This window comes from Tachyglossus aculeatus, chromosome 9 (genome assembly GCF_015852505.1).
Source record: "Tachyglossus aculeatus isolate mTacAcu1 chromosome 9, mTacAcu1.pri, whole genome shotgun sequence".
Lineage (NCBI taxonomy): Eukaryota > Metazoa > Chordata > Mammalia > Monotremata > Tachyglossidae > Tachyglossus > Tachyglossus aculeatus.
This window is the reverse complement of record NC_052074.1, coordinates 7,962,003-8,034,091: the sequence shown is the minus strand read 5'-3', so window position 1 is coordinate 8,034,091 and position 72,089 is coordinate 7,962,003. Positions and strand designations below refer to the sequence as shown.

At 43.9% G+C, this 72,089-nt stretch overlaps 1 non-coding gene across 1 annotated transcript; it reads left to right on the top strand.

Annotated features, from left to right (window-relative positions):
* The first annotated feature begins 35,577 nt into the window (after positions 1–35,577).
* LOC119932662 lies at positions 35,578–35,715 on the top strand. The gene has a single exon (XR_005452404.1). It is a non-coding gene; the product is annotated as a small nucleolar RNA SNORA7 (small nucleolar RNA).
* The last annotated feature ends 36,374 nt before the right edge of the window (positions 35,716–72,089 follow it).

The window sequence follows — 72,089 nt, the reverse complement described above, 5'->3', positions numbered from 1 at the left end:
TTTTCAGTGGTTCAGTTTCCTCATCTGTAATCTGGGTTTTAAGTACCTGTGCTCCCTCCTACTTAGGCCGAGAGCCCCATTTGGACAGAGGTTGTGTCAAACCTAATTAGCTTGTATCATGTGTGTATGTGTTTGTTGGTGGTTGGGGGCCTTTCTGGCCCACAGAGCTGAAGGAGTTCACTTGCACTTTATCAGCTCCTCAGAGAGTTTTTAGTCCAACCTCTACTGGTTGCAAGAGAAGCCTCAAGGACTTTTTTCGGTAACCTGTCAGAGAGTAGGATCATCTGGGTTCATTTATAATAATAATAATAATAATAATGATGGCATTTGTTAAGTGCTTACTATGTGCAAAGCACTGTTCTAAGCCCTGGGGAGGATACAGGGTGATCAGGTTGTCCCACATGGGGCTCACAGTCTTAATCCCCATTTTCCAGATGAGGTAACTGAGGCACAGAGAAGTTAAGTGACTTGCCCAAAGTCACACAGCTGACAAGCGGTGGAGCTGGAATTTGAACCCATGACTTCTGACTCCCAAGCCCGGGTTCTTTCCACTGAGCCATGCTGCTTCCCCTTTATGTCTATCAGGCCTATTCAAGAAGAAGATAAACCAGACAATCTGCTCCTGCGTCTTCCACTGTTGAACCTGCTGGAAGGCGGATCGAGAAGGTCATATCTTTTGTCACTCCTGGGAAGTTGGTATCGGATTAGATCCTGAGTACAGTTCATTCATTCATTCATTCATTCAATCGTATTTATTGAGCACTTACTGTGTGCTGAGCACTATACTAAGCGCTTGGGAAGTACAAGTTGGCAACATATAGAGATGGTCCCTACCCAACAGTGGGCTCACAGTCTAGAAGGGGTAGACAGAGAACAAAACAAAACATATTCACAAAATAAAATAAATAGAATAAACATGTACAAATAAAATAGAGTAATATATAGAGTAATGGTAATAATAATAATAATATAGTGAGGGACCATTTCTTGCCATCTGTAATTGCTTACTGCTTTTCTCATGATTGTGGTCTCTTCTATTCCCCCAAGAATCCTCCTGGTTGGGGCCTCTTTTCTCCCCACTTCCTCTTCAGGTTGTGAGGCCCCTGGGGGCCAGGAGCTGAGTCAGATTCAAGGTCTCCCCAGGATCTTTTCTCAGGGTGAATGCCGGACAGATGGTGAAACTAAATTTAACCGCCACCACCACCACAACTTCCAGGAGATTGGGTGTTTGTTCAGGAGGCAACAGAAAAGATGGCACAGGGCATCGTGGGGAGGAAATGCTCCAGTGGAGAATGGAACACCCCTCATGTACACATGGGGAAGGGGTGGTCAGTCATGACTCAGATACAACAGGTATTATCAATCAATCGTATTTATTGAGCGCTTACTGTGTGCAAAGCACTGTAGTAAGCGCTTGGGAAGTACGAGTTGGCAACATATAGAGACAGTCCCTACCCAACAGTGGGCTCACAGTTTATTATCACCCCCAATTCACAACCATTAAGGTTACCCTGTTCTGAGTCCTCATTTCCTCTTTTCCCACTCCCTTCTGCATTGCCCTGACTCACCCCCTTTATTCACTGCCCCCCCAGTCCCGTGGTAATTATGTACATATCCGTTGTTTATTTGTTCATATTAACCTCTGTCTCTCCCTCTAGACTGTAAGCTCATGTGGACAGGGAATGTGTCTGCTACAAGGTTGTGTTGTACTCTCCCAAGCGCTTAGTACAGCACTCCACAGCAAGAGCTCAGTAAGTACGGTTGATGGATAATAATAACAATAATAATAATGATAATAATAATAATAATAATAATGGTATTTGTTAAGCGCTTACTATGTGCAAAACACTGTTCTAAACGCTGGGGGGATACAAGGTGATCAGGTTGTCCCACTTGGGGCTCACAGTCTTAATCCCCATGGATGGATTGATCTGAGCACTGGAGTAGATACAAGTTACTCAGGTCAGACAAGTCCCCACCCCACATGGGGTTCAAAGTCTAAACCGGAGGGAGAGCAGGTATCTAATCTCCATTTTACTGATGAGGAAACTGAGGCACTGAGAAGTAAAATGTTTTAACCAAGGTCACACAACAGTCCAGTGGTAGGGTTGTCATAAGAGCACAGGTCCTCTGAATCCCCGGCCCATGCTCTTTCCCTTAGGGCACACTGCTCCTCATTAAAGGGTAACGGTCTGCGCCTTGTTCTAGTCATAGAAGTGTCCCCCAATTTAGTCTCTAATTGATAGAATGTTCACTTTTCAATCCATCTATTTGCAGTAGGTGCTTCTGTGGTTTTATGTTCTCTGTAGGTGACACCAGGCAACTAATAAGACAATCTGTGCATTGTCATAGGGCATCCCGTATGCAGACAATGTCTCGGGGACTGATTTTTTTTTTTCAAATCTTGAAATATGGTTGATATGGTCCATTGCAAAATGAACCTATATTGGAAATGGCAAAATTGTAATGTAAAATATAGCGGGGTCGGTGGGCTGTGATGTTTTTTGCATATATTTTTTCTCCCTTGACCCATGCCTTTCCCCTGCATAGAGGGAAAAAAAGCTTCATCTCACACAGAAATGTGATGTCCTTTACTGCCAGGGGCTGTTGCTGTTTTAAATGAGGAAAAAGCACAATGCATGAAGAAGGAAAATTAAAGCATATTCATTTTGGAAATTAGATACGGTGTCAGGAGACTCTAAAACAGCCCTGTCTGAATGGAGGACCAAACTATGAGACAGTTTGCTGAACTTTTGACCACTGTTTATCCTATTGAAGCTTTTGAAATAGGGAAGACAGCAAAAACATTTTATAGCGCTTAATAGCAGAATTCATTTCTGTTTAACTAGACATTTATTTTTCCTCTTGGTGTACGTAAGATATACGTAAAATGTATTCTCTAAGTAGGATGGGGGCGGAGTGTGAATTTTTTCAGTTTGGTGAAGAATAATGTGGCTCTAAATGGTGAAATGTATTACTTGAATTGTAAGTAAATATGTACATATCTATACAATATATGCCACTCATACATTCGTTCATTCATTCAATCAATCATATTTTTGAGCGCTTACTGTGTGCAGAGCACTGTACTAAGCGCTTGGGAAGTACACAGGTTGGCATCATATAGAGCTGGTCCCTACCCAACATCGGGGTCACAGTCTAGAAAGGGGAGAGAGACAACAAAACAAAACATGTAGACAGGTGTCAAAATCGTCAGAACAAATAGAATTAAAGCTCTATGCACATCATTAGCAAAATAAATAGAATAGTAAATATGTACAAGTAAAATAAATAGGGTAATAAATCTGTACAAATATATATATATACAAGTGCTATGGGGAGGGGAACGAGGTAGGGCGGGGGGATGGGGAGGAGGAGAGGAAAAAGGGGCTCAGTCTGGGAAGACCTCCTGGAGGAGGTGAGCTCGCAGTAGGGCTTTGAAGGGAGGAAGAGAACTAGCTTGGCAGGTGTGCGGAGGGAGGGTATTCCAGTCCAGGGGGAGGACGTGGGCCGGAGGTCAACGGCGGGACAGGTGAGAACAAGGTACAGTGAGGAGGTTAGTGGCAGAGGAGTGGAGGGTGCGGGCTGAGCTGGAGAAGGAGAGAAGGGAGGTGAGGTGATGGACAGCCTTGAAGCCGAGAGTGAGGAATTTTGCTTGATTCATAGGTTGACAGGCAGCCACTGGAGATTTTTAAGGAGGGGAGTAACATGCCCAGAGCGCTTCTGCACAGAGATGATCTGGGCAGCAGAGTGAAGTATAGACTGAAGTGGGGAGAGACAGGAGGATGGGAGATCAGAGAGGATCTATGTATTTATATATTATAAATGATTTATTGACATTAATTTCTGTTTCCCCCTCTAGACTATATGCTCGTTGCGGGCAGGGGAAGTGTCTGCTTACTCCAATGTGATGTGCTCTCCCAAGTGCTTAGTACAATGCTCTACACACTGAGGGGGTCCCTCATCCCCCTCTCCCCCCTCGTCCCCCTCTCCATCCCCCCCATCTTACCTCCTTCCCTTCCCCACAGCACCTGTATATATGTATATATGTTTGTACATATTTATTACTCTATTTGTTTATTTATTTATTTTACTTGTACATATCTATTCTATTTATTTTATTTTGTTAGTATGTTTGGTTTTGTTCTCTGTCTCCCCCTTTTAGACTGTGAGCCCAATGTTGGGTAGGGACTGTCTCTATATGTTGCCAATTTGTACTTCCCAAGCGCTTAGTACAGTGCTCTGCACATAGTAAGCGCTCAATAAATACGATTGATGATGAAAGAGCTCAATAAATACCTTTGATTGATAGATCAATTGAGAAGAAAATGCTCCAGTCCCAAAAGAGATACCCTTTTGTAGTAATAGTAGTAGTAGTAGTGGTAGTAACAGTGGTTATAGGATTCATTCCTTCTTCCCCTCTCAACTGTAAGCTTGTGGACAGGGAATGTGTCTCATATTGTTTTATTGTACTTTCCCAAGCACTTAGCACAGTGCTCTGCACACAGTAAGTGCTTGCTAAATATGATTGATTGATTAAGTGCTTACTGGGTGCAGAGCCCTTTACTAAGCATTTCTAGACTGTGAGCCCACTGTTGGGTAGGGACTGTCTCTATATGTTGCCAGCTTGTACTTCCCAAGTGCTTAGTACAGTGCTCTGCACACAGTAAGCGCTCAATAAATACGATTGATTAATTGATTGATTGGGAGAGAATTCATGGTAGGGGATTAAAATCAGTCCCTGTCCCTCATGGGGGTTCACCATCTAATGCACACATGCACACACTCACATACAATGTCTGTACACACTCACAGTGTCTCAGAATGGTCAGTCATGATTTGATTACTCAATCAGCCACCCTCGCCTACACTCATGGTCAGTATAATAATAATAATAATTTTGGTACTGGTTAGGCACTTACTATGTGCCAGGCACTGTACTAAGTGCTGAGGTGGATACAAGCAAATTGGGTTGGACACATTCCCTGTCCCATGTGGGGCTCACAGTCTTAATCCCCATTTTACAGATGAAGTAACTGAGGCACAGAGAAGCGAAGTAACTTGCCCAAGGTCACACAGCAGACAAGTGGTGGAGTCAGGATTAGAACCCAGGTCCTTCTGAATCCCAGGCCCAGCTCTATCCACTAGGCCACGATATGGCTGTTCTGAATCCTTGAAGGTTCCCGGGATGGACTTCCTCACTATCCCACAGGATGTGCTCACTGTCTGGACGACACGGTCTCTTCTGCTGCTCTCTGCAGTGCAGGCCTCTTCTTCTCCCACTCCCCCAGACTCACTGGAAAAGGAGGAGGTGTCGGTTTCCTTCTCGCCCCCCAATGTCGCTTTCGCACTATCCCTCCTCCCCCTTCCCTTTCCTTCCCCTCCTTTGAAGCCCACATTATTCGCCTCTACCACCCCCTCCAGATTCTTGTAGCCGTCATCTACCGCCCTCCGGGCCCCACTTCCAACTTCTTTAACGACTTTGACCCCTTCCTCACATTCCTTCTCTCCTTCTCCATGCCCACTCTGATCCTTGGAGACTTCAATATCCACATGGATATCCCTAACGACTCCTCTGCCGCCCGCCTTCTATCTCTCCTTGACGCTGCCAACCTCTTCCTCCACCCCACCTCACCCACTCACCAACTTGGTCATACCCTCGACCTCATCATCTCCTACCGCTGCACTGTGTCCACCCTCACCAACTCTGTGATCCCTCTCTCTGATCATAATCTTCTCACCTGCCTCCTCACTCACACTCCTTTCCCCTGTAAATCCGTATTACTCCCTCACAGAGATCTCCGCTCTCTGGACCCCACCCATCTTTCGGAACGCCTCACACCCCACCTCGCCGCCCTCTCCTCTCTACCCAGTCTTGATGATCAGATTACTGCTCTCAACTCTACCCTTTCTACTCAGCTAGACTCGCTCGCTCCCCTTTCCCTTCGCCGCTCTCGCACCACTAACCCACAGCCCTGGATCACTGCCACTGTCCGCCTCCTTCGCTCTTATGCTCGAGCTGCCGAACGCTGCTGGCGAAAGTCTAAACACCATGCCAACCTCGTTCACTTCAAGTTTATCCTTTCCTGCCTTAACTCAGCCCTCTCTTCTGCCAGACAAAACTATTTCTCCTCCCTTATTGACACCCATGCCCATCACCCCCGCCAGCTCTTCCGTACATTCAACTCCCTTCTCAGGCCCCCGGTTCCTCCCCCTCCTCCTTCCCTCACCCCCAACGATCTGGCCTCCTACTTCATTAACAAAATTAAATCCATCAGGTCCGACCTCCCCAAAGTCTCTTCCCCCCTTTCTCCAACCCCCCGGCTCTCAACATTCTCTGCTACTCTCCCATCCTTCCCAGTGGTATCCTCAGAGGAACTCTCCTCCCTCCTCTCAAGTGCTACTCCGGCCACCTGTGCTTCTGACCCCATTCCCTCTCATCTTATGAAATCTCTCGCTCCATCCCTTCTCCCCTCCTTAACTTCCATCTTCAACCGCTCACTCTCCACTGGTTCCTTCCCCTCTGCCTTCAAACATGCCCATGTCTCTCCCATCCTAAAAAAACCCTCTCTTGACCCCACCTCACCTTCTAGTTATCGTCCCATATCCCTCCTACCATTCCTTTCCAAACTCCTTGAACGAGTTGTCTACACGCGCTGCCTAGAATTCCTCAACAACAACTCTCTCCTCGACCCCCTCCAGTCTGGCTTCCGTCCCCTTCATTCCACGGAAACTGCGCTCTCAAAGGTCACCAATGACCTCCTGCTTGCCAAATCCAACGGCTCATACTCTGTCCTAATCCTCCTCGACCTCTCAGCTGCCTTTGACACTGTGGACCACCCCCTTCTCCTCAACACGTTATCTGACCTTGGCTTCACAGACTCCGTCCTCTCCTGGTTCTCCTCTTATCTCTCCGGTCGTTCTTTCTCAGTCTCTTTTGCAGGCTCCTCCTCCCCCTCCCATCCTCTTACTGTGGGAGTTCCCCAAGGTTCAGTGCTTGGTCCCCTTCTGTTCTCAATCTACACTCACTCCCTTGGTGACCTCATTCGCTCCCACGGCTTCAACTATCACCTCTACGCTGATGACACCCAGATCTACATCTCTGCCCCTGCTCTCTCCCCCTCCCTCCAGGCTCGCATCTCCTCCTGCCTTCAGGACATCTCCATCTGGATGTCCGCCCGCCACCTAAAGCTCAACATGTCGAAGACTGAGCTCCTTGTCTTCCCTCCCAAACCTTGTCCTCTCCCTGACTTTCCCATCTCTGTTGACGGCACTACCATCCTTCCCGTCTCACAAGCCCGCAACCTTGGTGTCATCCTCGACTCCGCTCTCTCATTCACCCCTCACATCCAAGCCGTCACCAAAACCTGCCGGTCTCAGCTCCGCAACATTGCCAAGATCCGCCCTTTCCTCTCCATCCAAACCGCTACCCTGCTAATTCAAGCTCTCATCCTATCCCGTCTGGACTACTGCACTAGCCTTCTCTCTGATCTCCCATCCTCGTGTCTCTCTCCACTTCAATCCATACTTCATGCTGCTGCCCGGATTATCTTTGTCCAGAAACGCTCTGGACATATCACTCCCCTCCTCAAAAACCTCCAATGGCTACCGATCAATCTGCGCATCAGGCAGAAACTCCTCACCCTGGGCTTCAAGGCTCTCCATCACCTCGCCCCCTCCTACCTCACCTCCCTTCTCTCCTTCTACTGCCCAGCCCGCACCCTCCGCTCCTCCACCACTAATCTCCTCACTGTACCTCGCTCTCGCCTGTCCCGCCATCGACCCCCGGCCCACGTCATCCCCCGGGCCTGGAATGCCCTCCCTCTGCCCATCCGCCAAGCTAGCTCTCTTCCTCCCTTCAAGGCCCTGCTGAGAGCTCACCTCCTCCAGGAGGCCTTCCCAGATTGAGCCCCTTCTTTCCTCTCCCCCTCGTCCCCCTCTCCATCCCCCCGCCTTACCGCCTTCCCCTCCCCACAGCACCTGTATATATGTATATATGGTTGTACATATTTATTACTCTGTTTATTTATTTATTTATTTATTTTACTTGTACATTTCTATCCTACTTATTTTATTTTGTTGGTATGTTTGGTTCTGTTCTCTGTCTCCCCCTTTTAGACTGTGAGCCCACTATCGGGTAGGGACTGTCTCTATGTGATGCCAATTTGTACTTCCCAAGCGCTTAGTACAGTGCTCTGCACATAGTAAGCGCTCAATAAATACGATTGATTGATTGATTGATTGGACCTCTCTAAATGTCCTTCAGGTTGTCCTAAAGGAAAAACATGGAACCTCACTCTTTAGGTAGTAGAAGATGAGGAACTGTCAAATATTGGCAGTTTTGGTTCTGCTCAATCGATCGATCAGTAGAGAAGCAGCAGCGTTCAGTGGAAAGAGCATGGGCTGTTGGGTTCAAATCTAGGCTCTGCCAATTGTCAGCTGTGTGACTTTGGGCAAGTCACTTCTCTGTGCCTCAGTTCCCTCATCTGTAAAATGGGGATTACGACTATAAGCCCCCTGTGGGACAACCTGACCACCTTGTAACCTCCCCAGCGCTTAGAACAGTGCTTTGCACATGGTAAGTGCTTAATAAATGCCCTCATTATTAAATTAGTATTTATTTAGAGCTTACTATGTGCAGGGCACTGTACTAATCGATTGGGAGTGTACAATGCAACAGAATTAGCGGACACTTTCCTTTTAGACTGTGAGCCCACCTTTTAGACTGTGAGCCCACTGTTGGGTAGGGACTGTCTCTATATGTTGCCAACTTGTACTTCCCAAGCGCTTAGGACAGTGCTCTGCACACAGTAAGCACGCAATAAATACGATTGATTGATTGATTGATTTCCTTGCCCATAAAAAGCTCGCAGTCTAGAGGAAGCAGCTGGGAAACGGGTGGTAGAAGGTTACTGAGAAGCAGCATGGCTCAGCGGAAAGAGCCAGGGCTTGGAAGTCAGAGGTCATGGGTTCTAATCCCGGCTCCACCAAATGTCCGCTGTGTGATGTTGAGCAAGTCACTTAACTTCTCTGAGCCTCAGTTACCTCATCTGTAAAATGGGGATTAAGACTGTGTGCCCTATGTGGGACAACCTGATCACCTTGTATCCCCCCCACCACTTAGAATAGTGCTTTGAACATAGTAAGCGCTTAACAAATGCTATTATTATTATTATCTAGAATGTAGTTCTACCCTGATTTCAGATCTCTGTTCCTGGTCCAGGGGAAAGACCACCATTCTGGGCATGAGTAAACTGAGTCCTAGTCCATTTCTGCCTGCTTCTGGTGACTTTGGGTGAAGACTCTAATGGTAGATTTTACAGGGTACGGCACCCTTGCCTGCCTAAGTGCTTAATTGCCCAGATGTGAAAATGATAGTCAATCATATTTTTTGAGCACTTACCGTATGCAGAGCACTGTACTAAGTGCATGGGAGAGTACACTATAATTTCAACAGAGACATTCCCTGACCACGACATGCTTACAGTCTGGAGTCTAGATAGGCAGAGACAAGAGAGTTTGAGAGGCTGTGATCAAACAACTTGAACTGTAACCAGTTCTTCTGGGTGAGGTTTTGGTTCCGAAAAGACCAAAGTTCAGCTTTGATGGGAGACCATATCTCTTCTGATTTCTAACTTCCTTTTGCTTTAAGTGCAATTTTCCCTGGACTCATTTAACCCCACTCTTTGATGTTCTTTCCTGTTCGGTTTAGTGGCTTCACACCCACCAAACCCTCCAGTTTCATATGGCTAAATAAACCTAAGAGAATCTCTGTCAGGTAACCTCAGGTTTGCTTCCATATTGGGACTTTCACCAGCATCAGCACAGATGAGCTAGTGAGCAGTTTAACTCTGTCTGTGGTGGAAGAGTGAAAGGAAGAGCCAGAGTCCTAGAGAGAGAAGAAGAGGAGAAGGAAATTGAGAAAAAATGGAGAAAAAAATGTAGTGTATGATGGTCAATCAATAATAGTTATGGAGGGCATATTGTGTGCAGGCACTAAAATAAAATGAAAGTAAGAGGAGGAAATAGATTATAAATGAAACAAAATGCCCTTATCTCTTCTCTTGACCTAAAAGCTTGCAAAAATGTGCAAAATGCAGGGTGCATGTCCACTTTGGTTTTTTTACTGTGGCTATTATTAATGTAGTACAATCAAATCTAGATAGACATAATATTTATTCATTATTTGTTTGTTTTGTTTCATCATTGGAGCCACTTGCCTCCTATGTGATCTTGGGCAAGTATCTTGACTTCTCTGTGCCTCATATACCATCGTAATCATCTTTACGGCAAACCCACATGCTCATTTGAACTGGAAGGTGGCATTGTCCTGTTCTTTTCTGTTTCTGGGTCAATAGGTTCTCTCCTTTGCTGGGGAGGGAGAGCTTTTTTCTCCAGCCACTTGCTTAGAAGTGTGTGTTTAGAAGAGTAGAAGTGTATGTTTAGATACTTGCTGTATGATGTTGGGCAAGTTATTTAACTGCTCTGTTCCTCAGTAACCTCACCTGTAACATGGAGATTAAGCCGAACTGTACTTTCCAAGTGCTTAGTACAGTGCTCTGCATGCAGTAAGCGCTCAACAAATACGATTGAATGAATGTGGGACATGGACTGTGTCCAACCTGATTTTCTTTTATCTACTCCCACACTTAGAACAATGCCTGACACATAGTAAGTACTCAACGAATACTATATTAAAAAAAAACCTTCAACTCAGGTGTGTGGAGCTATTTTCTTCCATCTTTTAACATGGAGTCAGCCACATATAAAGCTCTCTTCTCAATTAATCAATGAATCAATCATATTTGTTGAGAATTTACTGTGTACAGAACACTGTACTAAGCACCTGGGAGAGTACAATATGACAGAATTGGGAGGCACGTTCCCAGGCCACATTTACGATCAGTCCCCACGTGGGACACCTTTCATTCATTCAATCATATTTATTGAGCACTTACTTTGTGCAGAGCACTGTACTAAGCGCTTGGGAAGTACAAGTTGGCAACATATACAGTCCCTACCCAACAATGGGCTCACAGTCTAGAAAGGGGAGAGATTACCTTGTATCTACCTCAGCGCTTCGAACAGTGTTTGGCACACAGTAAGCACTTAACAAATATCATAATTATTATTACTACCAAAAACCACTACTACTGTTACTACGACTGCTACTACTACTGTTACTACCACTCAGGGTGGATCTTTGAGAGCAAGTCTAGGAGGGAAAATAATTAAGAACGACGTTAGGTTTTTTTTTTCTTTCCCAACCCATTCTCCTTTCAGCTTCTCTCTGGAGGGTTCCGTGCCCTGCCCTGATTTTTACTAGCATCATTCCAGGCCCCAAGACAGACAGTAATTGGGGGGCAATTAGTTCAGATACTGCACTGGGACTTTCTTTCCTCTACTTTCTCGGGTACCAGACAGGTCAGGTAACCCAATTACTTGTAAGAGTAATTGCTCTGTTTCTACTCCAGCCCATCTGTACTGTTTGGCCCATTGTTTACCTCTGAGATGAGCAAAGAATGAATTCAGGTTACTGCCTGACATTACAATGAGATTGCCAATAGAAATCAATGACTTGTCCCATGACAAGTTAGGGTTTATGAAGCAGCCTAACAATGTCCTTATATCTCCAGCCTACCTCATCGTACAACCATTCTGGAGCATTAAGCAGGCTTTAATGTTATAAAGAGGTGTTGTCATAGCAAAGATGATTCTAATGGCATTTAATAAAGCTGGAATCTGGGCAACAGCAACTTTGTATAGATGACAGTGCAATGTAAAGTGACTCCCTAATAAGTCTACAGTGGACTTTCTGCTGAGGCTGGTGACCGAATCCTCAAATATTGCCCTTGGGGAGGCAATATAGGCGGAAGAGTTTGCGATCCAAGAGGACCCCCCACTTTGGCACTGAGTCACACAGTGAGAGCTGAAATATGTTGTGTAGATGTGTTCACCGGGTCTCTGGTAATTTTGTTCGAAGGCGGTTGCATTTTAGAAAACAGAACACAAATCAACAAAGCTTCTTCAGTAGCATTTTGTGGAGAAAGTAGAAGATAGCCCAACTGACAACTGGGAGGCTTTATTTGAAGTCAAGATCGCATCATTTGAGAGTAATCCATCTATCATATTTAGTGTGTCCTGACTGAGTGTGACTAAGTGCTGTACTAAGCACTTAGGTGACATGCTACCTGTCCTCCAAGGGCTTATGATCTAGGGTGAAGCTAAGCAGAGAGTCATTTCCAATGATCTCAGGGATTACAGAGAGAAGGAAAAATGGGTGGCTTGAATAGGGCACTCTCTCTTACCATACTAACATGGCAGTGGGGATACAGGGCGTGCACAGTGCAATCAGACATGTATCGCTTATCATGCATGGCATAGTGGACAGAGCATGGGCCTGGGAGTTAGAGGTCATGGGTTCTAATCCCGCCTCCATGACTTGTCTGCTGTGTGACCTTGGACAAGTCACTTTACTTTTTTGTGCCTCAGTTACCTCATCTGTTAAATGGAGATTGAGACTGTGAGCCCCACATGGAACAGGGACTGTGTCCAATCTGATTTGCTTGTATCCACCCCAGCGCTTAGTACAGTGCCTGGCACAGAACATATGCTTAGCAAGTACCATAATGACTATTATCATTATTACAGACACATGGGCACCAAGAGCTAAAGCCATCTGTGATGGCTTGGAGTTGATGACCTGTTGTCTCCTCCCTATGACCAAACCCTCTGGATTCAAGTGAGATACGGTCCATATAGAAATGATGTTATTTTTTCTTAAACCCCAAACCCCAAAGAGGATGATTTATAATAAGTTACAGGAACAATTTATTCTTTTCTCTCGGTGGATTAGAGAGGTGTTCCTGGAGCAGCTTGTTAAACAGGAGAGCCTGTCCCCTGGCCCTGTTCTGCTATTTAATGATCCACTCTTCATGTGCCACCTCTCTAATCTGCAGAGAGAGAGAGAGAGCTACAAATTGTATCTATAATGTTATATTACTTAACAGTATAATGTATTATAAATCATAGAATTGCATCCCTGCCTTGTAATTGGTGAGATGTGTTGCGTGAGAGATCCTCTAATTCAATATAGAGTGGTTGCTCTTATGCATAACTACCTGCCTGGATCAAACCAATTCAGTCCAGACGTGATGAGGGGAGAGTTAAAGCTTTTTTAATTAAAAAAAAAGCAAAAATGTGCCGGGGCACGGCTTGGTCGGCCCCGGGATTCAAGCAGTTGGATAATGACCCTCCACTGGCCTGGAACCCACTTGCCCAGAATTTCTTTCCTCCCTTTCTCAGCTGCAGAAGCTGAGCGTCTCTTAGGATAGTTCTTTGAAACTGCCTATCTCCAATATTTTGGGGGACGATAAAATATCTTTCCGCTCCTCCCTCTCTTTCTCTCTCCCTCTCTCTCTCTCTGTCTTCCTAATTATGTCTTTCCTTAGTTGAATCTTCCTCTCCCTGGATTCTGTGGGTTTGATGTGACTATGTGAAAGTTTCCACAGTGTCGCTTTTCTTGGTATTTCCAGGTTGAAGGAAAGTTTCTGGCATATTGTTTTTGATCCCAGGCCGCTAGTCTCTGGATCCAGTACAAACCCATCCCATCATGGGCCAAGTCAGCCTGCAGAGACTGCTGGGCCCATCCTGATGCCGAGAGAGAAAATGAAGTGTGTGGAGAGGGGCAAGCACTAGAGAGAACCCAGGAAGACGAGGTTGCAAGAAGTCCAGCCTCCTTATTTCAGAGGAACACTGGGAGTCAAGTAAGATCCAGATACGACTATGCTTGGTGTCTATGCCTACAGGGTGGCAGGTTACTTTTCTGGGAAGGACAACTTGGTATGAGCATCTGTGTCTTAATATGTCCAATAGCCCATTTAGTTCTTCTGAAACCACACTTGCCATCCAAAAATAAAAGCATCATCATCATTCACTCATTCATTCAATCATATTTATTGAGCACTTACTGTGTGCAGAGCATTCATTCATTCATCCAGTCATATTTATTGCGTGCATACTGTGTGCAGAGCACTGTACCAAGTGCTTGGAAAGTACACTCTGCCAACTTTGTGACTTTGGGTAAGTCACTTAACTTCTCTGTGCCTCAGTTGCCTCATCTGTAAAAGGGGGATGAAGACTGTGAACCTCCCGTGGGATAACCCGATCACCTTGTAACCTCCCCAGCGCTTAGAACAGTGCTTTGCACATAGTAAGCACTTAATAAATGCTATCATTATTATACAATTCAGCAACAGAGACAGTTCTTACCCAACAACGGGCTCACAGTCTAGAAGGGGGGAGACAGACATCAAAACATCATTATCATCAATATTATTGATTGATTAATTACCCTGTCATCATCTTGCCATCATCATCATCATCATTGATATTGTTGATTGAGTGACTGATTATCCTTATCATCATCGTCATCTTTGCCATTACCATCATTATCCTTGCCGAAGCAGTATGGCTCAGTGGCAAGAGCCTGGGCTTGAGAGTCAGAGGTCATGGGTCCTAATCCTGGCTTTGCCACTTGTCAGCTGTGTGACTTGGGGCAAGGCACTTAGCTTCTCTGTGCCTCATTTACCTCATCTGTAAAATGGGGATTAAGACTGTGAGCCCCACGTGGGACAACCCGCTTACCTTGTATCTACCCCAGGGCTTAGAACAGTGCTTGGCACACAGTAAGCACTTAACAAATACCATCATCATTATTATTATTAATACTATTATTACCATCATCTTGCCATCATTATAATCATCATCACCATCATTATCCTTGCCCTCCTCACTATCACCATAATCACCACTACAATCATCATCATCATGCCGCCATCATTATCACACTCATGACCATTACCAACATCATCACCATCATCATCCTCACCACCATCATCATCATCAATACAGCATTTATGCAAGGCCTACAATGAGCAAAGCATTGCATTCTTGGAGAATGAACAAGAGTAGGAGATACAAGATGAATCCTTCAGGATTTTACAATCCCAAGGAGAAGGCAGTGCAGATAAGGGAAGATCAATAGCCGAATACAAGAGCATGGATAAAAAATTACAAGCTAAGTGGATAAATATGTGCTTTCTTACTTCATTTCCTAAAAATCTTCAACTGACGGTAAGGCAAGGGTGATTGACATCGTTCTCTGATACTGCAGGGGGAGTCAGGAAAATGCAGTCTAACTTCATAAAGCTTCAAATTATGGAGCTGGGTTTGAATTTTAAGCCAAGACCTTTATTCTTTTCTGTTTTTCTGCACTTTGAATCTCTGCACTCTAGTTCTTTTTCCATTTTAATATAGAAAAACAATTCATTTGGTAAATAATCTATAATACAATTTCCAGAAATCACCCTGCCATTTCTCAACTGCCAGATATATTTTATTTTGACTCTGCATGTAACCAAGGAAAGCAAGGTTGCAAAATGATGCCAGCTTATGCTTTTCAGTTTCAGGAAGTCAATAGCCCTTGATTTTTTTTTTTTTTTTTTTGCTGTTTTTAATTTCTGCCAGGTGAGGAAAGTGTCATGAAAACAAATTGTTGAGACAATCCTGTTACTATTCATACTAGATGCTTAAGAGAACACTGTCGATACATTTTGCAGAGTTTTAAAAATCAGTTTTAATCACTGGTGGAACACACCATTTTAGAAATGGAATTGCACGCCTTCCTTTCGTTTGCATGTTGAGTTTGTCTCAGAGGAGCTGCAGCGGTGTCCTGGGATGAGGCTGTATATTTCAGGGCAGGAGAAGAGAAGACGATTTATTTTCAGATCCGTGCATTGTGGCAGGCAGAATGAGAATGTCTCAGAAATAAAAGGAAGCCCGAGTGGAACTCCACCGGGCCTGATGGAGACTTTTGCCTTAAGCATCTCATAAAAATGAAGAAGAAAACACAAGTGGCAAGAGAAATATGGATAGCTTCGTTGCTGAGTGTAAGTTTGGTGGCTTACGTTTGGATTTCATTCATCTCTTCTCTGAAAGCCTGCCTGGAGTATTCAAAGAGGGTTTCACTTATACGATGAATATCTCTTAACCTTTTACCTGGAAACAAAAACAGTACACGAGAACATATCATAAAGAGGGAACTGGAAGAAGACAGTGACAAAGCGAAAGTTTAGATTACAATTTTCCGAGAAAAAAACATTTTCCCTAATTGGCACCCGTAATGGTTCTTTTGTGGAAGTGACCGCCTGACAGGTGAAAAATCTAGTTTTCCAACAAGCAGTATTTAGTCCTAAATCAATCCACCGCAATAGTCTCTTATTTGCTTTGCCCACACCCGCCTTCACCTTGTGATAAACTGTACCCCGGTGAGCTGTAGAGTTCTTTGGTTTCTTTACCCTTTTCTGCGTCATGGCTGTATTTTGAGGGTAATGTAAAGCAGATTCATTTGGCAGGATGTTTTTGTCCATGCATCAGTATGAAAATAGGATTTCATGATTTTGAGGATTAAAGGCTTGGTCAGAAAGTTTTTAATATGGTTTGTGTCATGCGTGAGGTTCCCCCACCCGCTGAGACCTCTGAGAAGCTTGCTATTTTAATCTGGTGTGGGGTGCACAATAGCAATAAATCTTGGCACAGATTAAGTAATTTCCCCATAGCGGTGTGCGTCTGTAGGCATTTCAAATAACCCAGAGCCTGAGCATAGATCTAAAGGTGTGAACCATTTGGGTAGTCCAAGCTGTAACCTCTCTGGAAGAAGAAATTATTTGTTGAGCAGCAACAAGCACTCTGATTCCATGGAAAATTTTAAATTGGTCAGTGCTAAGTAATGATTGTGGTATTTGTTAAGGGTTTACTAGGTGTCAATCAGCCAATCATACAGTATTTTTTGAGCACTGAACTAAGATGTGCCCTGTCTTCACGGAGCTAACGGCAATGGGGATCGTGAGGAGTTATTTAATCTGGGAAGTAAATAAGGAAGTCCTTACAGTTTCTTTCCTGGAGAACTCCCATTTCTGTTAAAGACTCTAAAAAGTTTAAAACTGTGAGTCCCAAGTGGGATAGAGACTATGTCCAACCTGATTATCTTGTATCGACCCCAGTGCTGAATACAGTGCTTGGCGCGTAGAAAGTGCTGAAAAAATACCGTAATTATTATGAATTATTATCATGCGAACAAATTTGGGACACCTGAATGGAGACCCAAATGGTGCCCTAAATATTCGGCATCTAATTAGATAGAAGCACAAATTTCTTTGTGACCTCTTTTATCCACAGAGTATTGACTTTTTTTCTCAGGGAATATAGCAAAAAAAATAATCAGAGCTTCTGTGCTCCTGAAAGAAAAAGAAAAGAAAAGAGCTGAGGGATGGATGAAGCACCGTACCAGTGAGAATACTTGGCTGTGTCCTGCCATCGGCATATCAAGAAAAATAAATAAGGCAAGTACAGTTTATAATATCAAACCACAAGTAGCTCCACACATTGTTTGTTGTCCTAACTAAGTCCCAGGTCTTTTCCTGGTTCAGTTGAGTTTAGAAAGGAGACCCTTGTGGCCAGGATCCAGAAACAAATTAGTAATAATAATAATGATAATGGTGATGTGCCCTTATGTGCCAAGCACTGTTCTAAGCATCCGTGTAGATACAAGGTGATCTTGGGGCTCACAGTCTTAATCCTCATTTTACAGATGAGGTAACTGAGGCACAGAGAAGCTAAGTGACTTGCCCAAAGTCACACAGCTAACAAGTGGAGGAGCCCACATTAGAACCCATGACCTCTGACTCTCAAGCTAATAATAATAATAATAATAATAATAATAATAATAATAATAATAATAATAAATATTTGTTAAGCACTTACTATGTGCCAGGCACTGTTCTAAGTGCTGGATGAGGTAACCGAGGCACAGAGAAGTTAAGTGACTTGCCCAGGGTCACGCAGCAGACAAGTGGCAGAGCCAGGATTAGAACCCACATCCTCTGACTCCGAAGCCTGTGCTCTTTCCACTAAGCCACGCTGCTTCTCATGGCTTACTAGTTCTCGTAATATGTGACAGTGTTTATCGAATTCTCACTGGGTGGAATGCAGTGTGCTAAGTGCCGTGCAGGAGCAACAGAATGAAGAGCCAACCTGCCTGCCCACAAAGAGCTTTCACTCTAGCCAGTGGTGATGTTTACCATGTTACTCTGGATTTTTCACTGGATCACAATACAATCCTTCCCACTGTGCATTTCTGTCATGAAATGGCTCCTTCCTCCTCCTCTTGAGATCCCACCTACCCATGAGTGCTCATTAAGGTGTCGAAGCTGAGCTATCAATAATCACTATTGATTCATTGACTATCAACCATCCAAGAGTAGCTGAGACCTCTTAGTTCACTGCCAATTTAGAAAGCAACACTCGGTACTGTATTAGAGCGGAAGGCTCGTGGCACGCTGAGGAAGCAGGGCTGAAATAGCTCGAGTGACGAAAAGCAGAGCTAAAGTTGGGTGTAAAATATGCAGAGGGGAGATCTTGTGTTTCTCTTTCCAAGTTTTTGGCTGATTCCAAATTGCAACAAGCACATACCCAGGCTGGGAGCCAGTTTCTGTCACCAAAATGAAAATCAGCAGACCATGGTCTCTACCGTGTCCCATCCCCTGGGGAATGTACAGGAGGTTAAAGTTCTTATGGGGAGGCTCCAATCATGGCTTGCCGGGGGACCCCACCAGGCTGCACTGGGTAGGGATCGTCTCTGTTGCCAAATTGTACTCTCCAAGTGCTTAATACAGTGCTCTGCACACAGTAAATGCTCAGTAAATACGATTGAATGAACGAATGGATGACTGCTTGGGGGCTTGGCCTCCGATAACCAGTGGTCCAAGGATTGGGATAAATGCCCGATCGTGTTTCCTAGGATCCTCTCCCCTTGTCTAATTTCCTCCTGTCCCACCGTCACCTCCTCTACAGAACTGCAGCCGTTTTGGCCGAATCTCCCCTGCGGCATCACCATCTCAGAATTCCGGCCTCCAAGTGGACGGTGCTTTCTAGGGGAGAGATGCATTGGTAGACCTCTTGCAGTCCATGGCTTCCCAGCAAATGATATTATACGGGTTTGGGGTATCCGACTGCTTTTAGCCGGGAAGAGAAAATCGTGGAAGAAAAACGATTTTGGCCTGAGACAGAAATTCAGACAAAGGATTAGTAACGTGGGGTGAGCAAACGGGGCACCAATGCTACTCTCTATTAGAGAAAAGAGAGAGAAACATGAGCTGGAAACTACTTTATGCACCAAATAAAACCAGGCCCACCTCGGCGTATTCAAATACCACCCACAACTTTCTGGGGAAAGGACATATGCGGAGCATATTTGAAAACATTATTAGGCATGCATAAAGTACAATATTAGTCAATTTTATATGCTCGGTTGCATGAAATCTGTGTGTTTAAAAAATATAATCATTTGCATTTCATGGCTTTTGATAACCTCAGGAGTGCACTTGAAATTCAGCACATGCTCACAGCACCTCCCAGCTCACCCCATTTTTAACTGAAGACCAATGGTTTCTATTAAGGGATCAGGCAGGGACGGTGACAAGCCAGTCAATAACTATGTGAGGTTACTTCATTAATGCTATAATGGCTGATAGAGTGAGAGGCAAAAAACAGGTTCCTGACAGCAGCAAATGAAAATGATAGAGATTCCTGAAGCAGTGCGCTGTTGCTTTGTCATTGTCTTTTGCTTGGCTTATTCAAAATGTGGCATTTATGTATTCAGCCTTGATGAATGTTGCCGGCTTTAAGTACTTTTTCCATCTCTAATGCAGTGCCGATTGCACATTGTTCTCCCTTTCTCTCTCTTTTTTTTTTCCCTATAACCTCTGCTGTCAAGGCTCTGCGGGCTGAAGGGTTGCAGGCACTGGCTAAATAGCTTTCTGGCTGGAAACGGCGAGGGTGACGGCACGATGGATCATGAGTGCTGGAGGGGTCAGACGGTAGAGTGGGTGGCGGAGGCTGGATCTCACAGCTTCGGCGGTAAAGGACATTCTCTTCCCCTTCCTGAGTCCCCTTCAGCCGGTGCCTCCCCGTGCCCTTCCGCTTTGATCGAGCAGAAACCGTCTATGAAACGATAATGATGAATAACAACGATCGTAACGAGAGTAGCTGTTGAGTGCTCATCGTGCACCGGGCCCCGGGCCCCATTCTAAGTCCCGGGAGTGGATACAGTACAATCCCATCAGACACCTTCTCCTTTCCACATGGGGCTCAGAGTTCAAGAGGGAGGGGAAGCAGGTATGTCATTTCTGTTTCACAGGTGAGGAAACTGGGGCACGGAGCAGTCGAGCAACATGCCTAAGTTCCCACCGCAGGCCAGTGACAGAGCTGGGATTAGAACTCAGGGCCTCTAAAAGTGAAAGCATCTCCGCTGGGTCTAGGTGATGCACAGGTGAGTGGGAAATGCAACCCAGGAAAACCAGGTGGCAAAGTCTCCTGACTGCTGCAGGAAGCAAGGTTTGGACCCATCCAATGGGCAGGGAGAGCGTGAAAGTAGACAGGGTTGGCCATTTCAATTTAGGGGCCAAACTTCTGAAATGCCATGATTAGTGTGCCTTTGTGCCCTGGACTGGCTTCAGGTAATGTTGGCATGGACTTTAGTCCTCTTGATGGTAAGCTCCTCTGGGGCAGGGATGTTGTCTGTACTCACTCCAGTATAGTTGCCCGAGTGCTTAGTGCAGTGCCCCGCATATAGTCAGTGACCAGTAAATGCCACTGATGGATTGATTGATCAAAGGTGGGAGAGCCCCCAATAATGAGAAATCCGTACTATTCCCTAAAGGTACGTTTTCATTACGTGTTTCAGCCAAAACACCGATGAAAAATTTGGAAGTTTCTCTGAACCACGTGCAGCTACCTGGATAGACTGTGTTTCGTTCAAGGTGTCAGACAACGTGCAAGTATCGTTCTGCAATTTCTCCCTTCCACAAGTTCCTGTGAGGCATCTCCTGCGTTAACGGAGAACTGATTGAGACTTGAACTACTTCCAAAGCAAGACCACAGCCATAGTCATCCCTTCCTATCTAATTCTTCCTGGTGGAGGACAGTCCTGAAAATTGATTTATCTAGAGAGAAGAAACGGTTCCACATAAATCCTGTACATCATGGTATTTTTGAGCAATGACAAATGAGGCATTGTGACATATAGGTAATATAAAGAATGACATCTCCAGACTTTGATGAAGTATGACAATTAAGAATGCTTTAAACACTCTCTCTTTGATAGATTCAGTTGAGAAACTTTTCCAGCCATTCTTTCTGGGCTTAGATGAAGTGGTCCTGAGGGCGGAGTCTCTGCTCACTTGGCTCACTCACTCGATGGTACGCTCCCAAACGCTTGGTACAGTGCTCTCCACGGAACATGCGCGGTCAATAATTTCGACTGAATGATCGGTTGATGAATCGATCCATGCAGGACACACAGTGTGCTTACTCAGAGATGACTACAGTTCAACGCTACCCCAGCTGAAGAAAACACTACCTCTATTAAGGTTACCAGACAGTGCATTTTAAGAAGACTTGCTAACTGTCTTCACAGTTTACTGATTTTGTTTTTCAGCCAAGGTAGACAAATGATCGCTGGAGGATAAAGAAGAAAAAGTCAACATGCAACAATTTGAGACAAACCTCATTGTGTCTTAAAAGATCTGGTCTGTCACGCCAACAGTCTCATTGGCTGTGATTTGGATATTAAAAAGATTTTAATTGCCCAGGTAAGTGCCTGCACCTGCTAAGACATTGTGCATCAGAGCATTTTAGTCTAATCTTTTACAATACAGGGCACTCTTTACCCATAAAATTATTCTCCACACAATTACAGCTCAGTTTTGCTGAGGTAGAAAGTGCAACTTAACACTTTTGGTTTAACTCATTATTATTAAAATCATGGAAATTAGGATCATTAGATAACAGTTGTGTAGTTAACTTACTGAATAGCCCAGTCCTTTCTCTGCCTTTACACTAGACAACAAAGGCCTGAATTTAAATGAATTGTTCTATTAGCCTAAGTCACTGTTTAGGCTTGATTGTCTTGCAAACAAAATAGGGTACAACTCCCCAGTAGGGTCTCAACATCCAGAAGTGTTTTGGCTATTTTTTTTTTTTATTTTACCACAGGCAGGACATTCTGCTACAAAACAGTTTGAAAGAAAAAAAAATGTAAGAGAGAGAAATGAAAACCTAATCGTCTCTCTCACACCGAATGTCAGAGCAGAGCGTTAGCAAGATTCATAACAATCACTATTAACATTTCAATTTAACATGTATTGAGTGCTAGTGTATTAATGGCATCTATGAAAAAATAAATACAAAAGCGAGAAAAGTTGTTTCCCTTACGTCAGGTACCAAGAGACCGATTAAGAAAATCCAGATAAGATAATGTCCCAAAGACAGGAGAAGGTTGAATCAGTGAGAATCAATCAGTCATATTTATTGAGCACTTACTGTGTACTGTACTAAGGGTTTGGGAGAGGAAACTATAACGGAGTTTGTAGACACATTTCCTGCCCACAGGAGCTTGCAGTCCAGAGGGTGTGCTTACAGCATACAAGGAGGACCTTACAGTCTAGACAAATGACTGGGATATGTCTCAATATGTAGAATATTTCGATTACTGCATTGTGGCCCTCTTTAAATCCCACCTGAATAGCAACTCGTTCTTACTGAGTAGAGGAAGCAGCATGGCATAGTGGATAGGGCAAGGGCATGGGTGTCAAACGGTTGCGGGTTCTAATCCGTGCTCTGCCACTTGTCTACTGTGTGACCTTGGGCAAGTCACTTCACTAAGTGGGACTAAGCCCCACTTTTCCTCAGCTCCCACTCCCTTCTGCATCACCATGATTTGTTCCCTTTTTTCTCCCCCCATAGCACTTAAGTAAATATGTATCTATAATTCTAATAATTTATAATAATAATTATTGTATTTATGTTGATTCCTGTTTACTTGTATAGATGTCTGTCTCCCCCTTCTAGACTGTGAGCCCACTGTGGGCAGGGACTACTATCTCTCTTTATTGTTATAATGTACTTTCCAAGCACTTAGTACATTGCTCTGCACACAGTAAGTGCTCAATAAATACGATTGAATAAATGAATGAATTGAAAGAACTTCATTTCTCTGAGCCTCAGTTATCTAATCTGTAAAATGAGGATTGAAACCATGAGCCCCATATGAGGTATTGTAAGGATGTCCATAAGGGAAGCAACTATGTTCCCTACATGTAAAGACAAAGCTTACCCAGTGGATTCCCCTTCCTGACTCCTCCAAATCCACCAATTCCTTCTGAGTTTCATCAATGTTACATGAATAATGTTGGAAATTCATACTTTGACAGTGAACTGGTCGGTACCAGAATCCAAAAATTGTTTGTGTTGCTGTGTAGATTGTAGATTTCAGTAGATTTCTAATGAGTCTTGAGAATGACTTTGAGGATCTCAAAAATTTAATTGTATTTATTTAATGGCATTTATTAAGTGCTTACTGTGAGTCAAGCACTGCTCTAAGCTCTTGGCTAGATACAACTTAATTCGGTTTGACATTGTCTCTGTCCCACATTGGGATCACAGTCTGTGTAGGAGGAAGAACAGGTATTAAATCCCCATTTTGCAGTGGTGGAAACTGAGGCACAGAGAAGTTAACTGACTTGTCCAAAGTCATACAGCAGACAACTGGCCGAACCAGGATTAGAACCCAGATCCTCTAACTCCCAGGCCTGTGTTCCCTCCATTAATGATAATAATCATATTTGTTAAAACAGTTAGTATATGCTAGGCACTCTACTAAGCACCTGGGGGTGGGGGAAACCAAATGAGTTTGGACGCAGTCCCTGTCCGAAATGGGGCTTATAGTCTCAATCTCCATTTTACAGATGAGGCAGCTGAGGCACAGAGAAGTGAAGTGACTTTCCCAATGCCACACAGCAGAAAAATGATGGAGCTGGGATTAGAATTCATAACTTTCTGGCTCTATCCATTATGCCATGCTGCTTCTTCAATAACCCAAGTATAAAACTGCTCATGGTTGACCCGAGGGTCTGAAAAGTTTAGAAGATGCTAGCAAACACCGGGTCGAAAATGTTTCATTTCAACTTTTTCCCGATCCCACATGACTCGTTTATTCATAGCCATTTTGGTCGTCTGGCCTCTTGCCATCCCAGTGGATTCTGGGCAGGCTTTGATGGGTTGGGAAAAACCATGAGTCTCAAGCTGGAACAGACATTAGGACATTTCTGACTTGATTAAAATATCTGGGAAACTTCAGGAATGGTTTTCCCCACAATGAGCCAACAGGTCCTCTGCGGATGACAAAGCAATATTGCTACCTCACACAGTTTCCTGTCACCTGTTGTTCCATTTCTCCACAGACTACTGCTGTATGAGGCTGTCTGTTTCTTTTCCAAATCACTTGGCTGTTCCCACTTTCTCCTGCCAGAGTAAATGAGGGGCGGGGACTGGAGCGTCTTTGCACCCCGCTGCGAGGCTGGAGGAACATTTCTACAGCGGAGATTATGCTCATTTCTGCCATAATGGGTGTCTCTGATGCAAGTGTGGTGCAATGATGTTGAAGGAACATTCTCCACATACTAGGAGCCTGTTTGAGCTCGGCCTGCTGGTTAGGGTCATCTAAACTTGAGGTTATGCACACAACCCTCCCACTGAGGTAGAACTGGGTGTACTTTAGGCTGGGATGTTATTTGTTGATAGCAATATTGATCATTTTGATAATATGATTCATTATGATGGTATTTGTCCTCTATACATTTAGCTCGTTGTGGCAAGGAACATGTCTACCAACTCTAGTTATGTTGTACTCTCCCAAGTACTTAGTACAGTACTCTTCACACAGTAAGTACTCAATAAATGTGTCTCTATATGTTGCCAACTTGTACTTCCCAAGCGCTTAGTACAGTGCTCTGCACACAGTAAGCGCTCAATAAATGCAATTGATTGAATGATTGATTGATTGATTGATTAATTTGTTCAGTCATTCATTTAATCGTATTTATTAAGCACTTTCTGCGTGCAGAGCACTGTACTAAGCCTTTGGGAGAGTACAGTATAAGAACAAACAGACACATTCCTGCCCACAATGAGCTCACAGTCTAGAGGGTGAGACAGACATTAATATGAAAAAAGAGAAATAGACAAATAAATTACAGATATATACCGATATACACGTATGTGCTATAGGGATGGGAGGGAGGATGGATGAAGGAATTGGTGCTTATGGAGTGCTTACTGTGTGCAGAGTAATGTACTAAGCACTTAGTCCAGGAGCGCTGGAGAAAAGTGACCTTGAGCCCAGTGGAGGCTTAGCAAGTTGGAGATGAGTGGACTCGGCAGCCAGAACATAAGACCAGAAATGTAATAATAATAATAATCACCGTGGTGCTTGTTAAGTGCTTACTCTGTGCAAAGTATGTACTCATTCAGAATCTTTATTCCTTGGAAATTTGAAAATAAATAGTAATAGGTAGAGATGTGAATTTAAATTTGCTCTTGTCCTAATGCAGCCCCAACTAGTCAACACTTTCACTTGATGTACTGAACCTTCCAGAGTTTTCTCCTACTCCCCGCTGATCTCTTTTTCATTTTCCTAGAAATCCTGCAGAAACTTTTTTTTTTTCTTCTCTCCTCTATTTCTGGACAAAATCTCAAAACACCTGTCTGTGTTGAGTTCATATTAGATTGGGCTTTCCCAGTAACTTTTGTCTTCCTTTTCCAGCCTTTCTGTCCCCAGAACAAGAATTATATTATGGAGAGACACTATGGCACAGTGCTAATTCAAGCCAGAGGCAAAAAACAAGAACATGAACTAGAATAGTCTTTCCTCTATTTCAAATTGTCCACCTAAGTTATCTGATTAGGTCCAAGATGAAAGCAAGTAAAAGAAATGGGCTGTTTCATGACCGAGCTCTTCCACCTTTAGGAACATTTTCCTTCACCTAGAACAATGGTCCACATTTTATGTGGGTAAAAAATAAACCATCTTTTTTTTAAAAAAAATCGTATTTGTTAAGCGCTTACTATGTGCCAGGCACTGTGCTAAGCACTGGGGTTGTCCAAGAAAATCAGGTTGGACACAGGCCATATCCCATATGAAGCTCACAGTTTAAATCCCCATTTTACAACTGGGGTAACTGAGGCACAGAGAAGTTAAGGGACTTGCCCAAGGTCACACAACAGATGTGGTGGAGCTGGGATTAGAACCCAGGTCCTCTGACTCCAAGGCCTGTGATCTTTCCCCTAGGCCATGCTGCTTTTTTTCCCCTTTATATTCCTGGGTCTTCATCTTCTTGACCTGTGAAAAATAATCTCCATGTGAAGGAAAGGGACAAATGGCTAAAAAAAAGAGAAGCAGCGTGACTCAGTGGAAAGAGCCCAGGCTTTGGAGTCAGAGGTCATGGGTTCGAATCCCTGCTCCACCACATGTCTGCTGTGTGACCTTGGGCAAGTCACTTAAATTCTCTGAGCCTCAGTTCTCTCAACTGTAAAATGGGAATTAAGACTGTGAGCCCCACATGGGACAACCTGATCACCTTGTATCCCCCCAGCTTTTAGAACAGTGCTTTGCACATAGTAAGCACTTAACAAATGCCATCATCATTATTATTATTATATAAGAATATCTTTTCTGATTTGATGCCTTTTTCCACCTGTTAAAATCCTAAGTGGTGTTTATAGGAGTGAGTTTCAATCTCCTGCAATTTAGCTTGGGGAATACGGAGGCTTTGCTTTTTTTCTCATGTTTTTCCCTTATTTGAGAACCCTCTAGTTAGAGACTGGTAAACTGTTATGTGCAAGGGAAGAGCACCTGAACGATAAAGGAGTGTGATAAAGTAGTGTGATATTGGAGGGTGTCGGTCACTGTGGCTGCTTCACTTGGAGTCATGGTGGATTGTGGAGCCACTGCTTACAAAGCCCAGAGAGAGATGACCCGGTGGTGTCAAAAGGCAAACTATCTTTCCTATTTAGAAAGGAGCAGGCCATACCCTAAAGGGGGACCAGAGTGTTTGTGCTGACTAGGGATTCGGCTCCATCCCCAAAGAGTCAAGGTGACGGACATAAAGCATACATTCTCCTCTAACCCAACAGCACTTGCTACTGACAGTTGCTGAGGCTGGTCTCCGCTGCCCTTTCATGTGTGGGAGGGGATGAGAAGGAGGCTGGAGTCATATACTGGGATTTTTGTACTTTCCCAGAGTCCTACCTTCAACTGGTCCTTCCTAATTGAATTTATTTTTATTATGATGATATTTATTAAGCACTTACTCTGTGTCAAGCACTGCTCCAGGTGCTGGGTTAGATACAGGTCAATCAGTTTGGACAAAGTCTGTCCCACAGTGGGGCTCACCACCTAAGTAGGAGGGAGAACAAGTATTTAATCCCCATTTCACAGCTGAGGAAACTGAGGCAGAGAGAAGTTAAATGACTTGCCCAAGGTTTCACAGCAGGCAAGTGGCAGAGCTGGGATAAGAACTCAGGTCCTCTGATTCCTAGGTCCGTGCTCTATCCACTAGGCCATGCGGGTTCTCAGGCCGAGAGCAAAACTAATGGGGGCAAAAGAGCCCGCTGTTGGGTAGGGACCATCTCTATATGTTGCCAACTTGTACTTCCCAAGCGCTTAGTACAGTGCTCTGCATCATCATCAATCGTATTTATTGAGCGCTTACTGTGTGCAGAGCACTGTACTAAGCGCTTGGGAAGTACAAGTTGGCAACATATAGAGACAGTCCCTACCCAACAGTGGGCTCACAGTCTAAAAGTGGGCTCACAGTCTACTCTGCACACAGTAAGTGCTCAATAAATACGATTGAATGAATGAATGAAAAGTTAAAGAAGCAAAAAGCACCCCAGGAACCCAGCCAAACTCCAGAAAATTGGAGCTGGGCTTCGAGGAAACTTAGTGTGATCCATTAACCTGAAGGAAATGTGGGTCTTTTGAGAACGGTGAGTCTGGCGGACTGACCAGGAGGATTCTTTCAGAATTCCTGCAGGATTCTTGTCAGCAGGAATCCCTTCTGAAAATGGTGACTCTCAATTCCCAGCCTGGACTTAAGGTCAGAGTCAGGGAGGTCATAAATGATATTCCTCAATAAATTTGGACACAGTAGCTGATGTTCTGAATGACTCTCAAGAAACAGCTCCATCCGCCAATTCCCTGTTTTCTCTTAGACTAGGTGTTTGCTCTCCTCCATCTCTTGTTTTGACAATTTTGACATGTGTCTACAAGTTTTGTTTTGTTGTCCATCTCCCCCTTCTAGACTGTGAGCCCATTGTTGGGTAGGGACCATCTCTATATGTTGCCGACTTGGACTTCCCAAACGCTTAGTACAGTGCTCTGCACACAGTAAGCGCTCAATAAATACAATTGAATGAATGAATAAGGACCGTCCCTATATGTTGCCGACTTGTACTTCCCAAGCGCTTAGTACAATGCTCTGCACACAGTAAGCACTCAATAAATACGATTGAATGAATGAATGGTTTAGTCTTAGAATTTGACAATGATTAAGCATTTCTTGTGACTGCCACTCCTGTTTCCTTTACTGATTTTTCTCCCACCCTCGCTCTTTATACATGGGGCAGTGGAGAAGACTTCCCAGGCTCTGTCCTGAGCCCTCACGTTTCTCACCTTAAACCTCTCTTTTGGGAAACTTGCCAATGACCTTTCTATGCAACCCCTATCACTGTTTTTCTTGTAATTTTTAATGGTATTTATTGAATGCTTATTATCTTCCAGGCACTCTCCTCCTCCTCCTTCGGGGGAAGCAGCGTGGCTAAGTGGAAAGAGCCCCTGCTTGGGAGTCAGAAGTCAAGGGTTCAAATCCCGGCACTGCCAATTGTCAGCTGTGTGACTTTGGGCAACTCACTTAACTTCTCTGCGTGGCTCAGGGGAAAGAGCCCAGGCTTGGGAGTCAGAAGTCGTGGGTTCAAATCCTGCCTCTGCCACTTGTCAGCTGTGTGACTTTGAGCAAGTCACTTAACTTCTCTGTCTCAGGTACCCCATCTGTAACATGGGGATGAAGACTGTGAGCCCCACATGGGACAACCTGATCACCTTGTATCCTCTCCAGCACTTAGAACAGTGCTTTGCACATAGTAAGTGCTTAATAAATGCCATCATTATTATTATTACTACTAATAATAATGGTACTTGTTTAATGCGTACTGTGTGCCAAGCACTATTCTAAGTGCTGGGGTAGACACAAGTAACTGAGGCACAGAGAAGTTAAGTGACTTGGCCAAGGTCACTCATCAGACATGTGATGGAGTCAGGACTAGAACCAAGGTCTTTCTGACTCCTGGGCCCATCTTCTTTCTTCTAATCCACACTAGTTCTGCCTCTCTCACAGCTTCAGTTCCACTAATGCACAGCTGTCCATATCATCCTTTAAAATGTCAACCAGTCCATCATCATTCCTTTCCTCAAGAATTTCCTTTAGATCCCCATTGCTTCTTGTGGAAAATTTCCTTCCCATCATCGCTAATGACCTTCCTGATCTCTCTTCCCATCATTATATTTCAGCTCACCCTTTTAAATCCTCCCAAGAAAATCCCCTAACTTGTCCCCCTCTCCTTCTTCTCTCACCACCAACCCAGCCTATGCTTTCTCCTTCTCAGTAATAATAATAATGATGGTATTTGTTAAGCGCTTACTATGTGCCAAGCACTGTTCTAAGTGCTGGATCAGTCAATCAATCAATCAGTAATATATATTGAGCACTTACTGTGTGCTGAGTACTGTACTAAGCACTTGGGGGAGTACAGTGGAGTAGGTAGAAATGATCCCTGCCTTCAAGGAGCATCCTCTCATCTGACCTCCACCAAACAACATCCTTCCTTGCTCCAAAACTTTCCTCAAATGTCACCTCCACCAGGAGACATTCCCAGAATGATTTTCGTACCTTCTGGGTCATGTCGTCCCATCAACTATCCCTGAAGTCATAGATTTGCCTATTTATTCAATCGCTCGTGTCTAGTATTTACTAGATTGTGAGCCCCCAAAGGGATAGGGGTTGTGTCAAATTCCCACCGGTGTTTTCTATCCCAGTATTCTGCACACCATAAGCACTTAATAAATGCTATTACTACTAGTATTTATGCTGATTCTTTCCTAACTCAGCACTGCATTGTCATAGGTTTATTGCAACTATAGTGGATTGTCAGCTTCTGGAGGGCAGGGATCATATCTCATGTCTTTTGTATGTTGCCTGGGCTCTGATAACAGTGCTCTGCCCACAACATGGTAGAAGCTCAATCTATACTGTAGATGCTGACATTGTTACTTACTTATCCCTTCCTTCATTAACTGAGGTCTGAGAACTCCGTTCCCAGAGGTTCCAAGAGAAGAAAGTCCTGGTTCATGTAGAACAACACCATGATGGCTGGTTCTCTTCCAACACAGGTGTTAGTGGATTTCCTGCTGGAGAATTTGGAAGACGGTGTTGTGGGGAGCCCAGAAATCTCCTTAGAGGAATCCATGTGAGCCCTTATTGAACTATTTGTTTTTATTCACTTCTATGTTTTTAATTACCTGTTTTCTCCTAGCACATCAAGTCTGGGACTGATTTTGGTCTCCTTCTGTTACCACAGACAGAGTAGGTAAGATATGTGCAACCCAGTTCTCACTAAAGGAAGGATCCTGGGAGAAAACAAGAACATCAAACCCAGGTTAGGGACTCCAGCATCCAGACTTGCCACAGGTCAGTGAACTGAGGGGAGGAAAAGACCTTTAGAAGACTGAGAGGAACAGCTTCAGACATGGAAACAGAAATGATGAAAATCAAGGATGTGTGAAAACTGCTCAGAATGTGTGGTGCTAGGGATGTCTGGAGGGGGCAGGGCTTTAGGACTTTGTGAACGTGGCAAGGATCTATCCATGACCTCTGACGCCCAAGCCTGTGCTCTTTCCACTAAGCCATGCTGCTTCTCAATACCCAAGCAGGGATGAAAGTCCACTGCCAATCACTGTGGAGGTGGCGGGGAAGGGGGCATCACTCCCATTGTCCCCAGGCTGTGGGCTCTTATAGCCCAAACTCTCTCAATCAGTTATATTTACTGTGTGCTTACTATGTGCAGAGGACAGCACTAAGCAGTTGAGAATGTACAATTCAATAAAGTCATAGATATGATCCCTGCCCACTGGAACTCATCAAATTGGACTGCTCATTTACCACACACACCCCCCACCCCCAGCCACCATTTCCTGAGAACACAGATATAGGGTTTCACAAAGTCCTGCACTTTATGGAAAACTCACCTTTTTGTATGGACTCATTTCAATGCTGTGTGCCTTCATGAGAGCCATCTCTTCTGCCGTTTGGTTGTGACGTATCCAGACTCCCAGTTTCAGATGAACGTTCCCCATTTCACCAAAATGGTAAAACGTGAAGTGAGAACAGACCCTGTGGCTGGAAATGTTGACTTTCTTCATGACCGCTGTCCTCACTGGCTGTATCTTGCCACTAGACATATTGGGGAAGCAAATTTTCTTGAGGAAGTTTCTGTTTTGGGCCTGAATCTTTGCATTCATTCATTCAATCGTATTTACTGAGCGCTTACTGTGTGTGGAGCAGGGATATGTACAGGGCCACATTGTACAGTGAAGCAACTCTGTGGCCACCAACTAATCACCCTTTCTCTAACTGTCCTGGAGTCGTGCCATCAACAGTGTCTGGCCCAGGCCATTCCAGGCTTCTCCAGCCCCATGGAACTTACAGCATCCCTGGGCTGGAGCCGTCCATCAAGCCATTTTCTACTTCAGAATGTCCACAAAAGCACACCTCCACAGGAGAGAAATGACTGCGACCCAGCTCCCTCGAGTCACAACTGGCCGAGTCGTGATGAAAACTCTCAGTGCAAATCCCCCTTCGTTTAGCTGGCTAACGAGCCAGATGCTTTTGGCATCATTAACAGGCAGGTGGGATATGTGAAATTTTTTCAGCCTGCCGTTAGGCCTGCCCTGTGCAGACATGGCCAATAATTGCAGAAGACCTAGAAAATAGGGATTTAGAAACAAACTATGGGTTCAAAATTTCCCTTTGATAGTAACGTGGAGAGGGAAGATCCTCTCTCCCTGCTAGACTCTGTTTGGAAGGTATGATTTATTGCTGCCAGAAACCCTGGAAACTGCTCCACCTTCTTTCCTGCCATGAGTGCCCAGTCCACTTCCTGTCATCCATGACTTCTCTGCGAGGTGTGGGAAATGGAACTTGGGCTGTTGGTGTTTCAAATTTCAGAGCAAAAGGCTCACTGCCAGTATGTGTCTTACACCAAGACCTTAAACTCTAATGGGCAAACAACCATTAAAATATTTACAACTGAAGTGATAAAAAATAAATAAAGCAGACATAGAGTTATGAATGTTAAGGAAGGTGTCTGAGGAATCAATCAGGGAAGAATCAACCAGGGAAGACTTGCTGAGGGAGGTAGCATTTGAATTGGGGGAGGGATCTGTCTGATTAGAAGAGAGAGAGAGAGAGAGAAAGAGAGAGGGAGGGAGGGTTCCCCGTGGTGGGCAGGGAAGAACCTGAGTGAGGAGATGCAGGGAGGAGAGTTGAGAGCGAGGTATGGCTCGAAGGTTAATTTGGAAGAAATGAAGACAGTGAGGTGGGGAATAGCCAGAGAAGAGAGCAGATAGTTAAGGATGGGCAAGAGGGTAGGGAACCTCAAAGCTGATTGAGGTCTTGGAATTCAACTGCCTCCTGACACTGAAGCAACATTCACTGCAACTCAGCTTCACAGGGGAGGACATTAGAGGAAAGCGGGCATTGGCCAGATAAGAGAGCAAGTCCTGAATGGTGAGCTGAAAGGGGGTTAGTGAAAAGTTGGGGGTCTTGGTGGAAATATTTTCAAGATGGAGTGAATCTCAGTCTCAAACAGTGGGACACTGCGGGGAGCTCTTGGGGAGCCTTCTAGACTATTAGCTCATTGTGGGCAGGGAATGTGTCTGTTCATTGTTATACTGTACTCTCCCAAGCGCTTAGTACAGTGCACACAGTAACTGCTCAGTAAATGCAGTTAACTAACTGCAGCACCAGAGAATCCAGCTGGCTGACAGAGAAGGCTGGGGTACTGCCCACTGGCTGTGACAGGCAAGGGATGTTTATTCAGCAGCAACTCAGCTAGAACAGTCTGTTTGACCTCACCCATTTACAATAATAATAATAATGATGGTATTTGTTAAGCGCTTACTATGTGCAAAGCATTGTTCTAAGCGCTGGGGAGGTTACAAGGTGAGCAGGTTGTCCCACGGGGGCTCACAGTTTTAATTCCCATCTTGCAGATGAGGTAACGGAGGCACAGAGAAGTTAAGTGACTTGCCCAAAGGCTCACAACTGACAGTTGGCTGAGCCAGGATTTGAACCCATGACCTCTGGCTCCAACGCCCGTGCTCTTTCCACTGAGCCACACTGCTTCTCTAAAGGTAGGCATTTAGAACAATGTGTCCTTGTGTCAAGCGCTTAGAACAGAGCTTTACACATAGTAAGCCCCGAACAAATGCCATAACAATATTCCAAGATAGAGTCTAGGATGGAGTTATTCAAGTTGCATCAAATGCATCAGCTAAAAATACAGATATTTGATCTTTGGCTCATCGACCACAATATACACCAGATACTTCCTCATTTTTTTTTATCAGCAGAAGAGAAAGCAGAGAGGAAACAGAGATTAAATATTGGTTTAATTTTCATCAAATTATTGACTCGCTGTATTGTATACTTCTTGAAGGAAGGGGTTATGTCCAGATCCATTAATCAATCATATTTATTGAGCACTCACTGTGTGCAGAGCACTGTACTAACCATTTGGGAGAGTACAATAAGGAGCGTTGGTAGACATGTCCCCTGCCCACAAGGAGTTTACAATCTAAGGTATGCTCGATTGTACTCCCCCAAGTGCTTAGTACAGTGCTCTGCCCACAATAGATGCTCACTAAATATATTAAATGATTGAGTAATGGGGTCTGAATGAATGAGTTTTCACTGTAGTTCACTATTCAACTAAAACAGAGACTCTACCTGCAGAATAATTGATAGGACCCATATCTTCATTACACTGGCCAAGAAACTTAATTTCAAAGAGCTGAGTGAATCTATATTATACCTAGCCCAGAGCTTAGTTCTGTGCCTGGCACATAATCAACACTGAAATCCCATTGTTCCTATTACCTAGGAAGAAATTGAAGACCTTTGCTTGGTCCTTAGGACCACAGTAAAATCAAAATACTGAGTTTGTTCCATAAAAGCATCCAGGCTTCAATAGAGTAGCGGACTCCGGCAGACTTGTAATGGGAAGTTTCCAGTCAATTCATGGTAGTTACCAGGCACTTACTATGTGCAGAGACCTGTTCTAAGCCCTTGGGAGAACACAGTACAATAGAGAAGGTGGACAGGTTTCCTGCCCACGAGGAGTTTACAGATTAGAGTTCCCGAGCTTTCTTCTACTTTGCTAAAATTACTTCAGGAGCCCAATTTAGTGTAAGGAGTTTTCTATTTCCGTTGGTTGACCAGCAGCACCTTATCTCCTCTAGAAGGTGGGGAACAAGCATCCACAAACTACAATCTGATCGGAGGGCTTCAGATCTGTCACTGAAACATGCAGGAGTTCAGGAAATGCTCTGAAGCGGACGTTCCCGATGGTTATGCAAGCAAGCCCGTCAAACCTTTTCATTACTCATCGGCAGATAAATTTGTCTAACCCAATCCAGCCAGCGAGAAGGACAATAAGAGAACTCTGTGGAAAGATGTGAAAGGAGAAAAAGCCCTCGATGAGAGGACAGGAACTCATTTTTGGTGATCCGGGTGTGAAGGAGAGTGCTGGGTGAGTGAAGGATAATCTGAAGTGAACATTAATCCACCCACCTCAATCTGTAGATCCACTACCAAAAGAGAATCATAAATCTAGCTGGTTTCAAATGCCTTCGACTGCTGGACAGCAGACAGTCATTGATCGTTGACTGGTTATGGTCTGCACAACCCCAACAAGGTGTGCCCCCACCTCACATTCCTTTGGTTATTAAAAGATAAACAGATGAGAAGAGAATTCCAGTGGGGCAATGTGGAAGAAAGGACACAAATAAGCACTCAGGAATCTCCAGTGGTCTCAGGGGCTTAGACAGTTATTTGACAGCAGAGGTGAAAAGGAATGTGTTCAGTGATCTCCTGCAGTAAGCAAGTCTTCTATCATGACAACAACCTGTTTTGAAGGAAATTATTGCCATTATAACCGTAATTTATTGATCTGGTACGTAACAACTTTATGCTAAACAATGGCTTACTGGTTGGCAGAATACCTTCATTAAGAATGGAATGCATGTCACTCATGATATACTGGGAGGGACACACATTCAATTAGGTTCATAATTTGCCATCCAAAAATATAGTACACAGCATTACAGGAAGAGCAATAGGCTTCAGGATAATGTTGTTATTTCACCACTTGAAATTCCATGGCTGATGCTGGAAGGTGCACAGGTTTGTATGTTTTGGCATTTGGGGCAAAACTCGGAGGGAAAATAAATTCTCTGCAAACATACTTTTCCCAGTTGATCAAATTTCCTTTCCTAGATTCTCAAGTCCCCTCTCAGGGTTGCACCTGGAGAGTTTCCAGTACTCTACCAGTTTATGCTATGGGAGGGAGAGTCAAGCAGAGGTATTCCCATTCCATTCCTAGCTTGGGCAGTGGCTAGCAAGTGAAAGGCAATCTGCTTCAAGTCAAAAGTCACCTGTGCTGGGCAGCAGCGGCACGGGAGAGAGTCGAGGGCGGAGACTCAGGTTGACTGCGCGGACGGAGGCAATGGGAAACCGCTTCTGTATTTTTGCCAAGAAAACTCTATGGATAAACCACTAGAACGATTGCAGATGGAGATGGGATGTTCTGGGAGAGATGTATCCATGGTGTCGCTATGGGTTGAAGATGACTCAACTGCATAAGATGAGAGTTCTCAAGGTAGATGCATTCAAAGGTTTAATCACTTCTGTTCTATTGTCGTAACACTTGTAATTGCATATGAAGGGAATCACATTTATTCCTGATTATTTAGAATTGTCATGTTAGTGCCACCACTCATTCAGTAAGAGAAGCAGAATGGTCCACACTGGTAACACTACTGTATACACAATGTTTTCCTGGAATACAATAACTTTCTCCCTAGAAAGTTAATGAAGTTCCTATTTTAAGAAATTCCCCAGTAAAACTATTCTGCTTTAAGTCATTATGACCTCTCTATCTCTTGCTTGACTCCAGATCAAGGGCTGCTATAGAGAGGACAAGAAAATACCTTGGGAGATGATCTATGTTTCATTTTTTGCTACATAATGTTACGTTACACTGTTCTTACCGAGTCCTTAAAAATCTACAACACACCACTGCCATTGAGCAGTTGTATGCTTTGTGTAAGAGAGAAGCATTCTCAACTAAGTAATGATAATAACAATCGTATTTTTAAGTGCTTACTATGTGCCAAGCACTCTACAGAGAACTTGTATAAATAGAAGATAATCAGGTCCCAAATGGGGCTCACAGTCTAATAGGAAGGAGAGAGGGTAATTAATCCTCATTTTGCAGATGAGGGAACTGAGGTACAGATAAATTAAGTGACTTGCCCAAGGTCACACAACAGGTAAATGGTGGAGCCGGAATTGGAACCCAGGTCCTCTGACTCCCTAAGTAACTTACTAAGTGCTGGCATACCTATTCTCTCTCTCTTAGACTGTGAGCCCACTTTTAGACTGTGAGCCCACTGTTGGGTAGGGACTGTCTCTATATGTTGCCAATTTGTGCTTCCCAAGCACTTAGTACAGTGCTCTGCACATAGTAAGCGCTCAACAAATATGATTGATGATGATGATGTAAAGTGAGTAGAATTTTGTGCTCACTATTTTTTCATAATCACCTGATTTTTCTTTCAGCAAAAAACAATGGTCTCTTCATCTGTTCATGGACCAAGTGGCACAATTAATCTACCGCCCTCAAAGCTAGCACCGGGTGGAAAATGAACAGCATCACCATTCAGTTCCATTTGACCAACATAAATTGTTACTCGTCCTGGGTGAGGAGGTGAACAGATCTTTCCAAGACTGAAACTTGCTTCCTAGCGTGGCAAGTCTTGATCTTTGACCACCTATTCTCTTTTAATCCAATCTCTCTCTCCATCTCTCTCTCTCTCTCTCTCTCTCTTCCTCCCTCCTCCTCTCTCTCTTTCCTGCAAGGAGAACAGCTGAAGGAGGAGGAAACCTATGCAGAGCCCCTCAAATCTGCAGAAACAAAAATCTCTTTGTCCACTAGGTCTCATCCAAGATGGCAGACCTCCAGGGAGGACCTTCTGTGGAGCTGCATTCTGCGTCTCCTCCAAACTCGACTCTCAGTCTCTCATGCCGTTCAGCTCAAAGAATGAGGTATTTTCTGCTGGTGGAAGTGCACCGTTTACAAACGGGAAAACCTGCAGTCAGGCATATCTCTTTTACAATGCAGTGAACCTTCCAAACCCTTGTCCTAGTCTCTTGGCACCAAACAAATTACATGCCACATCCCACTGTATATCACGAAGAGAATGTGTATAATGGAGGGCTGAATGGAGTTGGAGAATGCTCTTCTCGGGTGAGCTCTGGACCTGATCGTGGTTTTGACTGACAAGATGCCATTTGTTGAAATTTTACTATTTTGGGGCCTTCACCTAGCCATGAAAGAAAGCCTTAACCCGGAGATCTTTGGCATCTGACCCCAATATTTTTTATACAGTAACCATACATACATTTATCACTCTGGGCTTTATGAACGGTGAAGGTTTATTACACTGCACTTAAACCTCATTTAACCTTTTCTCTTGAAGCAATACTTTAAAATAGAGTTGAGGGAGTTGTGGGAGTTTGCAAAACCACAGCCCTTTCGTGATATTCTTCGTCTTGAAACCTTCTTCTGTTAGCTGGTTAGGTATTAACAATCATCATCATCATCATAATGAAGTCATTTGTTAAGAGTTTACTACATCCCAAGTACTGTTCTAAGCACTAGAATAGCAACAAAATGATCAGGCCCCACATTCATTCATTCAGTCTTATTTATTGAGTGCTTACTGTGTGCAAAGCACCGTACTAAGCACTTGGGAAGTACAAGTTGGCAACATATAAAGACGATCCTTACCCAACAGTGGGCCCACAGGGGGCTCACAGCCTACCTAGGGAGAAGATCCAGCGCTTAGAACAGTGCTTTGCACATAGTAAGTGCTTAATAAATGCCATTATTATTATTATCAGATTCTGAATCCCCAGGTTACTAACTAATGTCCATTTTACTTTTGACTTTCCTGCTGGTGGCTTCTGAATACAGCCTTGGAGTAACCGATCCAAGAAAACATATTTTTCACTGGAAAAACAGGCCTCAGAGTAGATGTAGGTAAGTCTTTGGAGAATACTATTACAGTGATGATGATCAATCAATCGATCAATCAATCAATCATATTTATTGAGCTCTTACTGTGTGCAGAACACTGTACTAAGCACTTGGGAAGTACAAGTTGGCAACATATAGAGACAGTCCCTACCCAACAGTGGGCTTACAGTCTAGAAGGGGGAGACAGAGAACAAAACCAAACATACTAACAAAATAAAATAAATAGAATTGATATGTACAAGTAAAATCAATCAATCAATAAATAGAGTAATAAATATGCACAAACATAGATGATAAAGACAATGATGCCATTTATTAAGCATTTATTATGAACCAAGCACTATGCTAAGTCCTTTCTGTGTGGTACTTGTTAAGCACTTACTATGCATCAACACTGTTCTAAACACTTGGGTAGGGACAAATTAATTAGGTTGGACACAGTCTCCGTCCCACATGGGACTCACAGTCTACTGGGAAAGCAGGTATTTAATTTCCATTTTACAGCTGAGAAAACTGCGGCACAGAGAAGTTAAGTGACTTGCTCAAGGGCACACAGCATACAATTGGTAGAGCTGGAATTAGAACCCAGAGCCTCTGATTCCCAGGCTTGTGCTCTTTCCACTAGGCCATAGAATAGTCAAATCGGACATGGTCCCTAGCACACAGAAGGCTTGACTGCTATGAGGAAGGGTGAAACGTGTACTTTATCCCATTTTACCGATAAGCAAACTGAAGCAAAGAGAGGTGATTTGCCCAAGACCTCACAGCAGGCAAGTGACAGAGGTGGGACTAGAACTCAGGTCTTCTGACTCTCAGTCCTGTGCTCTTTCCACTAAGCCATACTGTCCCTATTTTATACCTACATATTTCACTAAATGTTAGTATGTATATAGCCATTTTCCCCATTAGAAGATAAGCTCCTCAAAGGAAGGGAATATGTCTTGTTGAACTTCCCCAAGCACTTAGTGCAGTGCATTGCACTCAGGGGTAGCTTAGTGAAAACCATGACCAGTAGTATCATGGCTCAATGGAAAGAGCCTAGGCTTTGGAGTCAGAGGTCATGGGTTCAAATCCCAGCTCCGCCAACTGTCAGCTGTGTGACCTTGGGCAAGTCACTTAGCTTCTCTGTGCCTCAGTTACCTCATCTGTAAAATGGGGATTAAAATTGTGAACCCCACACGGGACAATCTGATCACCTTATATCCTCCCCAGAGCTTAGAACAGTGCTTTGTACATAGTAAGCGCTTAACAAATGCCATCATTATTATTATTAGTAGTAGCAGTAGTACTGATGCAGTCCTTTATCAGGCTACCAATCAACACTGTCAATTGATATGACATCATGAGGGGGCTTTGATGCGTATACAGAGCCAGGGAGGTGAATTTAAGCTGCTAAAGTTTTTGAAAGCCGTTAGGTTAAAAAAAAAATGTGCGCAACTGTCCTCGAGAATAGATGTCCCTTCCCTGTGTTTTGACCACTGAGGTTGATAGCATATTGCGGGCATTCAATAACTATTCATTGAGGGAGGTCCAATGAGCTGGAACCTGACTTAGAGGCAGGCGCACTGACTCTGATGAATGGCCCTGGGCCTGCCAGTTAACCCTCTCTGCAAAGCAGGGAAAGTACCGGCCTTCCCTGGGATGTTGCCGGCATTAGCTAATAATTGATGAAGCTGATTAGTTGATTAGCATCATTTAATGAATATAAGGTCTGGGACCAGTGCTAGTGATTTACAAGGAAACTGCCACTCTAGAAAGGTGACGGAGTCAAAGTCCATGACCCTGGAGGCTTTGCGTTCTCCAGAGTCTGGAGTCAGCGTGGACATGGGCCATGAAGCAAAAAGGCTGGCAGCATGGCCTAGTGGGAAGAGAACAGGCCCAGGAGCCAGAAGGACCTGGGTTCTAATCCCTGCTCTGCCTATTGTCTGTTGTGTGACCTTGAGCAAGTCACTTAACTCCTCTGTGTCTCAGTTTCCTCAACTGTAAAATGGGGATTCAATCCTCCTCCTTCCTACTTAGATCATGAGCACCATGTCAGACAGGAACTGTGTCCATCGTGATAAACTTGTATCTACCCCAGCACTTGGAAGAGCGATTGACATACAGTTTAAGTGCTTAACAAATCCCACAAGAAAAAACAAAAAAATGAGTTTGGAGCTATTGGTTAAAATGAGATGTTTGGATTCCCCATGGGTGAAGTCCAGACAATTCCTGTGACTATAACATTCTAACACTCCAATCCAAGGCGGCAAATTCACTCTAAGATGAGCCAGTTGGCTGACCCTCAGAAAGATAGAACTGTTTCAGCCTAAGCAGGCTATGCTGACTTTATACTTGTGGCTATACAGTGAAAAGTCCTCACCTGCCTCCTCTATAAAATACTAGCCCCAGGAAACACAGAGATTTGTCCACGGGGCCCACTGAGAAAGCACCTATCCCCAGGGAATATAAAGTGTTCCCAGCTGAGCTTAGGTGAAGGAAGCAAATTAAAACCAAGCAATTTGGAGCCAACTGTAAACTACTTTTAATAAGGCCGGAGGCTTGGGGCTGAACCACTGGACTGCTTGTTTTTCACTGGCACCTTGTTAAACCCAGTTTAAAGCGGGCAGGCTCTGGAAGAGTTACCATTCCTTTGTTCCCTGGAAAAGGGGTGTATTTGGATGGGCTTGGGAGAATGATAGGAGTCCGGGCATGAAAAATACCCTGACAATTCAGCTGGTCCACTGTTCGGTTTTTCTCCTTTGCCATCCAAATCAGATGGAATCTACTCCATCTGACAGATAAAGACCACCTTTCCTTCCCCCTCCTGCCAATTTTCCTCAGTATCTCATTCTGGAATTATGCTGCCTGGGTGAATCCTATTTTCCCTTATTCTTCTCTGGCTAAGTAGGAGATCAGGCATGACCTGACCTAGGTAGGGGGTCAGGCATGAGAAACAGTGTGGCTTAGAGGAAAGAGCACAGACTTGAGAGTCAGAGGTCATGGGTTCAATCCGACTCCACCGCATGCCTGCTGTGTGACTTTGGGCAAGTCACTTAACTTCTCTGTGCCTCAGTTACCTCATCGGTAAAATGGGGATTAAGACTGTGAGCCCCACGTGGGACAACCTGATCACTTGGTATCCTCCCCAGCGCTTAGAACAGTGCTTTGCACATAGGAAGAGCTTAACAAATGTCATTATTATTATTATTATGACCCTCTGCCATATTTCCAACAAGCCAATTACTCCAGCACCAACATCTGTCAGTAGACGTTTCCCAAAAGCCCTACCTTTGGCTGTCACCAAATCAGTAACACTAAACAGTGCCTTAAGTCTCTCACCCCTCATGGAAATTTTCCTTTGTAACTAAAAATCTCCAGTGTTGCAGTTTTCCAATTCTCAATCTCCGTGGTTCCCGTGTTGGTTCGCCTCAAAGTGACCGCTTCCCGTGCTTACCGTCTGATGTGGGCCCTATCTCTAAGGTCTTCCCTGGTAGGATGAACCTACACGGATGTCAGGGACCATGAGTTTCATTCTTCTTTTGATGTCCCTCTCTACACCCAAGGGGCACAGACTGAATACTGTACCTGACAGTTCTGAGTCGAGTCCCTGACTTGGAGACTTGGGAGTCTGGGAAGTCAGTATGAGCACGCTCCTCTTGATCTTTTCTCTGTGCCAGAGTTTGAGTTTGCTCCTGCTTGATTTTTCTCCCCTCTCATTCGTCTTGATCCAGCTGTGAGCTTCCCTCCAGCTGCGTGTTCTTGGATGCTCCCGGGACACTCTGTTGTGCTGTTCACAGACACAAGACTCCTTTGTCCTCTCTCTCCTAGGCCCTCAGGTGCTCTCTTTCTTACCAACAGCCCCAAACTGAGGCAGTCAAATTGTGTAACGGTCTGGCTTGTGGTAGGAGTACCTTGCCTTGGGGACCCTGCATGACTGTAGAATTATTTTTGTTTCCTCTTCCTGTGAAAACAACGTTCACCTTACAAGCCTATGGGTGTCGTTAAGGATTTTTTCAAGGGTCAGACCATAAAAACACTTTTTGAATGTCTCCCAGTTCCACTGACTAGGGAACCTCTTTAAAAGCGATCCAGCCCTTTGCTCTCAAAGAGTTCACAGATGGACAGGCTAGCCATGAAGATGGATAGGGGGACAGATTTATTACTCTATTTATTTTACTTGTACATATTTACTATTCTATTTATTTCATTAATGATGTGCATCTAGCTTTATTTCTATTTATTCTGATGACTTGACACCTGTCCACATGTTTTGTTTTGTTGTCTGTCTCCCCCTTCTAGACTGTGAGCCCGTTGTTGGGTAGGGACCATCTCTACATGTTGCCAACTTGTACTTCCCAAGCACTTAGTACAGTGTTCTGCACACAGTAAGCGCTCAATAAATCTGATTGAATTAGTGAATGAATGAATAAACAGATACCGAGATTAATACTTGATATTGATAGAGCAATATCAAAATAAGTGGAAGGGCAGAGGAAAATCTCAGGTTGTGCTGGTGCTTTGGAAAACAGGTGGAGTTCTCTTTTGTGAGAGCCAGTGTCCTGTGTGGAAAAAAATGCTTGATTTACAACATAAGCTTCCAAAACAAAGCGAGACTAGAACATATGCTTCCAAAATGAAGCAAAACCATGAGAGCAATGTGTTAAATGACAAGTACTGCTACTAAGCTCAGCCTTGCCAGTCAGGAGACCATTTTTCAGTCATGCATAGCCCTTCTGTACCTACTTATTGACATATTCTACTTTTTCTTTTCCTGAATTTTTTCACTAATCCATCCTTCCTACTCTTGTTATTGACAGTGGTATCTCTGCTTTGCCTCTTCACTGTATGTACATCGTGGACACTCTGCAGTGTCTCCCACGTAGTCTATCTTTTTCCCATTCAGATCCTACTTGGGTTAGTCTGGATTTGATCATGTTATTCCCGTCGGTGGAATAATTCTTTCCGTCAAAGGAATTTTCTTACTCTCCCAACAAGGCAGTTCAGTAAGTCTGATGGTATCTATCATTCATCACTCCAGAAATATATCTTTCCCCCCAAGAGGTTTCTTTTTGGAGTACCAACTGAACTCTGAAACTCTTTCAGTGTTCTACTGTACTCTCCCAGGTACTTAATACAGTGCTCTTCACACACTAACCTTTCAATAAATACCACTGATTGATTCATTCATTGATCCAAGGTCTTGCTCCTCCCATAAATCTTTTGCATTGCAAGCTGCTTGAAGCTGCTAGACAGGTTCAAGTTTTATTTATCTACACTTAGATCCCACTACCTAAATAGGGCCACGATAGGCAATGGGCAATTCAATATCCTGGGACGCTTAGCAGAGTCAAATGTGAGGGGAAATCCAAACGGATACAAAATATATTATTAATCTTTGGCTTCTAAGAGTCCAAAACCGATGAAGAGGAATCTGAAAATAGAAGTTGTTAGGCTGAGTCTGTTTTGGATGGTCTGGACTCTGGGTTAGAGTTTGGTGGAATACCAAGCCGGGGGAGTTCCTTGGCCTTTGATGGAAGAATCTTCCCATGTCAACTTTGAGGTAAGCAACAATGTGCCATAGCATCGTGTTTCTGAACCCCAGTATAATGACTTAATTGATTTACTCTTTATTCTTTTGAAAAGACAGCTGAATGTCAAAGTTCGTCCTTTTGTGAAGTGCTGGAAAACCCGTTGTCAAACAACCTACGCTCATTTAATAATTCATCCCATTTTGTAAAAGAAAAGCAGCTGACATGCAGTAAATCTAGTCCATGTTTAAATTACTGCATCGAACAATAATAAAGAGGATGAATAATCTAATACATTTATTTAAAATTAAACATATATGAAACTATTTCTTTTCCCCGAAATGATCACCAAAGGCTATAGTTTAAAGGCAGGATGGAAGCCAGGAGCAGAATAAAAACGGTTCACTGTAGCTTGCAAGTGGCAGGAGAATTATTTATTCTATTTTTTCTATACGTAAGGAATCGAGCTAAATGAACAATGTTTAAGCATGTCAGAATTTCATCAATTTTGCATGAGCATTCACAAATATCCTGGTGGGGGTAATTGCTTGCAAATACATTTAAACTAATGATATGTTATATCCTTACTTGATATAAAACTATTAAAAGATCTGTTATTGCATTTGACAATGCCATGCAGCTGGGTCAAATCTTAATGACAGATTTCTGCATTTGTAAATTAAGATACACTCTGCTGGAAGCAAATATTTTGTAAAAATAAAAGTCATATACTATGAGAGTTTGATCATTTATCTAAGATTTCCTTTTGGTCTCTGTTAGAAGTGAGCTGGCATCTCTGGGCGAGCGAGATAGGGGAATTCTTCCAATCTCTAAATGGGAAGGGCATGGGGAGGTCTCTAGGTCCAAAACGGGAAGCCCCGTGGGCAGTGACCTTGCTTAGAGGAGTGGGTCTGGGGATCTTTTACTCAGCTTTACTGTCCCAACCCTTAGTACAGGGCTCGGCTCGTTAGATACCACCGACGGATTGATTGTCCGGTGCCTCTGGAGGTTGTAAATGACCGACAGAGTGAGTCATTACAGCAGCTAGACCCAACTCCGATTAGAAAAAGCATCCCTCCACTAGAGGAAAAAAGTTTGTATTTTTCAGGATACTAACACAGCCCGAGAAGAGGGTTTGGAGGAAAATAATATGAGAAGGAAAAGAACTGAAGAATTCATCTTGTAAGAGGAGAGTGGAACAGTTTGCTTAGGGGACAGTCTGGTTTTCTTTGCTTGCTGGGGATATTGGCTTTTTTACTTTTAAGTCTGGGCTTGGTTTAGCCTGGGGTTGGAATTCAGAAAGGTTCAGCCTGGCTCGGCTCCTGTTTTATTTTCACGTTTCTCACCCTGTGTTGTGTGATCAAAGCAACTGAGCAATTTCTCTTATTTGCGGAGTGCAGAAACGAGGATTAATTCATCTCTAACCCTAACTTTCCGGGGCCTCAACGATCCAGTTTGAAGCAGACATCAGTGTGCCTCCATAATTATGGAACTTGGTGAGATGGTTTGATATCCCACTGGAAGCCATATGATGTTATGATTATGAAAGAAGTATTGATACACTTCCCTAATTGTTTCTCGGGACTTTGAATTCTATTATGATGTCATTACCGGGCTATGTATTATCTCCATAATCACAAAGGAAAAGACTCTCTCATGAGAGCCCCACTGAGATAATGCCACAAGCTGCTATACATCCAGCAGCATATGTATAGTATCGAAATAATAAGACAGCATGGAATAATGATGAATTCTTGTTCTCCTCCATAAAGAAAGCGTTTCCCAAACTGTCACTATTACTGCTTAATTGATCCACGCTCACTGAAAGGATTTCCACCGGTGCTTCGACCGGGAACTTGATCCGTGTGTCACGTTTCCTGATCGTTGTCGTGCTGGGTGACAAACCACACCTCCAAAAGGTCTCCGGGGACTGTGGATTGAGTGGATCCTTCATGGGCACAAACACCATACACTCAAACACAGGTACACTTACAATGTATATTTAAATATATACTTCCCATCTCTCAGGCTTGAAACTAAAGGTCCAATAAACAAACATCTGTAGGGAGAGGAGGATTATCTTTGTGCAGCAAACAGGAGGGGGAAAAAATTACTCATGATTGCCACTCGGTGCTCTGTATGAGAAACACTTCTTTCAACTCTGTAACATAGTGCAGGCTAGAGCTTTTATATGGCTATGTGCAGCACAAAATACATTTACTGCCGGGTTTCAGTTGGGTGTTAATTCTGATGCATGTCCTCTTTCTCTCTTTAAAAGGCACGGAGGCTCTGATTTTCAACATCATTGAAGATTATTACAACTTCACTTCATAATGTACTGTAAATTTTATTATAAAGCACCAGTTCCTCGCCTCCCAAGAACAATCTGCAGGAGCGGACGCACAATACTTCTTCTTCTTTCAGTAATGTGAGCAGAGAGCTAATGAAGCTCCTTATGCAAATTTCCCGGTCATCAGGTAAAATCTGCACCCAGAGAATCTGTCACATGTTATAAAAACTCTTTATGTTATCAAATGCTAATGATGACTCAGAACCCGGCCCCCGGAGAAGCTTTGAAATCCTTCATAAAAACTGCATTCCACCCCAATGTCTAAAGCCTTGAAATTCCACCACCACTACGCCGTCTACTCCGGTTTGCAATTAGCCTAGTGTGGGCCACTCTGCCCTCTGAAGCCATAGTGTTAATTACAAAAATTACACTGTGTTTAAAAGTGCAATTAAGAGACTCCAGTGCACAAAGGGGATCTTGGAACCTCTTTTCACACTTTGAAGCCAGGTCATAATGTGGCCCATAAAACAGGGGTCAAGGCTCATTCGCCTTTAAAGATTTTTGCAAGATCATATGAAGAAGGAAGATCTTGGCAAAAATGAGCTCTGGTGAGGTAGGTAGAGCTTTTAATGAATAATATTCTACCCGGAGACAGAAAGAAGGCCATGAGAGAAAATGAGCTGAAAATGAATTATGTTTGTCTACCCCTTTAGAGTGTTATCTCCTTGTGGGTGGGGGAAGTGATACTTTGGTTTTCCCTATTTGTCAAGCAGCTAGTAGACTGTCCTTCATCAAGTGGATGCTCAGTTAATGTACTACCAATTCTATGGTCCAGCTTCAGCATTGAAAGTTTTATTCTCCATCGTGGGTCTCCACCAAGACCATTCCTTCCTTTTGTAGCTCTCCTGCCAAGTGCTTAGTCCTTATTTGCCTGGAACATAGTAAGCAGTTAACAAATACCAAAATTATTATAACTATTTTTATTATTTGTGCACAGAGAACTGTATTGAATGCTTGGGAGAGTGTAATAGCAGTAACAGGTACAAGCATAGTCCCAACATGTGTCTTTAGGTGTAACACCTCAAAGGTTGTGTTTGATGCATTCAGATTTCCTCAGGACTTTTAAAATGTATTCCCTGATGGGTGAGCAGTGACTTATCCTCTGTGAAGGCTAGACAGTAGTTGGTCCTGGGATTGACATGATCTTCCTCCTTCCCAGAAGGTGGAGGGGATAATGCGCTGTGGGGATTGACCCTGGGGACTTCCCCTAGAGACCCTATGCCAAGTGCTACTCAGGCAGCCAAGTTGAATTGTGTTCTAACTCATTTGGGGCATTTCCCGGTCTCAGAGATACCTTTCCTCTGGGGAGGATGGCAGTTTCTCCCTCCAGTGTTTTTTCTAATCAGGCTGCCTTGTCGAAAGTTTGGCTCTCTAATCACTTCGAAGATAGTGAAACCGGTCTGACAAATAAGTACAACAAATCTACAGTCCTAGGACTTCACTTTAGTAGCCGGCCTTTCCCTGAAGCCACAGCTCCTGCTCTCACGGGAAGTAGGGGAGTAAAATTAAGTGGGTTTCTTTCTATTCCTGGGGAAATCTTTGAAAGAGAGGGCGGGGAGTCACATATTGGGTGGTCTAGGCTGTCGTTCAGTCGGGGCGAGATTCAGGGAATTTCCTTTGGCTTCAGGATTCTAACTTTGGTCCTGCTGTTCCCTCCTGGATGGCTATCAGTTCTGGCTAACTCCGAAAAAGCCATCCAGTCGAATCCCTGGGTAACCAGTCCATGTCCCCACAAGCTTCTGTTCCCTGTGATAACTCAGTGCTCAGCAAAACTGCTTAAAAATGGGGTACGGCAGAGAGTGCCTTTTAGCTAGTTAGTTCTCCTATCACTCAGCACTATACTGAACTCCGGAGCAGGTACCGGATAATTAGATCAGATACAGTCCTAATGAGAAGCAGCGTGACTCACTGGAAAGAGCACGGGCTGTGGGGTCAGAGGTCATGGGTTCAAATCCCTGCTCTGCCAATTGTCAGCTGTATGACTTTGGGCAAGTCACTTCACTTCTCTGTGCCTCAGTTACCTCATCTGGAAAATGGGGATTAAGACTGTGAGCACCATGTGGGACAACCTGATCAACTTGTAACCTCCCCAGCGCTTAGAACAGTGCAAAGCACATAGTAAGCGCTTAATAAATGCCAACATTATTATTATTATTATACAGTCTTTGTTCCACATTGAGCTCACCATCTAGGGGGAGAAGGGAGTTCCCATTGAAAGAGAGGTCCAGAGAGGTTGAGTAATGGGCCAATCAATCCATTGATGGTATTTATTGAGAACTTATTGTATGCAGAACACGGCACTAAGCACGTGGGAGAGAACAATGCAGGTTAGTAAACACCCATCCCTGCTGGGCATACATTTTTAGATTGTGAGGACAACCCCCTTCCCTCACCCTGCCGCCCCCCCCCAACCCCCCACAAGTGTGTATTCTTTTCCAGTTCTTAATAATGTGCTCTGCACATGGTAAGCACTTAATAAATACTATTGCTATTGTTACTCAAGATACTCACACTCTGGTACCCAAATCACACAGCAGGTCAGTTGATGATGATGATGACTTTGGTATTTATTAATAATAATGATGGTATTTGTTAAGCGCTGTGTGCCAAGCACTGTTCTAAGCACTGAAGCGCTTACAGTGTGCCTGGTACTGTACTAAATGCTTGGAGGATGCAGATCAGGTGGGACATAGTTCCTGTCCCACATGGGGCTCACAGTCTTAATCTCCATTTTACGGATGAGGTAATTGAGGCACGGAGAAGTGGCTTGCCCACGATCACATAGCAGACAAGTGGCGGGGCTGAGATTAGAACCCAGGTCCTTCTGATTCCCAGGCCTGTGCAATATCCATTAAGTAATGATGCTTCTCAATTGCAGAGCTAGGGACTAGAATTAAGGTCCCTTTTTTCCTAATCCCAAACTCTTGTCTCCCTCCCACTTAGCCTGTGAGCCTGATGTGGGGCAGGGACTGTGTCTGACCTGGTTATCTTATATTTACCCCAGTTCTTAGTGCAGAGCTCGGTTCACAGTAAGTGCTTAACGAATATTACTAGGACACCATCTTCCATGCTGTCTTTGGCCCCGTATCCTCAGATAGGCATCTTCAGACTCCAGTGAGTGGTACACCAAAGCCTCCCAGTGGCTCAGTGGAAAGAGCCCGGGCTTTGGAGTCAGAGGTCATGGGTTCGAATCCCGACTCCTCCAATTGTCAGCTGTGTGACTGGGCAAGTCACTTAACTTCTCTGTGCCTCAGTTACCTCATTTGGAAAATGGGGATTAAGACTGTGAGCACCATGTGGGACAATCCGATCACATTGTAACCTCCCCAGCACTTAGAACAGTGCTTTGCACATAGTAAGTGCTTAATAAATGCCATTATTATTATTAAAACTGTGGTCTCTGGCTATCATGGAGGCCCTCCTGACCCCTTCTGGGTTGGAAATTTTGATTCCAGGGACACAGTGTCACTTCCTGGTTGAGATAGCAAGATGAAGCAACGAATCCACCAACCCCCTGCACCTCTGGTACTCTGAGAGATGATCTAATCCCAGAGTGGAGAATGTATAATGGATGAATGATTAATCTGCAGTGCAGAGGCAGGGCTAAAATGATCCTGTCTTGGGGAAACTGGCCCCTGGAGATGGGCATATCAGGCTGAAATAAGGAACAGCTAAAACTGGAATAGATTCTCTCTGCATTTTCTTTACCTGCAGTGTGGCTCAGTGGAAAGAGCACGTGCTTGGGAGTCAGAGGTCATGGGTTCAAATCCCAGCTCTGCCGCTTGTCAGCTTTATGACCTTGGGCAGGTCACTTAACTTCTCTTTGCCTCGGTTACCTCATCTGTAAAATGGGGATTAAGATTGTGAGCCCCACATGGGACAACCTGATCACCTTGTATCCTCCCCAGCACTTAGAAATACCAAAATTATTATTATTATTATTTATCTGTAAAATGGGAATTTGATATCCATTCTCACTCCTCCTTAGACCATGAACCCCTAATGGGACAAGGATTGTGTCAATCCTGATTATCCCCGTGCTTAGTACAGTGCTTGACACACGTTGGGTGCTTAACAAATACTACAATTTTTTAAAATTATTATTATTATCATTGGTATCATTATTATGAGTTATTACTGTTTAGTTGCCCTAGGTGCCTTTTGATGATAAGCTCCTCGCCAACAAGGGTTATGTCTTACTCTTTTGGAATGTTTCTCCAGGGCCTAGTATGCTCTTTTCTGCATTCGACAGATGTTCCCCAGATACTGCGGTTGAAGGTGCTGGCAGAAATCTATGGATCCTTCAGCATTAAGGAAATCTGATGTTGGCTTGAAGAATATTTAAGGATCCCACCATTTCCTTAGCCATGTTACCAAGGTTTGATGTGTTGCCTAATGACTTGGTCAAGGTACAGCTGGAAAACACCAAGTTGGGCTCCTGAAGACAAGGTAGGGTGACTTGGGGTTGCTTCTCTGGGCAGGGCTCTGTTTGAATACACGGAAGGCAGCTGTTTCCCCAGTTAGTATCATTTATTCATTCATTCAATTGTATTTATTGAGCATTTACTGTGTGTGGAGCACTGTACTAAGCACTTGGAAAGTACAATTCGGCAACATATAGAGTCAGTCCCTACCCAACACTGGGCTCACATTCTAGAAGGGGGAGACAAACAGCAAAACAAAACAAGTAGACTGGTGTCAATACCATCAAAATAAATAGAATTATAGCTATATACACATCATTAATAAAATAGAGTAATAAATATGTACAAAAACATGGAACTGCTGCGGGGAGGAGAAGGGGGTAGGGCAGAGGGAGGGATCAGAGAGCTATTGTCAATCATGCCGATATTTGATACCACGGTTGTTGGGGCAGACTCACGAGAGAGACCTGTAACCTGTGACCCTTCAAGATTTGTTGTTAGCCATTGCTCAGATCAGTTAGTCGGCTTGGGGGAGGCTTGCCCTGGCTGGTTTTAGGCAGGAACCATAATGTCTTCTCGAGAAGTTCTTCAATCTATGCATGAGGACTGTAACGCCCCATCTTGCTAGGGAGTGCAGTTTTTCAAACCGAGGAAGCTTTTTTCATGGGAATCCCCCTCATCCATATGTTCCTCCAATCTCACTCTGACAATCACTGGGTGAGAAATGAAGATTATGTTTCTTTACTCTCAAACTCTTCCAAATGCTTAGTACAGGACAGTGGGCAATAAATACCATCAATTGATTTATTGATCGACCTCCTCCAACACTACAACTGGTTTTCAGGTAGCTGATCTTGCTATCTCTAACCGCTAAACTCGATTTGTCTCCCCCGTGGTATGCGGGGATCAATCCCGCCTTAAACTAGAGCCTCTTCCTAGTGGCCTGAGAGCTGCTTGCTTTTTCATCCCACACTCTATCGTAGCAGCAATGTGTAACAGAGCCTTATGCAAGAACTTTATTGGCTACCCAATAAATCACCCACCTAACCCCTAGCAGGAGTAGTGAAATCCAGCATTGGCCGGGCTAAAGAGCGAGGGGATGTTCCGATCTCTCACCCGAGGGCAGGTCTGCCGGGCCTGGTCAGCTTGACGTAGGTGTCCAGAAAGACCCATTTCCTCTTTCTTCATCTTCTACCTGCCCAACCGTTATGGAACCAGACAGTTTCCATATGTGATCCTTCCTATTTAGAAAATTAATGGTGTTTTCTGGCTCCAAATCACAGCTTGTGGTGCTCTGCGGGCGATGGGAAAACTTGGCCAGCTTTAGCAGCAAGGAAGCCATTAGAAAATTAACCCTTGGTGGAAAGAGAGCAAAGGTACTCGACTGAGGTCCAGGAGAAGTGGCAGACGATGATTTTCAGGTGTCTCTGCATATGCTAGCCGTGTGCCAAGAGCACCGGTGATCCCCCTGGAGAATTGCTCCTTAGCATGTTTGTTGTTGGATTCTGAGGAGAGGTTATGGGCACCTGGTTTGGCAGCCAGTGTGCCAAACTCCAATATGCCACGATTTTTATTGGAGCATGGGAGAGCGAGAGCCCAGAGCCCAGACTATGAATCAAGCCAGACCTTTCTCAGGTCTTTCCCAATTCCGGAGTATGTCACTCTTCCCAGTCCCCAGATCTCCCTCCATCCCACACATATCGGCAGGTGGGGACATTTCACTGACCCTTTTGGTCGATCACCAAATTTAGATTCACTGTATCATAAAAACTGGTGCTAGAGGACTCTTTAAAGAAATAAAGCCAACATTAAAATAATGATAATAATCATGATAATAGTACTTGTTAAGCCCTTACTATGTGCCAAGCACTGCTTTAAGCTTTGGGGTAGATACAAGTTAATTAGGTTGGGCACAGTCCCTGTTCCACATGAGGCCCAACATGTCAGTCTCCATTTTACAAATGAGTTCACTTAGGCCCAGAGAAGTGAAGTGATTTGCCCAAGGTCACACAGCAGACAAGTGGCCTCAGGCCTCCATCCTCTTCACTTTTTCTCTTTTCTTTTGGTGTGGGAGAGGGGTCACTTTCAGTCATTCATTTGTCAGGTATTTCACAAGCCTCCAACACCCTGTCCTAGCGGGTTCCGATGAGGTGAAACTGCTATCCATCAATTGGTCAGTCAATCAATTGGATTTAGTGAGCACTGACTGTGTGCAGAGCCCTGTGCTAAGCTTTGGGGAAAGTGTCCCCATAGCAGCTTTGGTTATGGGGAAAAAGGCAGAGGGAAGAGCCTTCTAGACTCACCCTTGCTCTTGGATTCGCAGCCTTCCTTCACCCCTCCCTCAATTCCAATGCACTTAGGTACATATCCACCATTGATTTATTTATATTAATCTCTGTCTCCCCTTCTAGACTGCAGCGTGGCTCAGTGGAAAGAGCCCGGGCTTTGGAGTCAGAGGTCATGGCTTCAAATCCCGGCTTTGCCAATTGTCAGCTGTGTGACTTTGGGCAAGTCACTTAACTTCTCTGTGCCTCCGTTACCTCATCTGGAAAATGGGGATTAACACTGTGAGCTCCCCATGGGACAACATGATCACCTTGTAACTTTCCCAGTGCTTAGAACAGTGCTTTGCACATAGTAAGCACTTAATAAATGTCATTATTATTATTATTATTATTAGGCTCCTTGTTGGCAGGGAATATGTCTACCAACTCTGTTATAATGTAATAATAATAATAATAATAATAATAATAATAATAATGGCATTTATTAAGCACTTACTATGTGTGCAAAGCACTGTTCTAAGCACTGAGAAGGTTACAAGGTGATCAGGTTGTCCCACGTGGGGCTCACAGTCTTAATCCCCATTTTCCAGATGAGATAACTGAGGCTCAGAGAAGTTAAGTGACTTGCCCAAAGTCACACAGCTGACAATTTGTGGAGCAGGATTCGAACCCATGACCTCTGACTCCAAAACCCGGGCTCTTTCCACTGAGCTACACTCCTTCTCTAAAGTACTCTCCCAAGTGCTCAGTATGGTGTTCTGTGCAGAGTAAGCGCTCAATAAGTATGATTGATTGCAATTCATCTATGTGGACTACAATGTCTTTCTACCCGTAGTTCATTATGGCGCCTGCCACTGCACCATAAAGCTCCTTGAGAGCGGGGATCATGTCTACTAATTCTGTTGTACTCTCGCAAGCGCTTAGTACATTGCTGCACACATAGTAAGGGCTCAATAAACACTGTCGATCGATTGAATAATTGATTGCAAAAGTGATGGCACATTGTGAAATGAAGTGCCTGAAACTTTGCCCTGAGTTTCATCCCATCCAAAAGACTGTCGATGTGAATCAACACCTAGAGCCCTTGTGAAGGAACTGTTTTTTCATGGTAGGTGAGTTTTAATCATATGAGAAGTATCCTGGCAGGATTCCATTGGTCACTTTCAGCCTGGCTCAGTGGAAAGAGCATGGGTTTTGGAGTCCAAGGTCATGGGTTTGAATCCAGGCTCCACCACATGTCTGCTGTGTGACCTTGGGCAAGTCACTTAACTTCTCTGAGCCTCAGTTACCTCATCTGTAAAATGGGGATGATGACTGTGAGCCCCATGTGGGACAACCTGATCGCCCTGTTTCCCCCCCCAGCGCTTAGAACAGTGCTTTGCACATAGTAAGCACTTAACAAATGCCATTATTATTATTATTATTACTTTTCTCTCCTGCCTCCTACTGGCTACTAAATTTGTGATACTCCAGCGTGGCTCAGTGGAAAAGAGCCTGGGCTTTGGAGTCAGAGGGCATGGGTTCAAATCCTGACTCTGCCAATTCAATCATATTTCTTGAGTGCTTACTGTGTGCAGAGCACTGTACTAAGCGCTTGGGAAGTACAAGTTGGCAACATATAGAGACAGTTCCTACCCAACAGTGGGCTCACAGTCTAGCTGTGTGACTCTGGGCAAATCACTTAACTTCTCTGTGCCTCAGTTACCTCATCTGTAAAATGGGGATTAAGACTGTGAGCCCCCTGTGGGACAACCTGATCACCTTCTAACCTCCCCAGTGCTTAGAACAGTGCTTTGCACATAGTAAGCGCTTAATAAATGCCATTATTATTATACTCCAGGGTGGGTTATCACAGGAATAGGAAACGGATTCCGACTACTACCCAGTGTGCACCAGTTCTGTGTCATTAAATGATTTTTTCTTTCATATATTTTTAGTCCTATGGTACAGGCAACCAAGTTGTAAATTTTACCATTTCTGAATACCGTGCCCCATTGTATTCAGAGAAATCAGGCTGCATTCATCACTAACATTGTGTAACACTGGCTTTAATACAAACAGGGGTAAATAGCAGTGGCATTTTCATTTCTCCTTTCTAGCTTACCGTGACAAAAATGTACCAAAATAAGGACTGGTATAATTATAGATGATGCATTCTTAATTAGCCTTTGTTAATGCCATTAATATGACGAATAATATATAATAAACATGTCAATATACTCATCTGAATCAGTTTAGGCATCTTTTGACGTAGCCGCATAAAGCATTGAGTGAGACGAGGCACCTTAATCGTATGTCTGGTGAAACAAAGTCAAACGACCTTGGTTTTGACCAACCGAGGCACCTCTAATTGGCTTCCAGGTTGACCTCCCAGCCTGCCTAGCCTTGTCTCTAGTTCAATAGTGTTTATGGGGAAACTAATCCGATTCAGCGCAGGACTTGCTAAGTCCTTCACGTGTGAGGACTTCTCAAGGAAGCCCTTATTCCAGAACACACACACTATTACGAGTGACCGCTTTCTGAACTGGATGATAAAATGGGCTTTTTCTTTCTATTTTTTAATAATATACAGCACAACGGTGACTGGTGTTAATGTATAGAATTAATTGCCCCCGGGAGACATTGCTTCCAAAAAAGCAATAATAGTCAGGATTTAGCTTTGTGAATGTGAAAACCCTCTGGTACACTAATAAAACGAAAAAGGTTCACAAAATAATATCCCAAATAATTGGGTTCCCTGTACCAAAGGACCCCATGTAGTTTTTCTTAAGTGATCTAAAAAATGGTGATTATTCCTTTGGACTTAATAAAACATAATTGAAAAAAAAAATCTATAAGAATAACATAGAGTAATCGCTTTCACATTAACCAATCACGTTTATGTTCTTTTCTTTCTTTTTTTTTTTTAAGGTGATGTTCTTAGCACCTTCTTGTTAAGGGGATAAGGGATTTTGCAAGTAAATAATGATGTTTACATGGTGGATAATGTATTGGTAGTACACTCAGTTGTGTGTTTTACAGAATACTTGACCATTAAAACTTTTCAACTGTGCTGGCTTGTAAATCCACTGGCCCTTTCCTCACCAGAAACTGTGCAACTGCATGCTCCCACTGTGCTTCATTCATAATCAAATTAGTGCACTTTGAATGGTTTTTTTTTTTAAATTAAAAAAAAACCCACACTTCTCTTGCCTGGAAGTGTCGGGGCTGGAGATTGTATCCCCAGTAGCCCCTTTGCATGAGACATAAAGGCATTCACACAGGCTGAAAGATCTTTCTTTACCCACATGTTTTCCCACTAACCTTAACCTGTTTATTTATTTTCCACCACCACCACAACATGAAAAAAAAACAAAAACCCGGAAAGTCGTAGCAAGTGAGCTGTTTACAGGGAGGGTGGTGATTTGGGGTGGAGGAAGAGGATGAGAAAGGAAGATGCGGGAGTGCTGTGGACAGAGAACAAGAGAGAGATACCAGAGGGAGGGTGAGAGAGAGAGAGAGAGAGAGAAAGAGACAGCGCTCTAGGTAGTCGTCCCACAGCTATGAGATAAAAGCTACATTACATGAAATTAATGGAGGCTGTCTGAGACATACATGAATCACTGTTTCACCACGAAGAATCCCGCACAAAAGAATAAAGAAATCTGAGTCCTAACTACATCTTCAAAGGTCCCCTATTTACCCAGCTAGACTGGGTACTGACACAAGTGGGGGAAAAATATAAGAAAAAAAGCACTGCTGTGATCGAATGAATGAGACCATATGAGCTATATTGGAGCCGTATGCATCCTATTTAGCTGATATCAAACACAGTTTAATGAAAGTTAAATAGTTTCTGAGGAGTGCATGAGCTGGAACAGATTAGATTCCACTGAGGGGTCTGTCAGCATATTGTTGCTCACATGTATTCCCTGCACAGGGCTGCTACAATTCCAGCACTCCATTAGCAATACACAAAAGACTTATGCAGATAGCGGGTATGAGCACGTACCGCCATGTTGGGAAATTAAAAAAAAAAAAAACAGATGAAGGTTTTGTTCAACGTGTTCATCTCAAAATAGATCTCGGTAGTTCCGAAAGGATCAGTATTGATGGAGAAATGAAGTAGATGCTTTAAAATGAAAAAAAAAATAAGATATGTAAACTACCTAGGCAAAAAGATATTGCATCAAGTACATAATGAGGGTTTGATCTTTCAGGGGACAATGACATGGGTGAATGCCTCACCCTTTTGATCCGAGAGTTACTTCTGGTCTTAAAGGCACAGTAGCTCCTGTGTGGCTACCCCAGAAGGGAGTAGGGGTGTATGTCAGCAAATATCTTCACCCACAACTATAGTTTTTCAGCAATTCCATATTTAAAATGCAGAATTCTTTCCAGAAATACCACAGGACAGCCCGTCCATCATTTAACTATGTCATTGTGAACTCTGACATGAATTGCCGCTGATAATTGTATCACTTAGGAAATGCATTTGTTGCTTTTTTTACATCCCCCCCCCAAAAAAAAATAAATAAATAAATAGATCTGACGTGATCAGTAACAGTATCAGGCTGGTGGGATCTTCGCTCAGTCGGGGTCAGCGAGGATGGCATCTCAATTTAAACCGATAGCACCGATCTTTCACTCCTCAAGTTGGATGCTCCCAGTTGCTTGCTAGGAGGATCCAGAGTCTAGGCTTTCCCACCCGAGGGGTAATTTTCCAAGCGTCTCTCATGCCAGCCTGATGGGCATCAGTTATGTGCACCCGGGGGAGGGATAGAATGAGCTAGAAAATTCTTCCCCAGCCCCCTCCAGGGGTTATCCTTTGCCCGGAATGCCGGGGATGTCCATTCTGTGTCATTCTTCAACCCAGTTTGTACCAATGAGGAGATTACCCATGGAACATGGGTGTCCAAGCTTTTTCAATGGAGGGCCATGTGACCAGAAATCCATATGCATTTGGGGCTGCATTAACATTTTATTGAAAATGATGGGGAAGTATGGCCTGTTTAGCTATTGGGGAATACGGATTCTCCTTTTAGTGGTAATAAAAAGTGGAAAAAACAGTTGTCAACTTTATTGAAACACACACGAAAGGACAGTTGCCAGTCTAAGTGGTCACCTTTGATCAGTTTTGAACCATCCTTGAGACCTGTCAGGTGTATTCAATCATGGCCCATTTCAATTCTGGCTAGATTCCACTGGCCTAATAGCTCATGTGTCCTATCTATCAATTAATTAATTAATCAATCATATTTATTTAGGGCTTACTGTGGGCAGAGCTCTTTACTAAGCGCTTGGGAGAGGACACTATAACATAGTTGGTAGATGTGTTCCATTCTAGCTAATTAGGTAAAAACAATTGCAAAAAATATCTGGCAGGCCTCGCTTGGGAGTCAGATTGGTTACATTTGGATGCCTCTGGAAAGGGTGAAAGTTCTTTACCGACAGGCAATGTGTCTTTGGCTTTTTTTTTTGGACTTTTCCAAGCATGTAGTTCAGTGCACTCTGCACCTAGTGAGCACTCAATTTGAAATGGTGTCTCTTTCCATTCCCTCCACTGTGCCTTTATGGCTCCATCTTATCCAGCGTTTGGGCTGAAATAGGGGACTTAGGCAGTCAGAGACGTCTCCTCCTTGCCATCTTTAGTCTCGGAGCAAAGAGGGCCTCCCTGAATCCAGAGAGAGAAAAGGAAAATAGAAAACATGATCATTTGGGCAGGTTCTTTTCACTGCTGCTTAGAGACTTCCCTATTAATATCATCAGGGCTGAGGATGTGCTGAATTTCCTCAGGCAGCTCTTCAAAATCATTTTATCATTATTCATAGGTATAAAAATGGCTCGGACTGATGAACCTGAGGCTCCATTTAGGGTTGCCTGTCAGATGCACTAAGGTAATTGGCTCAGTTTCTTCGTCTCCATTCGAAGTTACAATAATTTTATTAAGCAGGAGAGGAGGTGTTTTTCTTGTGTCACCCGCAGCCTATTAGAGGCAAAGGGGTCTTTCCACACTATTCCTGCTGGTTCTTTTGACATTACATCATCAGAGACAGTGTTACATCATGTTAGATGTGGTCAGGCTGATGGATTCAAACCAGCCTGAAACCGGAAGGGCACAAAATGGAACACCCCCCCAGCCCCCGGGCCAAATTCTCTTGCAAGATGATAAATGACAAATGGAAAATAGTGGATTGACCAAAACTCCTTTCACCCATTCAGGCTCCTCAGATGAATGATGTGAGGTAGCACACTGAAGCTATGAACAGAATCATGATTTATAATGATGTCCAAGATCGGGGTTCTAATCCCAGCTCCATCACCTATCAGCTGTGTGACTTTGGGCAAGTCACTTAACTTCTCTGTGCCTCAGTTACCACATCTGTAAAATGAGGATTAACATTGTGAGCCCCACGTGGGTCAACCTGATTACCTTTTATCTACCTCAGCACTTAGAACAGTGCTTGGCACATGGTAAGTGCTTAACAAATACCCTCATTACTATTATTATTATCATTATTATTATTATTATTAATACCAGTAATGCTTGTGTCAGTCTTAATAATAAGAATCTCATCCCTTTGGAAAAAACAAAAATCTTTTGGAGTAAGCTCCCTGTTGGCAGGGAATATGTCACCGAACTCAGTTCTATTGTACTCTCCCAAAAGCTTAGTACAATGCTCTGCACCCAGTAAGTGCTCACTGGTGGACTCCTTAACATGTGTCACATTCAACCCATGCCTAGTAATGATTTCAGCAGAGCATCTGTACTGTTTAATTGATCCAAGGAATAATTCCCACAGAATGGAGTTGAGGAGGATAGTTCCCTTACTAAGTCATTCCCCGGAAGGGTCGTAATTTGAGCATCAGGAGTGATGGGCTGAAACCTCTCATCCATCATGGGACCCTTTGTGGGGAGAAATACAAAATGATGATTTCTGGGGAAATGTCTGCTTATATGTTAACCAGCCTAGGCTCTCATCTGATCGGAGTGTGAAGTTAGACCGAGTTAGACCTTCACAGTTCTAATTGGAACAAAAACATTTCTGGTGAAGAACGCCTGCTGTTCTAAAAATATTATGCTAGCCATTAGGTGAAGTGTCTGGCCAAGATTTGGGGGGAAAAGCTAATGTGTATTCAAAGGGCTTGTGATTGTTTTGCTTCAACCTGAAAGTGGCAATAGCACTAAAAACGTATCTCCTTTCGTTAGAGAACAGTAGTCACTTTGGAAGAGGGAAAAGCTGTGAGAAACTTCACAGTGTGACTCTCTTAGAATGGTAAGTCAAACTCACTGCAGATGGCATTTTTTTGCCACCTTTAATGCTGAACAACATGGAACTTGGCGACAAAGACGTTCTTTGGTCAAAGAGGTGGGCACATTTATTGGATACAAGGAAATTCAAGCTCTAACCAAATCTCGATTCATAAAATTAGCTCTCCAGTCCACAAAGAGTCTAAGAGGAGTCTCAGAAGTGAGCTTTCTTTTTAGGTACCTGTAGTCACAACAAAACTTCACCTCAGCACCCCCCAGCAAATGGAAAATTCTCAATGTTTAGCTGGGTTCAGTGATGGCAACAAGGAGAGCTGAAGGTGATTCTCATCTTCTGAAACCTTTCCCAGTCTTCTAGTTAGATAGTTGTTTGTTGGAAGCAAGAGAGCAGAGGGAGTCCATCCCAGAACACATCTGTCCAGAAGTCAAAACTTCAGGAAAATGTGAACGTCTCTCTGACTTAGTTCCTATGATCTTATGTACAGAAAGCAAGGACAGTTAGACTGTAAGCCAAGGAGGCATTTTTCTACATGTTTCACAGGAGGGAAAAAAATAGTTTTGGGTAATGAAAAAGTAGAAATGGCACCCTTTCAGTTCAATCAGAAAGAGGCCAAATTTGAAAACAACCGTGTTGGACACTGCTATTGCAGGACTCCTGTGAAACAGCAGCTCTTTCCTCCTGGGTTTCTCATTTTGAAATAATTGTTCTGTAAATGAATCTGCCTCCCTTCCAGACTGTCATCCGAGTACATTGGCGGGCTTTAATACTCCAGAGCAGGATGCCAAAAACAGACATCCAGACTCAAGGAACTCCCTGTCAGAACTCCCTCAACAGAGAGGACTAAGTTGTGAGAATATGGTTTGTTTTACTACTATTATGAAGAGAGCAGCGAGAAAGTGTTATCCAGAGGGCCATAGCAGGAATGATCTTGGACTCTCATGAGCTTCACTGTTTCTTTCCATGTTAGTGGACGTTTATGGTATCAGAAAGTTTGGCTTCCTCTGGAAAACCTAATCTTTTGCATTCTTCTAGCAAAATGTGCCTCCCCACTGACCATTGGCCAAATGGAAAAATCTCAATGCCTGCCTTGGTTCAGAGTCAGGAAGAAGGACATCTGAAAATGATGAAGATTTTTATTCACACTTATTGATGACCTCTGCCAGTCTTTGAGCTCCAACAGTTTATGGGTCTCCTCTCATAAATGGTGGCCAAACCTCCATCCAGTGACAAATGTTTCCATGAATAATAATGATTAGTGGGATTAGAACCCAGGGCCTTCCTACTCCCAGGCCCCCGCTCTCTTTGTGACCTAGAACCCTGTTCTTTATGAGCATCGAGGCTGTTTAGTTAAATACCACCAGCGCCTCTGCCACCATCATCCCTGGCACTACCACCATCACCATCCTATCATCACTTATATTCTCTGAGCACCCCCTGGGCGTAAAGCTCTGTGCTCTGACCTTCCCTATTTGTATCAGTTCCTCCTATCTATAATTTATTAAAGTGTCTCTCTCCCCTGCTAGATTGCAAGCACCTTGAGGGAAGGCAACATGTCTACTTAACTCTGTTGTCCTCGCCCAAGAGCTAAGTATGGTGTCCTGCCCTCAGTAGGTGCTCCATGGATGTGACTGACTGAATGATTGACACAGACTTGTCACCCCCAATTGCACATCCATGGACACCCTGGTGTGGTGGAGAAAGCACTGGCCCGGGGGTCAGAAGTGCATGGATTCTAATCCTGGCTCCACCTTTCGTTGGATGTGTGACCTTGGGCAAGTCACTTCACTTCTCTGTGCCTCAGTTACCTCATATGAAAAATGGGGATTGAGACTGTGAGCCCCTTGTGGGAAAGGAACTGTGTCCAACCTGATTTGCTTGATTCCACCCCAGCACTTAATACAGTGCCTGGCACATAGTAAGCACTTAACAAATACCACAATTATTATTATTATCCAATCCTAGGTGGGAGTTCTCCAGGGCTACAAATGTCGCAAATTCTGCCCCACTGCTATGTAGCTCTGGTCTTCTTCTGATGACAGATGGCTATCTTCGGCATGGCTTGCTTGCTTTTAACTTCACTTCCCAGCTGGATTGGTCAGCAGTGCCCTCGGGCTGATTTTGGTTTGTATTTTCAGAAAGCAGGTATTATGCCCCTGAAATGCTTGAGCTGACCTTATTTTAGACAATTTTATGTTTCACAAAAATCGACCACCACCTGCCTTTATGACTCTGACTCAATTGGCTATTTCTGAGGAGCTCTCCAACATTTCAATGGAGCCATTTGCTACCAAGTGGACCCATCCGAAAGGGTGGTAATAATTGTGGTATTTGTTAAGTACTTACTATGCACCAAAGCTGAGTATATAGATTAAGTGCAATCAGATCAGGCACAGTCCTTGTCCCACAGCGGGGTTCACAGTCTAAGAGGCAGGAAAAACCAGTATTTTTTAACCATGTTACAGATGAGGAACCTGAGAGTTTGAGGAATTTGCCCAAGGCTTCATAGCAGGCGAGTGATGGAGTCAGGAGTAGAACCCACATCTCCTGACTCTCAGTTCTGTACTTTTTCCACTAGACTGTGTGGTCTCACAAGGGTGCAGATTATTTATTGCCTACTGAATATTCAATATTGATTCTTATTTATTAGTCAGCTTACATTTAAAATGGCATGTATAGTCAGATTCCAAAAATAATGTACCTTTGTTATTATCCAGAGGTTGCTTATCTGTGATTGTGAGTGGCAAAGGGATTGTAAAGTAGAATATAGCAGTGATTTGTGTGAAAAAAACCCCACACAAACTTGAATTTCCCCTTAGTGCAAAACAGGGGAGGATTGAGCTTATTGGACTAAGCTCACCTCTCTCTGGGACTTTGCCAGCAAGTGGAAAGGGGTCAGGAACATAGAGGTCTGTGCTAACTCTGCCACTGGTTGATTAAAATTAGTTGCTTTCCCTAAGAAGTCTGACCTTCCTCACAGGCAGACCTGAGATGACCTTACCTACTTACCAGGGAGGTCAGAGGTGTGTTGAACATTCAATTAGGAAAAGTGAAAGCCTTTTGTGTCTCCTGCAATGAAATGTCATATAAATCCAAGGTACAGTTCTTATTCTCCTTTTATTTTACTTTGATTTTGATTACATTGTTTACCGATACAATTTTCTTGAACTTATTTCTTTTGTCTTTATCTTGAGATTGATCAAACATTCATATTCATTAAGTGCTTACTGTGTGCAGAGCAGACACTAAGCACTTGTACAATAGAGAGTTGGTAGGCTAATTCCCTGCTCACAATGAGCTTACAGTCTAGAGAGGGAGACAGACATTAATATAAATTAAGGGTATGGGGCTGAGGGAGGGCTGAATAAAGAGTGCAAATCCAAGGGCAAGGGTGATGCAGAAGGGAGTGAAAGAAGAGGAAATGAGGCTCTGGTCAGGGAACGCCTCTTGGAGGAGATATGCTTTTAATAAGGCTTTGAAGGTGGGGAGAGTGATCATCTGTCAGATATGAAGAGGGAGGGCATTCCAGGAAAGAGGCAGGACGTGGGCTAGATGAGATGGGTGAGATCGAGGTACAGTGAGTAGGTTGGCATCAGAGGAGCAAAGATCCTTCCTTCCCCTCCTTTTCTGACAGATCTGTTGTCAAGAAGAACGGTGGTGGACAGGATTGATCCAATAGTGACTTCCTTCAATCTGCCTCATTTTAGCTCCTGACTACTCTCTTTGTAAAGACTTTTATTCCTGTCTCCCCTGTTAGACTGGGAGAAGGTGACCAGATGTGTTTGAAAGCAGGTGCTTTTGAGTGAAAAGAAAGGAAATGATAAGAAATATTGAACTCGCAGAAAAATGTCCAGGTGGCCATAAGTCCCAGCCTTCAACGGCTGGGTTATGAGGTGGCAGCTTCCTCAGAGGAGGAGAGGCAACACAGTTTCTCTGGAGAGCTTTGAAGTCAATGAAAATCTCATTTATATTGAGCAGAAGTGTACAAACCCCCTGATGCCAAATCTGGGTTTCCAAGTGCCCATTCTAAACTAGCCAGAGCCTTGACTCCTTCTAATCCTCAGCCTTCACTTATCTTGTGGAAACATGGCCTAGTTCTAACCCAGCAGGATGGTCCTTCATCGCTAGGGAGTATTAATTCAGAAGCACGGGCTGAGGGGGACCAGTAGGCAAGTGTGCTGCTCAGGCCAATCAGTAGCTCAGCCAATCAAAAGCAAACAGTCTTCTAACCACTCGCACGTGAAAGGTTTTAAAATTAGGAGCTGTGGCAGCCCATCTTTCTGTTCTTCTTCACTGGGGGCTGTGGGTGCCATGGTCCACATAGAAGCTTCCTGCTGTTTATAGGTTGATCTCTCCCTTAGAGAAACTGATGTTTAATCCATGGTTCCACCAAGCAGGTAACTCTTTGTACTTCTTGATGTCTTTCCTATTTAATGCTTCTTCTCTGGACAACTGACCTTGTGGAGGATTTTTCTCCTCCCCCCAGTACCTGAGTGTGTCAGCTGGGAGAAGGCTGTCCTTCCAAGTGGCAATTTCAGATTCTCTGTGGTTTGGGTTTTTTTGCTGGGGGTGGGGGAGACACTTTGTATTTAAGAGAATCACAGAATTTACCTTGAGCATTATGATATTCAACAGCATCTCTCTGTGAGAGGTATTTCAGTAATGTGGCCTAATGGAAAGTGTCCAAGCCTGGGAATCAGAGGGGCTGGGTTCTAATCTTGGTTCTGTCTATGCCTGTGGTGTGGCCTTGGGCAAGTCACTTAACTTTTCTGTGCCTTAGTTTCCTCATCTGTAAAATGGGGACTAAATCCTGCTCCCTCCTACTGTGAGCCTCAGGTTGTACAAGGATTGAATATCTTGTCCCTGCCACAGTGCTTAGCACAGTACTTGGCAAATAGTAAACACTTAAGTACAATTATTATTCCCTCTGTGTTCAGTACAGTGCTTGGCACATCATGTGTCAGAAATACCACAATTAACATTTAGATGTATTCCTGTTTTAAGAGCATTTTGAGTATTTCAGGGGTTGGGGATTCCCCTGCATGTTCTGTCTTAATTAGTCTATTCCAAGGAACTGATCTTTTCAAACAGTGCTGTGGGACTGGAGAAGTAGTTTTATCCAACTAAAGAAGATCTCAGGGCAGAGAGTGTAGGCCAGATGATTCCAAGACTGGAGGTCCTAATTCGGGTTGGCTTCGACACACCTGAAACTGAAAACCTACTTCAGACATTGTTACCCCTCCTGAACCCACTTGGAGAGGGAGATTGCAGGTGCAAAGTAGTGAGACTCTTCTGGTGCTGATTACAGCCCTGGCACACGTGGCCCTGGAGGAAAAAAAAAATATTAGCCGAAAGACAAGAGTCTCCTGGTGAGTCTCCAGGGAAGAGATGCAGGTATGTTACCTGAAGGGGATGAGGGAGGTTGAGACTTCTGAGGCAAGAAGCATTTCTGTCCATGGGTCGCATTAACTGTTGATCTGTTGCTCCTCTTTAACTATTCATGTGTGACTTGGAGAGCTGCGATATTTTTTTGGCATTGGCCTCTCCTGAGTGCTAAGTCCTTAAACGTGGTTCGGCAAATCAATTTCCCCTACGCTAATTTGCAAATGGGTATGCTAATGTGCACTACTGGTGGCTGATTTTCATCAGGGGAAATAGTTGTGTATTCAAAATGGCAATACTCGGACCCTTAAAAGCGGCCGTTTCTCCAGCATGGCAGTTTAGGAGGGGGCTGCTGTGTCTGTTGCTAAAGTGAAAATCCCATTTCCAATCCTGAGAAAATGGTGTTTTGATACAGTTCATTATTAAATAAGAGAAAGAAATGTATTTGGTACAATATGAGTAAAATCATTTGGAGGAAACAGTGAGGTCTGGAGAAAAATAATCCCTGCGCTTTTAATAAAAGTATCTTCCCAGCAGAGAATTGTTCTATTTGCACACTCTATATGGTTGTGGCTGTGGCTGAATGCTTAATCCCACCCTCTCTCACATGGATTATATACAAGTGTTTGTGCAAACATATATGTGTGTGATTGACTTAATCTTGAAGTTTTTCTTTACTTTTTTATCCAAATACATTTTTTGTACATAAGATAAACCTGATAATGAGTTTTCTTTCATGTATCCAGGTTTGTGTAAATACCATAGCCAACGTGCGCATACACAAAAAGAAATCCACGCACAATTCCACCTGCAAATATAAGCAAGCCTGCACACATGTTTGGGATTAATTTTGAAGCAATTTCAGTCACATATCTGTGTTTATGCGTTTAGCAAGTGATTAATGGTCCTTCCATTCATTAGCAGAATATTTAAGGAGCTACTTGCAAATGCATCCTTTCCCATCCACACCTTGGTGGCCCTCCTGAGAAGGCAGAAAGGAAATGAAATATGTCAGGTGAGAAGCTGGGGTGTGTGTGTGAAAAGTGGGGAGAGGAACATAAATCTAGTTTTGAGAAGAATCCCCTTCCAACGCAAGTGGTCTTTAGAGGAAAGGATTATTCTCCAGTGAATAATCAGACTGCCGCATAGAGTCTCTATAAGCTTTAGTATTGCCACGTACAAAATGGAGGGTCTGGGTATAGAATGTGACAGAGTCTTTGTTGCCAGCATTTATCCATTAAGCGATGGTATTTATTGAGTGCTTACTGTGTGCAGAGCACTATAGTCAGCATTGGGAGAGTTCAGTAGAACAGAGCTGGTAGTCATGTTCCCTGCCAACAAGGAGCTTCTAGTCCAGAGTGGTAGATGGACATTAAATTATGGACACATCCACTGTTCCATTAATGAAATGATTCATGTTTGGATTTTCTTGAATTCTGTGGCAGTAGCAGTAATTGCTTTGGAAGAATGTTCTAATGGGGTTTTGGTATCCAAAAATAATTTCCTGGGCAAGCAAACTGAGGATAGAACACTCTTCTTTCAGTGAGTGTTGTTGATGTATAATTTCATGCCTACAATGTATTAGCTGATTTGTCTTTAATGGGATTTATTAATAATAACGATGAACGTATTAAGCACATACCAGATTGTGAACTCCTTGAAGACCAGGAACAACATCTAATTCTCACCTCTGTATCATTTCCTAGTGTTTTGCTCACAGTAGTGTTTAAATAGTATTTATACATACTGTGTGGCAAGCAATGGGGTAGGTAGAAGATGAGAAGCAGCTTGGCTCAGTGAGAAGAGCACGGGCTTGGGAGTCAGAGGTCGTGGGTTCTAATCCCATCTCTGCCACTTATCAGCTGTGTGACTTTGGGCAAATCACTTAACTTCACTGTGCCTCAGTTGCCTCATATGTAAAATGAGGATTAAAAGTGTGAGCCTCACGTGGGATAACCTGACTACTTTGTACCCCCACCCCCGAGGGCTTAGAACAGTGCTTGGCACATAGTAAGTGCTTAACAAATGCCATCATTATTATTATTATTATTATGAGGAGAATAGAAATAGTCCCTGTCCCACGTGGGGAGGAAGAACAGGTATTTTTCTTCCCATTTTCCAGTTGATGAAATTGAAGCCCAGAAAAGTTGTCACTTTCCCCAACTCACATAGCATCCAAGGGTACAGATGGGACTTGTACGTCCCAAGGGCTTAGTACAGAGTTTTGCACACAGTAAGCACTCAATAAATGTGATTGAATGAATGATAAATATGATTGGTGGATCAGGCCCTCACTGCCTGTTTTCCCTTTTGGCAAAATTTTGGCAGCAATTTTGGAATGGGTCCATAGAAACATGGCAAGGAGTCAGGGGTTTACATGTTGATGAGAGGTCAAGAGAGGGTGCCCCCCACCTTGTGTCAAGACTTTCAACACTTCAACACTTTCAGCACTTTCAAGGCCATCAGAAGTCAAGAGAAAGCAATGTAGTTTAGTGGATAGAACATGGGGCTGGGATTCAGAAGGACTTGGGTCCTAAACCCAAATCCGTCACTTGCCTGCTGTGTGACCTTGGGCTGGTTATTTAACTTCTCTGTACCCCAGTTACCTCATCTGTAAAATGGGGATTGCCTGTGAGCCCCATATAGGACAGCGTTTGGGTCCTGATGATTAGCTTGTATGTACCCCAGTGCTTAACAAATACCATTAAAAAAAAAATGGGTTTCCCCCTTCCTTATCATTAGCTGAAGACTGCTGGAAATTTCAGCTGGTGTTATCGCTCTGTTGGAGACCAGTTCAGGGGAGTTTTGATATGGGGTCACCTTCATCACTCCCTTATCCTTCTAAGGGAAGGGTAGAATATTGACTTGTTTTCCAAGCATATGCCTCTTTTGGAGGGACCACTCTGCCAGACCCCAGGGAGAGGGAGCAATGAGTTGTGTGTGCCTGGATTTCTTCATTTTTGGAGGAGGAATATTGATTTTCCTCCTCTAAACAGGTGTAGTCTCAGCACGTGCTTTCCCCCAACATAACCCGGGAGGGTTGTGTCATCAGTAGCTGAAGATGCTAGAGGGAAAGCTTTCAGAGCTCCTCAGGTGCTGGCATTTCTGGAGTTATGTGGTGGGGGTGCAAGGATGGGGCTTGGCTGAAAGTGTTGAAGTGTTGAAAGTCTTGACACAAGGTGGGGGGCACCCTCTCTTGAGGAAAAAAGCTAGAGGAAAACTTGTATGTGTGTGTTTAATGGTGTTTACTATAAGGCAGGCACTGTACATTCAGATTGGAAAAAGTCCAGGTCCCACATAAGGCTCACAGTCTTAATCATCATTTTACAGATGAAGTTACTGAGGTCCAGAGAATAATAATAATAATAATGATGGAATTTAAGTGCTTACTATGTGCCAAGCACTGTTCTAAGCACTGGGGTAGATATAAGGTAATCAGGTTGTCCCACGTGGGGCTCACAGTCTTAATCCCCATTTTATAGATGAGGTACCTGAGACACAGAGAAGTTGTGACTTGCCCAAAGTCACACAGCTCAAGTGGCAGAGCCGGGAGTAGAACACCCATCCTCTGACTCCCAAGCCCCTTGGCCAGGAAAGTGTGTGTATGTGTGTGTTGGGGTGTGTGTGTGTGAGCACATAAGGCTTTATGTGTGTCAGTGCATTGTATTCTCTTCTTCCACTTACCCCTAATTTATTTCACGCCTACTTTCCCCTCTTGATTTTAAGCTCCTTGAGGTAAAAGATCAAATCAGATTAGGCACCCTCTCTGTCGCCCATACAGGGTCCACAGTCTAAGAGGGAGATTTTACAGATGAGGGAACTGAGGCCCAGAGATGGTAAGTGACTTCCCCGAGGTCACACAGCAGGGAGAACTGTGTCACTGGAACCTAGGTATCACCCACACTCTTTTCATGGGGAAGAGTGACCAAAGAGGAAACGACATTCCCTGACCCCAGGAGCAGGCGTGAAAGGCTGGACTTCTTACATCTGAACGTAGCAGAGAGCAGGCGGGGAGGACAAGTGCTAGAGAAATCCTCCAGGCCCTCTGGCAGTTTCTCTGCTTGGGCTGAACGGGGAAAGGAACTGAGAAGTAGCTGTTTTTCTGTGTAGATGGAGGATCTGTGGGCAAACCTCCACTGAGGGTGTGACGAGCCCCCTTCCTGTGACTTATCCTCATTACCCTTATCAGAAACATGACTGCTAACACCATTTCCCCTAAACGTTCATTATCTTCCAAATTAGCTCAGCCACAGGTGAGGAAAGGTTATAAGGCAGTCTTTTCTGAGGGTGGTTTTTTTTTTTTTATAATTATGTGCTCCTATCTCCATTTTCCGTCAAGGACCCAGCACATTGCCAATATTCCACTTTGGGTAGGATGGGCCCAAACTAGCAAGTATCAGCTGCTTATGGTTTGTTTGTGTTTGCTACTGATTCCCTCACATTGACTCAGGATGTATTCAGGGAATAGATGCCTTGCAGAAGAAGGCCGTTTAAAAGCCGCATGGCTTGGGAGTCAGAGGACCTGGTTTCGATTTCTGCTCTCCACTTGTCTTCTGTGTGACCTTGGGCAAGACTTTACATTCATTCATTCATTCAATTGTATTTATTGAGCGCTTACTGTGTGCAGGGTACCCTACTAAGCGTCTGGAAAGTACAATTCAGCAATAAAGACAGACAATCCCTGCCCACACTGATGTCTTGTAGTCTAGAAGAGGGGCGACAGACATCGAAACAAGTAAACACACATTGATATAAATAAATAGAACTATAGATATGTACACATCTAAACAAGGAAATAGGCCTCAGTGTAAATAAATAGAATTATAGATAGGTGGATATATGCACAACTGCTGGGGGGAGAGGTGGGGAGAGCAAAGGCAGCAAGTCAAGACAAGGTGGAGAGGAGGGAGGAGCTGAGGAAAATGGGGGTTAGTCTGGGAAGGCCTCTCGGAGGAGATGAGCCTTCTGTAGGGCTTTGAAGGGGGGAGAGTGAGATTGGCGGATTTGAGGAGGGTGGGTGTTCCAGGCAAGAGGTAGGACTTGGGCTAGGGGTCGATGGCGGGACAGGCGAGAACGAGACACGGTGAAAATGTTAGCGGCACCAGAGGAGTGGAGTGTAGGGGCTGGGATGGAGGAGGAGAGAAGGGAGGTGAGGTAACAAGGGGCAAGGTGATGGAGGGTGATGGAGAGCTTTGAAGCCAGTAATAAGGAGATTTTGTTTGATACAGAGGTTGATAGGCAACCACTGGAGATTTTTGAGGAGGGGAGTGACTTTTCTGTGCCAGTTTCCTCACCTGTAAAGTGGGGATTCTCCCTCCTTATCCAACTGTGAATCCCACGAGGATCAGTGATTGGGTCCTACCTGAGTACAGAGGAAGTGGGTAACAGCACTTCATTATTCACCCCTCCCCAGCATGTACATATCCAGCTGTAATTTATTTTAATGTTTGTCTCTCCCTCTAGTCTGTAAGATCCTTGTAGATAGGGATCATGTTTACCTACTCTACTATGTTATGATGATGATGATAATGATAATGGTATTTGTTAAGTGCTTACTATGTGCAAAGCACTGTTCTAAGCGCTGGGGAGGTTACAAGGTGATGAGGTTGTCCCATGTGGGGCTCACACTCTTAATCCCCATTATCTCCCAAGTGCTCAATAAATACCACTGGTTAAACTAAAACCACAGTTATTATTGAACATTGTGGTAAATTCTTTCAAGATTGTGTGTTCATGGCATTTTGTGTGTGTTTCCGTCTCCATATCTGTGACTTTCCAAGCAGTTCATGGGAAGACTTGAATTTTCCCGGAAGTGCTTAGGGACTTTTAGGCTCCAAGAAGTACCCAGTTCTCTGAGTAGCAAGTGAGGGGTTAATGTTGTGTCCCCTTTGCCCACCAGAATGCTGGCGGCCTCCGAGTGAAGGTCTACTCTCCTCCAGTGAGTTTAGTCGGCCTTGCTTTTCTTTGATGCTGCCCATTTGAAGAAAGCATATCCCTGACCTTCTGCCAGAGAGACGGATGACAAGGACGGTCTGCACTAACCTTGACATTCACCAGCGTAAATGGCTTTTCTTCACAAGTAGACGGCAAATGAGCAGAGCCGATAAAGAGCTAATGAATCTGTACCTGAAACAAACTGAACAACAGTTGTGCTTTTAACAACAGAAAAGGGGTATTTGGAGGGGCAGCCCCAGATGGAGTGGGTGCCGGGAGTTAGAGGTGGATCAAGTTGCCGGGATCGGGCAGTCCATCAGTCAGTGGTACGTCCTGAACACCTACTGCAGGCTGAGCACTGTACTGAGCGCTTGGGAGAGAGAAGCAGCGTGGCTTAGTGGATAGAGCACAAGTCTGGGAGTTGGAATGTCATGGGTTCTAATTCTGACTCTGCCACGTGTCTGCTGTGTGACCCTGGGCAAGTCACTTAACTTCTCTGGGCCGCAGTTCCCTCATCTGTAAAATGGGGATTGAGTGTGCGCCTCATGTGGCACAGGGACTGTGTC